Here is a 69,497-nt window from a genome sequence, read left to right as displayed (position 1 = left end):
CAGGAGGTTCAGAATGGCCCCCCTTGCTTTCTAGACACCTGCTCAGAGAGGTGCGGCTGCATCCACTCCTCGTCTCAGACTTGCTCAAAGGTTCATGTCCTGTTCTCATGTTCTGTAGGTCTAGCAGCAGTTTAAGGTTTGTTCACAGTTAAGAGAGCCTCTGAGGGCTCGGGGCCACCCTGGCTCGCAGGTGCCCCTTCGCACTGCAGCTGCTCCATGCAGGAGGGGGGCTTCCCTCGCGGGTCCCGCACTGGCTGGCCTCCCCCTGGCTCTGCAAGCTGATGGGCAGGGGAGCCCTTCTTCAGGCAGGCCACCTCGAGGTGCAGCGTGTGTCTGAGCAGAGAGGCCAGCAGGAGCACAGCTCGGAGGCACCGAGGACAGCCTCTCTGGCTACGCAGCCAGCTCCCTCTTCTCCAGGCCCAGCACCCTGCCTTGCCCTAAGGGCAGGGCTTTTCCCAGCAGCCGCGGGAGAAGGCAGCCCTCCCTCCCAAGGGCGCTTCAGCCAAAATGCCCTGCATGGTTCTCCTGGCAAGCCGACAGCCTGGAGAAGGCTCAGCCCAGGTCGCGGCCATTTCGTCCTGGGCTGCTCCTCTGCGGGGCCCCCTGGAAGGCAGCAGACATCTGCCATGCTCCTGCAGAGCTTCACCCCTGAGGAGGGCTGCAGACCCCTCCAGCGCAGCCGTGCCTCGTAAGATCACGGAGCACATCCTCCTGGAAGACAGCTCAAAATGTCTGGAAGGCAGGGAGGTGGTTACAGACAGCCAACGTGGCTTCACCAAGGGCAGATCGCGCCTGACTCTTCCAGCGGCCTTCTACGCCTAGTAAGCGACTGATACCGTGCATCACCTTGTGTTATGCTGACTAGGATGTGGATTTTGGGAACTGATTTGTTTCTTGGTAACTTTGATTTTGTCTTGGTAACTTTGATTCTGTCTCGGAAGTTTTGAAACATTGGTCTATCTTTTGGTCTGTAAGTAACGGAGTGAACCTTGCCGTGGAAGTTGGTTAAGTCGCACTTTTACAACACCATATTTCAGTAAACCCACTTTTGCTGACACATTGGACAGTGGTGCTTTAAGCAGGCTATAGCACCCGCCCATGACAAACGGCGTAGTCGGCGGGATCCTAAATCAGGATTCGTGACCCCCTGCCCTCTCACCTATTCAGGTGCAGGTGACATCGCAAGCGCCTGCAGAAGCCAGGGGACTGCTCCTGCCCTAACAGCCACAGAAACAGCATTTACATCACAAGCAGCTGCACAAGCCAGCTGGGGGATGAAGGGAAGGAGCGCAGCCCTGCGGAGAAGGACTTGGGGGTCCTGCTGGACAAAAAATTCGACATGAGCCGGCGATGTGCAGTTGCAGCCCAGAAAGCCAGTTGTATCCTGGCATGCACCCAAAGAAGAGCGGCCAGCAGGTGGAGGGAGGGATTCTCCCCCTCTACTCTGCTCTCGGGAGACCCCACCTGCAGCACTGCGTCCAGCTCTCGGGAGACCCCCGTACAAGGAAGACATGGACCTGTTGGAGCGGGTCCAGAGGAGGGCCACACAAATGATCCGGGGGCTGGAACACCTCTGCCAGGAAGAAAGGCTGAGAGAGCTGGCGTTGTTCAGCCTGGAGAAGAGACGGCTCTGGGCAGACCTTCCTGCAGCCTTTCAATATAGAAAGGGGGCTTAGAAGACTGACGGAGGGAGACATTTTAGCAAGGGGCAGCGGTTTTAAACTGAAAGAGGTTAGGTTTAGCTCGGACATAAGGAAGAGCTGTTTTACCATAAGAGTGGTGAGGCACTTGAAGAGGTTGCCTAGAGAAGTTTGGATGCCCCATCACGGGAAGTGTTGGAGGTCAGGTTGGATGGGGCTTTGAGCAATGTGATCTAGTGAAAGATGTCCCTGCCCACGGCAGGAGGATCGGACTAGATGATCTTTAAATGTCCCTTCCAGCCCAAACCATTCTGTGATACTATGGTTCTATGATTCTATGACCTTGGAAAAATGAGGGGCTGTGGGGGAGCTGGAGTTACAGGCATAATATATTGAGGGAGTAGATGTATAGGGGATGCTGTGGGCATATGGCATCTGGGGGGGGATGAGATCGGGGTAGGCTTTGGGGTTACTGGAGGCTGTAAAGATGGGCTATAGGGACAGTGAGGACGGGATATTGGGTTTGTAGGGGTAGATGGATGGATGTTTGCAGTTTGTGTTGCTCTATGGGCTTGTCCTTGCCCTGCAGGATGGGAGAAGGGAAACAGGGCGTGAGAAAGAAAACAGACTTCATGATGGATTACCAGGTTGGAGTGGGATATGGGATGTGGGATATAGGTTGGCTGTCAGGCTATCTTGTGGGAGCAGGGATGGAGTGGACGATGGATTATAGGATAGGAGTAGAGTAATATAGTGAGTCTTCTGTGGGTTATTCTTTGGGCTATGGGGTGAGAATGGGGCTTTGATGTAGGTGTTGGGATGGAAGCTACAGGGTGGTTACTCGCCCGTGGTGTGGAATTGGGCTACATGGTGTGAGTGGGTCCAAGGGGTAAGATTCGTGTTACGGAGCAGGCATTACGCTCTGGTGTAGAATTGAAGCTACAGGGGTGGAGTAGCACTATAGGTAAAGGCTTTATACTATGGAGAAAGAGTAGGCCAAGAAACGGGAAGCTAGATGGTGGAAGCAGTACTTGGGCGTAGGGTTTTGTTTATGAGAAGACAGTGCAGATGTGGGGTGAGAGGGGGCTATGGGGAGGGAGGGGTCTGTGGTTTACCAGGCAGCAGGTTGGTGGTGGTGCGGCATTGGGAGTGGGCCCATGTGGTCAGTGTTGGACTTTGGGGTGTGCTTGGGGTATGGAGTGGGAGCAGCATGATGGGAAGGCACAATGGGATGGGATTTTGAGCAGGAGGTGGGAGTAGGGCTATGGGATTGAGGTGGCACAGACATAGGTTATAGGCTAGGTGTGCAGGATGGAGTAGCAGTGGGGCTATGGCTTAGGCACTGCGCTATGGGGTTGCAGCGGACATCATGCCGCGTAATGGGACCCCCTATGGATTGGCGCCACGAGGTAGTCCATATGCTGCCACAAGAGCTTCCGGTAGCAGATCTCTGGGCTGCCCATAGGGCAGGAGCGGGATTGCGATCAACTACGGAGACTTCACGGCTGTGGTGACCTGGGAAGGGAATTGTAAGGGCAACCCCATTGTTTGGGCAACCGCAGTTCCCTGTGGGACTGTGGTATGCGCGTGCCCCTGCTGCACCCAACACACACAATCGCTCCCCAGGAGATGCCCAGATGCCCCGCTCCCTCTACTCCCCCCTCAACACACCAAGCCTTCAGGGGACCCAGGCATGCCATCTCCCCCGTTCAACATCTCACACAGCCCTGCCCTTCAGGGGACCCAGGCAACTCGGTGTCCCAACCTACCTCAGTGTCCCCCGTCCCCCTCCATTCCTGCCCACACAGGACTCAGCTGTCCCTGCTCCACCCCACACACCCAAGTACAGCCACATCCCCCCTGCCACCCAGCCATGGCCTCTCCCCTAATTACCCAGTGCTATCTACAGTTAATTAGGAGGGAACAGCCTTCCCCTTAACCCCATGGCACGTCAGGGCTCTCTTAGGGGGCTGCTCACAGGATGCGGGTCCTTCCCATGTCCCCTACTTTCTTCCACCTGTTCCCAGTGCCCTCCAAGCCCTCCCAGTTGCCCCATATGCCCTTTCATTGCACCTCAGCTCCTCTTCCTACCTCATAAGGACCCTGTGTTCCTCAGGTTCTATGTTCCCAGCGCTTCCAGGACTTGTGTCTTCTGTCCTGGGGTCTTTGCAAGGATCTCCGCCCGTCTCCTCTGTAGGTTGTCCCCCCCCCACTCCCTCTCCCTCTGGCAATTGCTCAAACCAGAGGGTGTGACTTCCCTTCAGCAAAACTCAACAGGAAATCCTTAACGGATGAGCAGTCAGCAAAACCGCAGCACAGAGAGAACAGCGGCAAGGGCTGAAGGAACCGAGACAGCACTTTGGGACTTAAGGATGGGTGGAATGGGCAACTTGGGCTCTGCTACTCTAGAGTGAACTATTACAGACCCTACAAATGAAGCTTTGGACCCTGCAAATGAGAGTTAAAACACTACAAATGAAGCTTTGGATTCTAAAATTGAAGGTTTGGATCTGCAACTGATTCTCTGAGCCTTAAAAATGAGGCTTTTGGCCCTGAAAAAATGTTTGGACCCTAAAAATGAGGCTTTGAACAATAAAAAGGAGGCTTTGAGACCCAAAATGAGGTTTCGTTCCCTAAAGTGAGGGTATGGACCATAAAAATGAGGATTTGTACCCTAGTATTGATGTTTTGGACTCTAAAAATAAGACTTTGGAAATTAAAAAAATCACTCTCTTGGCCTGAAAAATGAGACTTGCATGTTAATGTAGGTTTGGATATTAAGAAAGTGGCTTTTGGCCCTAAAAATGAGGGAACACAGAAAGGGGAATCCTGACAAAGGGCCCAGGGAAGCCACCCCTCTGTTATCCATCTGGTTTGAGCCTGGTCACTGCGCCTGGGCAGCCTTTTGGCGCTCCCAAGCCCAGCAATCCCTGTTCTCCGCATAAGGAGAGAGGAGGAAAAGCCAGAGATGGTGGGGGGCAAGAGAAACGTCCATCCTGATAGAAGAAAGTCCATGTGGCCACAAGCCCAAGAGCAGGTCCTAAACCAAAGAGACCCCCCCAAGCTCCATGGGCCGCAAATCCCATCACTGACGTTCTGACAGATGCCGACAGGATTTCCCTGTGCCTAAACTGAGCCTGTTTCAGGTGTCGTCAGCACGGGGACAACGTTTCACCTGCCGGAGAAGAGGTGCCAGTGACTAGCGGGCATGCTGCTGCTGCGCTCTGCGTTTGCTGCCCAGGAATTAAACCTTTTCCATCTTGGTGGGAAACTTTTTTATGGGCGAGTCTGTAAGGAAGCACCCACCCGCGTTCCAAAGGCATAAGGTGCGACATGCGCAACTCAAATCACATGTCAGAAAAACCATTTTTTTACTCAAAGGGTAGGCAGATCTGGTGGCATCTCTAACCTCGGGGGTGTCAAGCTTCCACTGCCATCGACCCGGACCAGCCTGATGAGGCCTCCTCTGAGAATGGAGTCAGGCTGGAGACCTCTTGATGGTCCCTCTGACCTGATTTGTTACATGACTTAGTGATTTCCCTCTGTAGAATGGCCTGGCTTGTCAAGCTCAGCTTGACAGGGTGACACTATAGACAACGCAGCGGGACAGAACTCACCCCAGCCCTGAGCTCCTGGGTAGAACACTCAATTTGGCACTTCAACATCATATTCAAATTCCCAGCCTGGGACCCTCAGATCTCTTGCAAACCAGTGCAGAAAGATTCATCCCTGCAAAGTGACCCTCAGCTTTGCAGATGCTTACCACTCACTCGTGCCGGTGTCTTCAGGAACACCATTTGCTCAAGGTCAAAGACTGAATTTTAGGGTGGCCCCCAGATGCTGGAAGAGGGTCCTAAGTAGAAGCTTCCTGTAAGGGCGGTTGGGTTCCTGGGTTGAATAGGATGGATTTGGGCAAGGAGGAAAATGCCAGGGAACAGCAGGGGACACGAGTGTCATAGTGCTGGGACTGGAGCTGGACCTTCTGTCACTGCGGGTGGCCCACGGGATGGCCAAACAGCAGACCTGCTTGGAGGATTTCTTAAGTAGAGAGATAATTTTGAAATAAATTGGGTAAACTGTGAGACAAATTGGATGGTAAGGAGCCCTGGCTCTACCCCAAGTGGAAGTAGAAAGTCCAGCCCAGCAGAGCTGGGCTCAGCCTTGTTCTCTTGCCTTCCTTGGTCCATTATGGCCCTGGGTGAAAGCTCAGGTGGCCTCCACTGTCCCTGCCCTTAGGTCCCCTCTGTGCCTCCCCAGCCGCACTCGCATCCTCTCCTTTCCCTTCTGGACCCTCTCCAACAGGTCAAATGTTGACTTTTTATAGATAGATTTCAGAACAAGTGGTGGGGGATTTGCAATCATATACTGTTTTCAGGTTCATTTTCCCTTTTGCCGAGCACAGTAAAAAAGTAATCTCTTTCTTATATTTGCATTCTTAGAAAGTAATTATGGTGGTCTTCCATAGCACTTATGGAATGATGGCATTAAGTCATTTTTAGTTAGCGGCCTTCCTCAGATCGAGGGTTGTTTATTCTTCTCTTGACTCTAGGCCAAGTTTTGTGTTGTTTGTCCAGAAACGTAAAGAGGAAGGCAATGGTTTGTGACACAGCCACAGCCTTCCTAGCCGAGGGCACAAAGGCCACTGACACAAAAATACACATGGCCCTGGCGTGGGATGGGGCAGGGCGGAGCGTGCACCAGGGGCAGTGTTCGAGGGTGGGGCCGTGGCCTGGCCACGGTGTCCCATTGCTGTGGGGACAGGGAGCCCTCACCGCCTGGAACAGGGCCTGAAGCACGGGGCAACACCGTGGGCTCAACCTGGGGGAATGTTCCCCCCATACGAAATTCAAGGACCTGCTTAGCTTATTTCTTAAAAAAAACCTCCTAAGCCTTATATGTGACTTCAGTCCTACAGCGTACCTTCAACTAGAAAACAGCAAAATAAAATGGAATCATCACAACGACTATTCCAGCCGGCCCGCCATCACAGTTAAGCTAAGCTGCCCGTTTCGAGAAGAGACAACTGCGTGCTGCCAGTCTGAGTCCGTGACAACATTGCCACCTCTTGATCACCGTCAGATGCTGTTCTGTTTAACACGAGCTCGGGAGTTTTTTTTTGCTTCCAGCTAGTGATACAGGCAAAGACGAACACGACAAAGTTGCAAAATGCTCTGAGGTGGATAGTTTGCAAGGGTGGGCTTCAGAGAGAGACCAGACACAGTGTAGCTGGAAACAGAAGCCGAGTAGAAATTAAAGCAGAAAGAGGAGGTGAGAGGAAAAAGAGGGAGGAAGAAGAAGGGGCTATGGACAAGTAGATACGTTTCTATAATTTTATTTTATTTTTCCCACCAAACCTTTATGTTACTCTCAGGTATGTGCAGGTGTCCCTTTGCAATATATCTATACCGTTTTGAAAGGATAGAAAAGATGGTGGAGTTTGCAAGGAGCTAGTCTGAGGACAGCAGCGCATGCCAGTGCCCGTGTAAAATCTACAGCGTTCAAACAGCCAGGTGGACGTCTACATCCATGCCCTGGAAGACAGAAACGTGAGGAGGAAGGCAATCGCTTGTGGCACAGCCACAGCCTTCCTAGCTGAAGGCACAATTGGCCACTGAAGCAGATGCCGCATACGTAGGGACGGTCCCCGCTGGCAGCAGGGAGGCCGTTACGTGCAGCCAGAGGGACCCCAGTCCTGCTCGACACCGGTGTGAAGAAACAGAAGCTTTCGGAGCAGAAGGCGAGGCACAGCTGTAAGCTCGGCCTGCCTGGCGTTCCTGCGGTGGCCATGGCAATTCTTTGTTAAGGAGGGTGCCAGAGGCAAAGCTGCATCTGCAGAGCTCCTGCAGGTGACTGGAAGCTCCCGGAATGAAGCCCCTGCCATCCTGCAGTTCCCAAACGGAGTTGCAATGGGCCAGTGAGCTCCTGCCCATCTCCGTGAGCACACCCGTGGCTACGCCCACAATTTTGAAGTCTGCCACCAACTTACAGGTGCCTCTGTGTGACACTGTCCTGGTTTCAGCTGGGATAGAGATGATTTCCTTCTTAGCAGCTGGTATAATGCTGTGGTTTGGATTTCGGATGAGAATAATGTTGAGAACACCCTGATGTTTTAGTTGTTGCTCAGTAGCGTTGATATCAGTCAAGGATTTGCAGCTTCCCCTGCTCTGCCAGGTGCATGAGAAGCTGGGAGGGAGCACAGCCGGAGGGCTGACCCAGACTGGCCCAAGGGCTATTCCATACCGTATGACATAATGCCCAGTATAGAAACTGGGGGGAGAAGAAGGAAGGGGGGGCATTCGCAGTGATGGCGTTTTTCTTCCCAAGTTACCCTTATGCATGACGGAGCCCTTCTTTCCTGGGGATGGCTGAACACCTGCCTGCCGATGGGAAGCAGTGAATGAATTCCTTGTTTTGCTTTGCTTGCATGAGCAGCTTTACCTATTAAACTGTCTTCTCTTCCCCATCCCACCAGCAGGGATTGAGCGAGAGGCTGTGTGGGGCTTAGTTGCTGGCTGGGTCTAAACCATGACAGAAGCGCAAAAGACAACCTCCAGATGCAAGCCTTTTTCATGCCAAAGCCATTGATAGGCAGCTGGAGGGGACGAAACTAAGGAATTCTTCTGCTAGAATGAGCACGGCCAGCTGGAAGGGAAGGAGGAGAGGACGTACGACCTGCTTGCGTGCTGTGTCCCCACATTCTTCCCCAGTGTCTGTGGCACTGCTTATAGACCATAATTTTTTGCAGAGTTTTGCTGCAGACCCTGACACGGGGGCAATGCTAGGCAGAAGGGTGTGTTGTTTCAAGTCCTCCAATGAGTTCAGTCATGGCAAAAACCTTTGGAGGTACCTGTCCAAAGTCCCCTGGGTGTCTGGGGCATTTTCTGTCACCCTGGCCTTATTAAACAGGTTTCTCCTCCCCTTTAGCTGGGGAAAAATGGGGAGCAGCAGTAGGCGGCTGACGGTTTGTGGGTGGTGAGGAACAAGAGCAACAGAGAGGGCTAGGGTTTGAGAGGGTCTCTGGTTTTAATGTGACCTAAAAGCAAAAGAGTCTTCAATCATGACTCTGCATCAGGGCCTGCGAGAGAGCTGTAGGCATCACACATGGAGCCACAGTAGCCCTCAACAGAAAGAAGAATAAAATGTGTGTCTTTTCGTGCCTCAGAAAGAAAGGCCCGACAAGAAAGGAGATGTTTAATGAGAGAACTTCATCCCCCGCTTCTGTCATAATTCTGTCTGTGGTGGGGGTCCGCTGCCCCGTCCGTGTTGGCCTTCAAGTGCCTGTCAGGTGGGAGAACGTCCGCTGGAAGCGCCCTCCAGGCTGAAGAGGTGCTCCAGTAAGGAAAGGCAGCAGCTCTGCCGCAGCAGCCAGGCGAGCCTCTTCCTCCTGCCACACAAGAGAAACTGCTGGGCCCGGGGGCTCTAGCAGTCCAGTGCTAAACTGGACAGGGCTGGGGGAAAGCAGGGTGGCCGACCAACCAGTTACACCTCCCTGGAAGAAAGGGAGCTGATGGAGGGAGGGCTGCTGGAGCGGAAGGGGGCAAACAAAGAAGTGCTGCTGGGGGAAGCTGACCGCTCGAGGGGGTGTCTTGGCACTACAGCGCCGGGGGGGCATCAAGCAAAGCCGGGAACCAGCAGGAAAAGGGGTATCGCCCTCCGAGCTTCCTCATCCTCACACCTCCCCTCCACCTACTGCTGCTTCCCCATGTCCTGCTCCTGCCTCCAGACCCCCTGCCCCTCTTCAGCCTCCACTCCCTGCTTACATCTCTCTCTTCACAGCCACCACCAACCCCCTGCCGCAGCCAAAACACGCCGGCAGACACATCCCCAGCTGCAAGCTGCTTTTTGCCCAAGGGCGTGCTTTGTTCCAATGACTGCGCAGGGAGGGAGGGAGTGTGGGGCTCTGCAGTTCCCTGTTCTACCCACACATCGCTCCTTAATGCCTCCGTCCGGCGAAGGCTTATGCGTCTTGTTAGGTGTGGCTTCAGGTCCAGGCAGGTCTGGGCCCGGATGCCTGGGACCAGGCAGGACATGGCTCTTCCTCCCCGAGCTCTCAGTTCTTCTTCTTACTGGGCTTCCTGCGGAAGGGAGGATGCTCTTCTGGCAACAAAGGCGGCACACGGCAAATTTTCCACCTGAGACTTGACAAAGGCTCCAGTGGAGTTCCCGGGGAACTGCATTCTGAGCAGGCGCAAAGCCTCCCTGATCATTTTCTTTGCCAGCTTCACACGTCCCATACGACAGCAGACATGCACAGGGAAAGGGAAGCATCCCGATGTGGACAAGTTGCCCAAGAGTCTGCAGGAATCTGCCAGTGGTGGGAAATGCCAGGGATATCCCCGGCAACTGGGGAAGACATCCAGCTCCATCGCGCAGCAGATCCCTCCAGACCTCCCCGTCTCTTTACCTTGCCTTTGAGGCTGAAGAAGGTGGCCTCTTCAAAGTGGGCTATCCCATCCGCTTTCTTCTCTAATGAGTTCCTCAGGACCTCCGCTTCATCAGGGCCTTCATCACAAGGTGATCGTGCCCCTGTACTTGGCATTGGTGAGGCCGCACCTCGAGAACTGTGTTCAGTTTTGGGCCCCTGACTACAAGAAGGACATTGAGGTGCTGGAGCGTGGCCAGAGAAGGGCAACAAAGTTGGTGAAGGGTCTGGAGCACAAGTCTTAGGAGGAGCGGCTGAGGGAGTTGGGGCTGCTCAGCCTGGGGAAGAGGAGGCTCAGGGGAGACCATATTGCTCTCTACAACTACCTGAAAGGAGGTTGTAGCGAGGTGGGGGTCGGTCTCTTCTCCCAAGTAACAAGTGATAGGACGAGAGGGAACGGCCTCAAGCTGCGCCAGGGGAGGTTTAGGTTGGATATTAGGAAAAACTTCTTCACCGAAAGGGTGGTCAAGCCTTGGAACAGGCTGCCCAGGGCAGGGGCTGAGTCTCCGTCCCTGGAGGTATTTAAAGGACGGATAGATGTGGTGCTCGAGGACATGGTTTAGTGGTGGCCTTGGCAGTGCTGGGTTAACGGTTGGACTCGATGACCTTAAGGGTCTTTTCCAACCTTAACAATTCAATGATTCTATGACACAGAAGGCCAGGACGCCAGACTGCTACTCCATGATCTTCTTGCTCAGAGAGGGCCTCTCCACACCTGCAAGGCAAAGGGCCTTTGCATCAGCCCGAGCTGGGGCCAGGGCTCACGGCCGTCCCAGCCTGGACACCAAAGTCGTGCCTTGGTGCGCATCCCTGGCGGCGAAGCAGTGCTGCTGCACACCGAGCCTTGCAGCACGGGGAGAAAGGGCCCGGCTTGCCTTGCTGATTGATGGTAGCACAGCCCTGGGACACAGCGCTCAGCTGCGCTCCTGGCGGGAGCTGGGGTTGTTGCTACCAGCCGAAGCAAGCCTCCTCTAGCGCTTTCTCCCCGCTCTTGGCAAGGCAGACCCGCCCAGCCTCCTGAGCTTCCCCTCCCTGCACCACAGGGGAATCCAAACGGGAAACTGGCCAGAAAAGCAGCAGAGTCAGGGAGCAACATCACGCCGAGGCTAGGCACACCTACCTGCCAAGCAAGGGCACCGAGCAAACAGCCACTGCTGGCCTCGGCACCTTAACTCTCCCCAACAGAGGTGCAAGGAGCCCCAGTGGGGCCTTCACCTAGAGCCTAAAGCAGAGGCCCTCTGCTGAGGGTGTCTGGCAGAGCTGGGGCTTGGGGGTGGCCTCAAGAGCTGCTTCTCTGGCTGCGGGAATCTTGGGCTGGCTGGAGCAGACCACTCGCACACCGGTGACCTCAGCACGAGGTCAGCAACAGCCTCTCTCCAGTGCCACTTCCAGGGTGCTGAACAAGGCAGCGGGCACTGCCGCATGTAGCGCGGGACATGAATTCACCATAGAAAGCGAGCCCCCCGGGCCCGGCAATGGGAAACGTGTGCTATGACCCCGGCGACTCCCACCCCCGAGCTAAGGCACTCCCAGCAGCGTGCCCACACAATGTCAGACGCAGAAAAGCTGACGAGAAGGCCTTCTCCAGAGCCAGAGAGGCCTCTCGCTCTCGCCTCTACAAGAAAATATCATTGAGGAGGCAACAGCTGCTCTCTTCGATTGCCCCTCGGAGCTCTCTCCGCAGCACGTGCTGCTTGTCGCTGCAGTTTTCACAGTCCTGGAGGCCCAGGGCCCTGGCCATCAGTGTACAGATGGCAGAGAAGGACTGCCTGACGTTGACCTCTAGCAGCTCCATGGCAACCACCCTGCTGTGCAAAAGCAAAATGGACTGAGATGCCCAACAGCCCAAGCCCTCTAGAGAAAAGGGGTGGAGATATCCTTGGCAGGGGCTCTTCAGCCACCCATCCCAAAGTGCTTCCCAGAGAAGGCCAGGCTTCTCACTCCTCGTAAGAGAAAGGGCACGGAGGGGCAGTTGCTGCCAAGGCACTGGAAGAGACGGGTAGAGAGCCCGTGTCTCCACAGCACTGGCCCAGGTCTCGCTACGTCCCCGCTGCAGAGGCAAGGATGGAGCAAGTGGTGAGTTTGCCTTTGGGCTCCAGACCTTAGCAGTCTGCCTGCCGGACCATAGGAAGGCTTTTCTGCCCCAGTGGCCAACAGGCAGAGGGCAAGCAGGGCTTCTGATACAGGCCACTGTGCTGTCTGTTGGGTCTGGAGTCAGATGAAAAGCACTGAGCTTGGGCTCTTTCCTTCTAGTTGTGCCCAGCCCAGAGGTGAAGGAGGAAAGGCCATGGTTCAAGAAGCCACCGCCAGCTCCCCGACGAGCTGGCAGAGCACACGGGAGCTCCTAGGGAGCGCCTCCAGGAGGCTTTTTGGGGAGGCTGCAGTCCAAGGGCCAGGCGCACTGGCAGAGGGGCTGGAGCGTCCATGGCTGTCAGGGGACGGGCAGGGGGAGTGTCCCAAAGCTACACATTCAAAACCCATACGTTTGGCCAGCAGCCTGTCCTAAATAAGCCAGTTCAGCAAGTAAGCGGCTCTTTCCAGAGCCCATCGTGCCCTCAAGTGCCAGGATGTGCCTTTCTCCTAAGTCCTCATAGGCTTTCAAAGAGCTGGCAAAGAGGTCAATCTCCTTCTCCCGACCTGTGAAGACAAACAAGAAAACGAGCTGCTGGGGTGTGCCGACAAGCAAAGAGATGTCCCTTGTGCTGGCACCCTCCACCGCAGCCTCCCTTCCCGCCACCACAGCCGGCAGACTGCCTACACGCAGGCCTCCTTCCCGCCCGCTCATCCCAGCTTTTGTACCTCTGCCTTCCTTGGAGCGGCACCGGGACCCCCTGCCCGCCCGCCCCACGGCACAGCTCCCGTGCCCTCTTCCCTGCCCTGCCCCCCTCCCCTTCCACAGGCCCAGAAATTCAGCCAGACCCACGCAGCTCCCCACAGCGATCAAGCACCAGACTGGAAGGAATGATGTGAGTCGCTGCAGGCAGCTATGTCCCAAACAGACTCAAAGCATCTCCTCACAGTACCGTGAGCCACAGAGCACTTCCCAGTAGCTACGGCAGCGTCTTCAGGCCTGGACTGGTTTGGGCTGGGCTAGAGTAAATTGTCTTCGGTAATATCTCGTATGGTGCTATGTTTTGGAGTTGTCACAAACATTTGTGTGGCTAAAAAAAGGATGTTTTAGTTATTGCAGAAGAGCGCTTGCGCAGCATCAAGGCCCTTTCCGTTTCTCACGCCACCCCGCCAGCACCCAGACTGGGGGTGCACAAGAAGCTGGGAGAGGGCAGAGCCGCGACCGCTGACCCCGACTGCTCAAAGGCCTATTCCACACCATAGGACGCTGTGCTCAGCAAGAAAAACTGCGGAAAGAAGGAGGAAGGGGGGATGTTCGGAGTTACGGCGTTTGTCTTCCCAAGTCACCGTTACACATGATGCTTTCCTGGAAATGGCTAGACACCTGCCTGCCGATGGGAAGCAGGGAACGAATGCCTGATTCTGCCTTGCGCGCATGCGCAGCTTTTGCTTTACCTATTAAGCTGTCTGTATCTCAGCCCACCAGTGCTAGGGCTGCTGCAGGCAACACCATCCCAGGAAAAGGCTTCTCCCTTCCCAGCGTGGCACTAAAAGTTACAAAGGGGAAGAACCCGGGGTTCAGAAGAGCAAGGTGTTCTCTACTTACACATCAAGGGGACGTACTCTGACCTCTCCTTAGTAAGACCCATGCCAAACATGTTAGAAGAAAGGGAAATGAAAACACAAGTCAAATAGCTGGTGAGAATCATAGAATCATTAAGGTTGGAAAAGATCTTTAAGATCATCGAGTCCAACCATTAACCCAGCACTGCCAAGTCCACCACTAAACCATGTCCTCGAGCACCACATCTATCCGTCCTTTAAATACCTGCAGGGATGGAGACTCAACCACTTTCCTGGGCAGCCTGTTCCAAGGCTTGACCACCCTTTTGGTGAAGAAGTCTTTCCCAATAACTAACCTGAACCTCCCTGGTGCAGCTTGAGGCCGTTCCCTCTCGTCCTATCACTTGTTACTTGGGAGAAGAGACCGACCCCCACCTCGCTACAGCCTCCTTTCAGGTAGTTGTAGAGAGCAATAAGGTCTCCCCTGAGCCTCCTCTTCCCCAGGCTGAGCAGCCCCAGCTCCCTCAGCCGCTCCTCATAAGACTTGTTCTCTAGACCCTTCACCAACTTCGTTGCCCTCCTCTGGCCACGCTCCAGCACTTCGATGTCATTCTTGGGGTGAGGGGCCCAAAACTGAACACAGTACTCGAAGTGCGGCCTCACCAGTGCCGAGTACAGGGGCACCATCACCTCCCTGCTCCTGCTGGCCACACCATTCCTGATACAGGCCAGGGTGCCATTGGCCCTCTTGGCCACCTGAGCACAGTGCTGGCTCATGTTCAGGCGGCTGTCAACCAACACCCCAGGTCCTTTCCTGCCGCGCAGCTCCCAGCTGCTCCTCCCCCAGCCTGTAGCATTGCATGGGGTTGTTGTGACCCAAGTGCAGGACCCGGCACTTAGCCTTGTTGAATTTCATGCAGTCGGCCCCGGCCCATCGATCCAGCCTGGCCAGGGCCCTCTGCAGGGCCTTCCTACCCTCCAGCAGATCAACACTTCCACCCAACTTGGTGTCATCTGCAAACTTACTGAGGGTGCACTCAATCCCCTCATCCAGATCATCAATGAAGATACTGAACAGGACCAGCCCCAGTTCTGAGCCCTGCGGAACACCACTGGTGACCGGCCGCCAACTGGATTTGACTCCATTCACCACCACTCTCTGGGCTCGGCCGTCCAGCCAGTTTTTAACCCAGCGCAGAGTGCACCCATCCAAGCCGTGTGCAGCCAGCTTCTCCAGGAGAATGCTGTGGGAAACTGTGTCAAGGGCCTTACTTTTGTTGTCCAAGTAGACAACATCCACAGCCTTCCCCTCATCCACTACGTGGGTCACCTTGTCATAGAAGGAGACCAGGTTAGTGAAACAGGATCTCCCCTTCATAAACCCATGCTGGCTAGGCCCGATGCCTCGGTTGTCCCGCACTTGCTGCATAATGGCACTCAGGATGACCTGCTCCATGACCTTTCCTGGCACCAAAGTCAGGCTGACAGGCCTGTAGCTCCCCAGATCCTCCTTCCGACCCTTCCTGTAGAGGGGCATCACATTTGCTGACTTCCAGTCATCCGAGACCTCCCCGGTTGACCAGGACTGCTGATAAATGATGGAGAGTGGCCTGGCAAGCTCCTCTGCCAGCTCCCTCAGTATCCTCGGGTGGATCCCATGTGGCCCCATGGACTTGTGCGCATCCAGGTGGAGGAGCATGTCAGTGACTGCCACCTCTTCAACAACTGGGACTTCACTCTGCGTCCTATCTCCGTCTCCCAGCTCAGGGGCCTGAAAAACTCGAGGATGACTAGCTTGACTATTAAAGACTGAGGCAAAGAAGGCATTAAGTACCTCTGCCTTCTCCTCATCCTTCGCAGCAAGGTCACCTTCTGCATCTAACAAAGGAGGGAGATTCTCCCTGGCCCTCCTTCTGTCACTGATATATTTATAAAAAATTTCTCAGGATCAGTGGGCAAGAGAAGAGCAGGACTCGGGGCACCTGAGGAGAGAAAATGCAGGTAATCGCTGGGAGGATGGGACTACGAGGTGTTGGAAAGCAGGGGCCGGCACTGGAAATGGGGCAGAAAGAGTTTTGTGCATTTGCTCATGTTGCCACCTCCAGATGCTCAGGGCAGAGCTGTCCCCTGGAAGAAGGAGGCGGCAGCAGCGATGCCCCAGCTCATGCACAGGAGGACCAAAAGCATGAGGGCTACCTGAAGGGGGGGAAGAGGGTGGAGGTGCTTCCTCTCTGGCCCCCGAAGCAGCCAGGCCCCCCCCTTCCCGGGCAATCACAGAACAAGGCGTCAAGAAGGACTGGGGTCCCTCTGGCTGCACGTAACGGCCTCCCTGCTGCCAGCGGGGACCGTCCCTACGTATGCGGCATCTACTTCAGTGGCCACTTGTGCCTTCAGCTAGGAAGGCTGTGGCTGTGCCACAAGCGATTGCCTTCTTCCTCACGTTTCTGTCTTCCAGGGCATGGATGTAGACGTCCACCTGGCTGTTTGAACGCTGTAGGTTTTCAGGGGCACTGGCATGCGCTGCTGTCCTCAGACTAGCTCCTTGCAAAATCCACCATCTTTTCCATCCTTTCAAAACGGTATAGATATATTGCAAAGGGATACCTGAGAGTAATATAAAGGTTTGGTGGGAAAAATAAAATAAAATTATAGAAACGTATCTACTTGTCCATAGCCCCTTCTTCTTCGTCCCTCTTTTTCCTCTCACCTCCTCTTTCTGCTTTAATTTCTACTCGGCTTCTGTTTCCAGCTACCCTGTGTCTGGTCTCTCTCTGAAGCCCACCCTTGCACTTGGAACAGCATCCCCACCCCACGCTGCTACCATTGCCCCCAGTACCTGCAGCCCCCAACCCGCTATGAGCAAGCTCCACAAGTACCTCCCGGTGTCCCCCACAAGAGGACACCCCAGGGGCTCTCTTATGAAAATCTCATGCCCTAACTATTGCACCAGTTCGTCTTCAGAGTATGAAACTGGATCAAGTTCCTTAAGATAAACAGATAGATAGAGATACATCTGGTTGACGCTGTATAGTGCTCAGTCATGGTTCAGTCAGCATGACTAAGGGACCCCAGCTCATTGCAAGGAGGAGAAGGACAGCCCCCACCCTGAAGAAGAAAGGACACCCCTGGACTACCCAGATCACGCCAGCATCCCAGCCCCTCCGACACCTCTGGGGAACTCTCCCCTTATCTGCCATCAGAGATACGGAACTGCAGCAAGACCGACCGCAGGGACATCTGGATCAAGAAAGAAGCAGATGGATGATGACACCACAGAATTAAAGCTGCTTTGCAAAACAGCAGTATGTGTGTGTATTAAGTAGCAATTGGTCAAATCGCGTTGGACCTGAACGCTTGAAAGGTAGAAGAACCATGTGTATGACCGCATTTGGGGTGCCCCTGATTGAATGGGACAGCTCATATGCACGAATGCAAGAATTCCTCTTGTAATGCTATACTTTGCATCCCAGCCTCTCTCCTTGGTTGGCACGGGCCAGCTGCCAAATTTTCCTGACAGCTCCCTATCAGGGCCATATGGTATCCGCACCGGCACCGCTTCCACCACTGCTGGGAGCAGCAGTTGCCTCCCTGGGGCAGAGAGGGGGAAGACCAAAACAAACCAAATGTGCCCCATCCCCACCACTGGGGCAGGATGGGGCAGCACAGACACGGTGGCATGGAAGGGCCACTGGTGCCAGCCCCATCCCTTCCCCTTGGACAGGACATGCACCTCCCCACAAAAATCACGTGTGGGATGGGAAATCGTGGGGAAAGGAAACCATTACGTGGCTGAGAAATCATCACTGGGATGGGAAACCGTCATCAGGATGGGATATTATCATTGGGATGGGAAACCATGGTGGGGATGGGAAACCAACATTCAGGAAAGGAAATCATCAGCAGGATGGGAAATCATTGAGGTAGGAATTTGTTGTGGTATGAAAAATCAAGGTCGGCTGAAGGAGGTGCTGGTGGAACCATGGGGACAGACCCCCAAGACCACTGTTTGCCCAAACAAACGCCACACTGACCAAGCATCACGGCAGGTACAGCAGCAGGATCCTGGTGCTCCTGCCCTCCAGGTAGCCCCCCCCAGCCGGCTCCGCCTGCCAACATCTCACCCCATTGCTTCTCTTCACCTCCCCCAACAGAGAGGTGCCCTCTCTGGCTGCCGATGATGTCGGAGGTGCCTGGCATGAGCTTCACCGCCCCAGCCACGCTGCCACTGGTCACTGCCAGTGTGCTGCCCTCTGTCCCGGGGCTGCCAGTGTCCTGTGAGCCTGCCCAGGTACACACCGTCACCTCCCAGCTGGCCCAGGCCTCTGCCTGGCAGGGGGTGCTGGAGCCTCTGGGGGCCCCAGGGAAGGTGGTGCTGCTCCCACACCTGCTGACACTTCCCCCCGTGGTGCAGCTCCCCCACGGGGTGCAGCTACCCTGCCACGGCTGCTCCCTCTCCCCCCGACTATGGCTGGGGACAGCAGGCGGTGACAGGGACGCTGGCGCCCCACCAGCCAATGAGGCTGGGGCCGTGGGCTGTGGTCCAGGGGTAGCCCCTGTAGCCTATGGCCTCCTGCCTGCTGCATGTCCCTGCCCGCCCCGGCCCCCCCCACCCCATTGCACTGCAGCTCAGCATTGCGTGTAGGGACCCCCTGTGCTCCACACCCTGCCCTGCAGTGCCCAGAAGCCGTTGGAGGCCTTTAAGAAGGATGCAGCAGCCATCAAGGAGAGCAACACCGCTGCCAGCCCCCACCAGCCCACCCCGGCTCCACCAACCAGCAGAACCACAATGAAGCTCAAAGATGAAGTTTGGGGGATGGCAGAGCCTGTGGGCGGGCAGCCCGCACTGAGGAAAGCTTGCAGTGCCCTGGGGTTGGGTTGGTTTTGTTTGCTTTGTAAGCAGCAGTGACCACCCCAGGGAAGCCCATGGACCTCTCCAAGCAGTGGCCAGAAGCCTTCAACAAGGCCCTCTTGAGCAGGCAAGTGACACCAACATCAACGATATGCTCACCTGTCTCAACATTGCAGGTGGAATGGACACCGTCCTAGACGTCCCTGAGAGTCCCAGCTTGACTGCCTTTGTCCACGAGCTGCCTGACCTCTTCCAGTACGTGGCAAAGGGCAGCTGCCCCAAGGAGCAAACGATGGTGGCAGGGCTGGGGGACAGCGAGGACACCGTTCCCCATGTCCCCAACTTGACTGCCTTCCTCAACAAGCTCCCTGACCTCTCTGAGTACAGGGCAGAGGGCATCTGCACCAAGGAGTGAGTGGCAGCGGCAATGCTGGGGGACAACGAGGACACCGTCTCCAATGTCCCTGACATCCCCGACGTCCCTGATGTACAGCGGAAAGAGGCGACCACACCGACACTCTGTGGAAAAGAAATAAGATTGACTTCATCCACAGGGTGGATTGTGGTGGTGCATCCCCCCACCGTCCCCTTCCTCTGGGCCAACTTAAGATCACAGGCACCCCTGCCAAGGCTTGGCAGCTGAGCAATGAGTCTGGCGACCAGGTGCCCCTTGGTTGTACCAGGCACACTTGCATGGTTGAGCTGGGGAACAAGAATGCCTTGGTCCCACCTGGCATAATCAGTCACCCCTTGACAGCCTGGGAACACCTTGCTGTGGATCGTAACTCGTGCAGATCCGTACAGGAGGATCGTACCTGCCTTGCTGAGATTAATGAGAACTCAGCAATAACTGATCACAGCTGTGGCCAGAATGGAAATTTACTGATGCCTAAAGTCAATCATCTCACAACCCTATAAACAGCGGCACCGTGGGAAACGCTTTGAGCTCTCCTGGACCGCAGCGGGCTGCGCCAGTGTCTCCCTCGCAGCAGGACGCCTCTCAGAGCTGCAAATTCTTAAGTTTGCATACGGAGGCCTGGCAACATGACGTGGGCTGATCTCTAGTGGCCTTCACTTCTTGAGGTTCAACCCTTCGCCGTTGAGACAGTCATTGAAGCGAGCATTTCCCTGAACTCAAGAGCTATTTTTGATGGGTATCTTTATCTGTGCATTATCAAACTCGCGAGGGATTTTAAGAGGCATTCTTTTATTAGGCCTCTTGTGTGATTACGTGTGTGTATTATACAAATATTGTAGTAAGCTTTATTTAATCACTTTGTAGATGCTAGAGTAACCAAGGATTAGTTACTACTAAATGCCTGTGATTCTCTCCTTATTGTGAATAAACCTAAATTGCTGCTAAATACATATAATCCTTAGACAGAAACCCTTGACCAAGTCTGAGACTAGGATTGGATCTTAGTCACAAAAAGGTTAGAAAACACCGAGAGCACCCTTACCCAGAGTCGCCATGCCAGGAGGTGTGACACCAGCTAGAGTCAAGCAGCGTACATCTACTGATCTGTTCTCTCTCTCTAGTCTTCCCTTCCTTCTGAGGGTTTCCGTCAGCAGGGTTTGCTCCTGAGTTCTTGCAGGTGCAAACAGAAACCGTTCGGTTCTGGCCGAGGAACTATGAGCTATTTTTCAGATAGAAATTTCAACTGCCTAGAATCTTAAGAACGCCAGCTCTTGTAATGAACATTACAGATCACGGTCCACAGGCATTTCTTAGAATCCTAACAATCATTTACATTGGAAAAGACCTTGAAGATCGAGTCCAGCCGTTGACCCAGCGCTGCCAAGGCCACCACTAAACCATGGCCCCAAGCACCACATCTCCCCGGCTTTTAGATACCCCCAGGGATGGGGACTCGGCCCCTGCCCTGGGCAGCCTGGGCCAGGGCCCGACAGCCCTTTCGGGGAAGAAGTTTTTCCCCATACCCAACCCAACCCTGCCCTGGCGCAGCTTGAGGCCGTTCCCTCTCGTCCCATCGCTTGTTCCTGGGGAGCAGAGACCGACCCCCCCGGCTCCAGCCTATTTTCAGGCCGTTGCAGAGAGCGAGGAGGGCTCCCCTCAGCCTCCTCTTCTCCAGGCTGAGCCCCCCCAGCTCCCCCAGCCGCTCCTCCCCAGCCTTGTGCTCCAGCCCCTGCCCCAGCCTCGCTGCCCGGCTCTGGCCACGCTCCAGCCCCTCCATGGCCGCCTTGGGGTGCGGGGCCCAGCGCTGAGCACAGCATTCGAGGGGCGGCCTCACCAGTGCCCAGCACAGGGGCACCATCACCTCCCTGCTCCTGCTGGCCACACCGTTCCTGATACAAGCCAGGGTGCCATTGGCCCTCTTGGCCACCTGGGCACCCTGCTGGCTCATGTTCAGCGGCTGTCGACCAGCACCCCCAGGTCCTTTCCCACCAGGCAGCTCCCAGCCCCTCCTCCCCCCCAAAACCAAAAACCGACCCAAAACTTCGCCTGGGAGAAGGCCAGGTGACTACGTAAGTACCGACTCATCTCAGCATGGCTGTGGGAAGCAATAGGGGAGAGAGAAAGACGTATATGTATGTACAGGTATGCATATGAGAATTCCCTTCCGAGTGCCGCTTCAGGTTGTGGCGGCTTTGACACTTGACAGTAAGTTCCCCGAAACGTAATCTTGTTATTTTTGAGAGTCGTCGGGGTGCTGATGTCTTTGTTTGGCTGCCAGGGTCATTCCCGATGATCCGAATTAGTGCCTTATTGCTTGCATGTATTGAACTTGAGATGGAGCTTGATGCTTCTGGACCAGAAAATAGAAGCGGGGGAAAGAAATGTAGTTGCGCAGGTATATGCACACGCACGTGCGTATACGTGCTTACACGCACGTGCGTCGTGCACGCAGTACGCAGGCATGGTCAGTATGTCTTAAGTTGTTAAGGGGCGGGAAAATATTTGACAGGCTGCAAATTTGTAAGTGTTAACTAAGGTGTTTATGTTAACGAACATTTCTAAGTGTTAACGAAGGCATTTTCATCGCTCTGTTTTGATGCTTCTCTGTTTCAGAACTAAACTCCTGCCCTGCTGGCGGCGCAGTCTGTCGGCGTGTTTGAGGAGGAGCGATCTTTCCTGGGGGCGGACGGCAGCGGATCTTGCGGGAGGGCTGCGGTGAGCGAAGGCAGCCGCAATTCTGGCCTTCATCGCCTGACGTCGGCGGTGCGGTCAGTGCCAGCGCAGGTCACCGTCCTCATCGCCTGTCGACCCCCGGCACGGCCAGGTGAAGGTAACAGGGTAACGGTGGAAATGACCGCTTGCAGTTAACGATCTCGATGAGTGCAGACTGAGGAACTGCACAGTACTAAACACACTACACATAAAAGTTCATGTACTGTGTAAATCTATAGTTTATATAATCATTACATGCTGTTGGATATACCAATGGCAAAAAGTATGTCAGTACATGACTGAAAAATAATCTAACGGGCAGAATTTTATGAACTAATCTCCAAAAAATAAATCAGATCTGTGATTACAATACTAAAAAATAATCTAACAGGCCAAAGTTTAGGACTCATCTCCAAAAAAAAAATCAGATTTGGGATTACATTACGAAAAGTAATCTAAAGGGCAAAACTTTAGGATTCATCTCCAGAAAAAAAAAATACATATATTTGGGATTACAGTACTAAAAAATAATCTAACGAGCCAAAGTTTAGGATTCATCTCCAAGAAAAATCAGATTCCGGATTACATTACTAAAAAAAACGGGCCAAACTTTAGGATTCCTCTCAAAAAAAGAAAAATCAGATTTGGGATTACATTATGAAAAAATAATGGGCCAAACTTCAGGATTCATCTCTAAAAAAAAAAAAAAAATCAGAATTGGGAACGTTGTGCTTTTAATGTTCCTTTACCAGTGGTGTTGTCTGCATTCTTCATGAATTTTGTAGCAGACTTCTCAAGATATTTCTCAGCTACAGGTTTTACTGGAACCTTGTAGGTGATTCCTCTTGGGGTTTGCGAATTCTTCTTGGCGCAGGTTGAGGCGAAAGATGTCTGTGGCCAGAGGAAGCGTGAAGCTTTTATAGGTATTTATACGCAGAAACGTATGACTGTCTGTGATAATATCGAATTAAAGAATAATTTAATGTTTACATAAGCTATATATTTGTGCAGTACATACACTTTTTACGTGTAGTCGATTTACACTTTAGTACTATACAAAAGACCTTCGGCTGGGGCTGCACGGCTAGCAGGCGCGTCCCCTGGGGGGTGGATAGGGGATCCCTCTCTGGAGGGTGCACCGGATAAAATTGAAGAAGGTGCCGCGAACCAACGCAGCCTAAGGGAAGGCCACCCTGACAGAAAACCCACTGGCCCTCCAAGTCATGGGGGTTGGGCAGGAGGCCAACTACCTCCTCCCGGAAAAAAAATAAAAAGTTGCAGAAACGACGAGCATCAACTCGGAGATGGAGAAAATCAGTAATGAAGTGAGGAGGAGGAGATGGAACTGGATCGGTCATGTCCTGAGGAAAAAACCAACAGAAGACTGCGCTGTGGCCCTTGGGGCTCCAGAGCACGCAGCCGCAGACCGATCGAAGTGGAAGAACGATGTTCGCGCCTTGTGTGCCTCCTGGCACTGAGAGAATTCAGATCAGACTATACAAAAGAAGCGTTGTCGTTGTCGGTTCTTACGTTGTCTTCCTCAAATCTGCTTTTTTCCCCTGTATAATGATAAAATTGTACCGCTCCGCTCAGCGGTTATTTATTTGGTGCGTGCTTTTCCCCCGCGGGAAAGGACTCGGTCTCGGTCGTATTTGTTCACCGTAGCGCTCTCCGTTGTAGATTAAATTTCCCACCGTCTCCTCCGTCTTCCGTTTTCTTTCTCCTGCAATCTGTGGTGAAAAACACCACCCGAAAGGCTCCAGGGCTCCCAGCCTTGAGAGCGTGCGTAACGTATCTCTAGTCCCGTTTCAAGGAAGAAATATATTGGCGGTGTCAGACGCAAACAGGGCGGCGCCCTGTTTTAGGAGGAAAGCGTGTCGCGCTTGGAAGCCTTGGGTAGGACCGGAGGGGGTTGCCTTCCTCGGTCGGTGATGAGCGTTGCATGTATTATCTGACCTAGAGTTGATGTCTATCCCGCTTAAGCTCTAGAATTACTCTGAGACCCAGGAAACTCCCGTTTTTGCGACCTCGGAGCTTTTCCAAGCTGCAGAATTAAACGGCTGTCGCAAATTCAAACCCGGCGCGAGGAGATGGGGCCGTGTTTTGAATTTTCTTCCATTGAGGTGTTGGGTCGAGCTCTCGATCCTGGTGATCTGTTTTTCCGTTGGGGCTGTGTGTTCCTTTTTGCGTTGACAGCTGGCATTTCCTGGAGGGGTCAGGTTTGTTGTTCATATTCGCATACTCCTTAAAATGCTGGAAATGGCGACCGCTTTGCCTGTGCGGCGGTGCCCAGATCTTTTGGGAATATTCCATGTACCTTGCAGTGTTCTGGGAGAGGCGACGTCCGGCTTTTTGAGATCTTCCTGCATTTACTCTGCCAAACTGTGCTGCGTTTTTCCAAACAAGCTCACCTCTAATTTTGGATCTGTTCTCTCACAGGATTCCTGGCTGTAACAGACCGATTGCATCAAATAAATGTTGACCTACTGCGTTGGTGGCTTTGCAAATGTCGGGAGGACTCAACGGGTGACCAGAGAAGGTATTAGATGGTTGCTTTTGTTTCTTCCGAGCTCAACAGAGAATATTTTTTTATTGAATTTGAAGAATCTGTGGAAAACATCAAGACTTTTCTGAAATGCTTTGTAAACTCACACTGGTCACCCAGTCTCCAGCTGCTCGTCGTTGTAGATGTCGTGAAGTGTCCTGCCGACCACTTGAACCAGCGGCCCATGAAATCAGGGCATGCGTATTTTTGTCATTGGGAATTCTCTCTTCTTTAGGATATGTAGAAAAACAATTCCTGGTTCACTGGATGTCCATCCCAGACGCTGGATGTCCATCCCAGACGCTGGATATCCATCCCAGGTATCGTAGTGTGCCATGTCACAGCAGGGAATTGTGTAACCTGGAAGAAACTCTCCCGACAAACGCACAACCAACCACCAGATTCTAGTTTTCCCCCCCAAAATGAACAATTACTCGTGAAAAAGGAGCTGTGGATTTTTCGCCTCCCCCACAGAAGGCGAAGGCTGTTTCAAAGTCGCATTCTTGCATTTCTGTTTCCTGAAGAGGGGAAGAGGTCACCTAAAACAATTTACACCATCACGTTTAAAACAAAACCAGGGAATGCTCTGCTTGCTGCTTCCCTGCACGCGTCACGGGAGGTGCCAGCATCTCCGGAGGCGATTGGCGGGTTACGTTTGATTGACGGAGAGAAACCGTGCCGCTTTATTGTGCCTTGCCGGGATGGGGAGACGGGAGGGTTTGCTGACAAACCAGGAGACGTAGTAAATAATCCTGAACTAAATAAAGTTTTCTTAAGGGAAATCTTCAACTGAAAAAGGGTTTTTTTTCCCTCATCCGAGTGTAACTCGCGCCCCAAAAGATGTCAGCGTTTTGCAGAGGGAAAGGCCAGGGTGGAGTTGCTTGAGGAGGCTGACGCGGGGGGTACGCGAGGTTTTACGTCGCGCTTGCACCGCGCCATCCCATGCCGCGGTCAGCTGCTGTTCCCGACGTAATTCCCGTTCCCAAAACGCAGACCGCGCAAATCGCTTCTCACAAGAGCGCTTGGAAGATCTCTCTAAAAATACTATTTTGGAAAAAAAAAAAGCAGCAATTTGGAAGCTTCTGGAGGCCATCGTGGGTTAATTGGGCTTCAACTCTTGGTGCTTTTGCCTGCTCTAAAGGAAGCGGACGTGACCAGAAAGAATCCACGCCCCAGTGCCAGCCCCCCCGGAATAAAGCCCCTCCTTGGCCTCTGTCCGGATGGCGGAGGAAGAAGATTTCGGGGTAACTGATACCGAGGCTGGCGTGGGTTTTCCCCGTGTCTGAGTGCGTGTTCGGGTTCGTTCCGCTGGTCTCTTCCGTCGAGTTGGAAGCGGAAGCAATTGCGCTGGTTCAAGTACAGTGGCAAATTGAGCCCGTGTCTTTCCAGGGCGCTGGTCGGAGGAGATTAAAAGCGTTGCACGAGCTCGGCGCGGCTCCTGTGGAATGGTCGGCTGCTCCTCCGCGAGGGGTCGGGGCAGAGTGTGGCTGGTTTTGTTACAGCCGTCCCTGTCCCCTCCTTTCCCCGCAGACGTGCGAACGACCCAGGCAGCTTTTGCTTTGTAAGCGGAGAGGTTCTTCGCCCAGGTGGGGCAGGGGACGTCTTCCTTCTGCTCCCTCACTTGGAAAGTGTTAGAAATTAAAACCTTTCCCTTTTAAGGAGCTCACCAAAGACCCTTTTCTCTTCAGAGTGCCCCGAGAAAAGCTTCTTGTTGAAAGTCCAAATGCTTTCCTGGTCTTGGGATTGAACTCGAGCTCTTTCTGGGCTCGAAGACCAAGCTTGCGGAGTTCTGCACCCAACGCGGGCACCTTTGGGGGTTTTTGCGCGTTCTATGAGCAGTCGCTTCATCGTCTTTTTACTTGTATTTACCATGGACGTGGGCACAGCCACAGAAAGAGCGGTGCTTACAGGTCTGTGCTCTGTTCCTGCCGAAACTCATTCCGAACAGATCCTGCTGGGTCTGTTTTTTTATAAAATAATCCGGTTTAGGTTGCAGTCGTTTGCATTGGCTGGGATGTTGATGGGACTGGCTCTTGACTGTGATTGTATTTCGGGTTTTGAAGGGCTTGACGCTAAAGACTTCTTTTTCCAAAGGTACCAAGCAGGAGTTGCTTGGCACCGACTGGAGTCGTTGTGCTTATTAGCAGGTTTTTCCTTTTGTATTTGCGTTTAAAGAATTGCCGAAAGGAGCTGAGGAACCCCTGCCACGTTCCCAGTCATCCCACATCCCCCCAGTGCCCCCACATCCCCCTCAGTGCCCCCACATCTCTCCCCCGTCCCCAGATCTTCCCCAGTGCCCCCATCCCCCCAGTCCCCCCACATCCCTCCAGTCCCCCCACATCTCCCCACTCCTCACATCCCCCCAGTGCCCCCACATCCCCCCCTCCCCACATCCCCCCATCCCCGTACCCACCTGGACGTCACCCCACCCCCCCACCCCCCGCCCCAGTCCCCACAACCCTGCCACTGGTCTCCACGTTCCCTCTGTCCCTCCGTCTGTCCCCCTGTCCCTCTGTCCTTCCATCCCTCCATCCCTCTGTCTGACCCCTCCGCCCCTGACCCCGCCCCCTTCCCCCCGCCCACCAATGGGAGCGCGCCCCAGGCAGCGGAGGCCAAGATGGCGGCACCGGTTGCCCAGCAACGCGACCAGGGCCCGGGACTCCCGGCCTGCGCCCGCCAGGGCTCCGGTTCCCCAGGGCCAGGGCAGGGACCGGTACCGGTACCAGCACCGACCCCTCCGTCCCCTCCCGCCCCCCGGCACCGCCGCGGCGACCCTGGGGCCGCTCCGTGCTGAGCCTGGCCCTGCCTGGGAAATCCCAGCCTGGGCGGGGCAGCGCGGGTGTAAACGCAGCCCGGGGGGGGGTAAATACAGCCTGGGGGGGGGCAGATCCAGCCCCGGGGGGGTAAATGTGGGCCCATGGGAGGGCCCCAAGGGGCCGGGCCCTGCCTGTGGCGGGGCTGGGTCTGCCCACGGGCTCTTCTGGTCTCTGCTGCCCCACAGCGAGGTGTCCTGCCCCACGGTGAGGTCCCCAGCCCCACGGCGAGGTGGTCTCCAGCCCCCCCAGGGAGGTCTCCAGCCCCATGGCAAGGTGGTCTCCTGCCCCACGGCGAGGTCTCCTTTCCCCCCAGCCCCATGGTAATCTCGCCAGCCCCATGGTGAGGAGGTCTCCTGCCCCACAGGGAGGCCTCCTTACCCCCCAGCCCCATAGCAAGCTCGCCTGCCCCACAGCAAGCTTTCCCACCCCACGGCAGGGCCCCGGCCACCCCACGCTGCCATGAGCTCCTCTGCCTCACGGCCAGCTTTTCCCACCCCATGCCCAGGCCTCCCCCCCGCACTGTGAGCCCCATGGTGAAGTCTTCGCCCCTCCACCGTGAGCTTCTCCACCCCACAGCAACCTCGTCAGCCCCACGGCAACCTTCTCCACCCCATGGCAAGGTCTCCTGCCCCACCGCAAGCTCACCTACACTCCGGGAAGGTCTCCTGCCCCACAGCGAGGTCTCCTGCCCCATGGCGAAGTCTCCTGCCCCATGGAGGACCCTGTCATCCGCATCCCCCCCTACCACTACGTCCACGTGCTGGACCTCAACAGCAACGTCACCCGCGTGGAGGTCGGGCCCCACACCTACGTCCGCCAGGACCATGAGAGGTGGGTGCTGTGCGGTGGGGGTGGGGGGGCGTGTCTCTGGCTATAGGGCCCCGGGGGGGCTCTATAGGGCCGTACAGGGCTGGGGGGGTGGTTGAGGGACTCTATAGGGCCCTGGGGGGGCTCTATAGGGCTGTTCAGGGTTGGCGGGGTTGGTTGGGGGCCTCTATAGGGCCATAGGGGCTCCGTAGGGCCCTGGGGGGGCTCTATAGGGCTGTTCAGGGCTGGCGGGGTTGGTTGGGGGGCTCTATAGGGCCGCAGAGGGCTGGGGGTTGGTTGGGGGGCTCTGTAGGGCCCTGGGGGGACTATAGGGCTGGGGGGCGGGCGGGCTCTATAGGCACCCCACGGGCCACCCCCAGTGTGCTGTTCGCCCTCGCGGCTCATGCTGGTGGTGCCGCCCAGCCATTACTGCCTGGTGCTGCACCCGGTGGCGCAGGGCCCGGCGGGGGCCGTGCTGGTGGACACGGCCGGGCAGGCCCGCCTGCGGCACACCGACCTCGAGGTGCGCCTGGCCCGCGAGCCCTTCCCCCTCTACCCCGGTGAGGAGATCCAGCAGGTACCTATAGCCCCTGCCGCCGCCCCACCGCTCCCTACGGCTCCTCCGGCCCCTGTGGGCCCCATGACCCCTCTGTAACCCACCCCATAGCCTGCCATGGTCCCCTATAGCCCCTGTGCCTCCTCCGGCCCCTGTGGGTCCCATAACCCCTCCCTAACCCGCCCCATGGCCTGCCATGGCCACCTATAGCCCTTGTGGCTCCTCTGGCCCCTATGGGCCCCATAACCCTCCCTGTCCGTGTGTCCCCAGGGCATCAACCCCCACCCGTGTGTCTCTGGGGTGTCACCGCCCCCCCCCCATCTGTGTGTCTCCAGGGCATCACCTCCCCCCGTCCGTGTGGCCCCAGGGCATCAACCCCCACCCGTGTGTCTCTGGGGTGTCACCCCCCCCCCCCCCCATCTGTGTGTCTCCAGGGCATCACCTCCCCCCTGTCCGTGTGGCCCCAGGGCATCACCTCCCCCGCGTCCGTGTGTCCCTGGTGCGTCACACCCTGTCCGTGTGTTCCCGGTGTGTCACCTCCCCTGTGTCCGTGTGTCCCCAGGGTGTCACCCCCTATGTCTGTGTGTCCCCAGTGTGTCACCCCCCGTCCGTGTGTCCCCAGGGAATCACCCTCCGCATCCATGTGTCCCTGGGGCATCACCCCCCTGTCTGTGTGTCCCCAGGGCGTCACCCCCTGTCCGTGTGTCCCCTCCCTGTGTCCGTGTGTCCCCAGGGCGTCACCCCCCATGTCCGTGTGTCCCCGCAGCATCACCTCCGCTGTGTCCGTGTGTCGCCAGGGTGTCACCCCGCTGCAGGTGGTGCTGGCCAACACCGCCCTGCACCTGCGGGCCCTGCTCGACTTCGAGGCCGAGGACGGGACGCGGGTGGTGGCGGGCGACGAGTGGCTCTTTGAGGGCCCCGGTGAGCAGGGGCGGGGGCGTCTCCCCCTTGGGGATCCCAGGCTGACGGCGCCGCCCCCCAGGCACCTACGTCCCTCGCAAGGAGGTGGAGGTGGCCGAGACGCTGCAGGCCACTGTCATCAGCCACAACCAGGCCGTGCGCCTGCAGGCACGCAAAGAGTGCCTCAACTGCCGCGGTGCCCGCTGCGTCACCGGTAGCGCCCGCCGCCCCACCCCGCGCCCCCGCCGGCACCCCGCAGCGCCCCTGGGACCCCTGACCCACCCCGCAGCACCCCTGGGACCCCCGCCCCATAACCCCCACCCCGCAGCACCCCTGGGACCCCCACCCCATAACCCCCATCCCACAGCGCCCCTGGGACCCCCACCCCATAACCCCCACCCCGCAGCACCTCTAGGAACCAACCCCACCCCACAGCACCTTGGGGACACCCACCCCACCCCGCAGCACCCGTGGGACCCCCGCCCCATCCTATAACTCCCCCACCCCACAGCGCCCCTGGGACCCCTGCCCCATAACCCCCACCCCACAGCGCCCCTGGGACCCCCACCCCATAACCCCCCTCTGTCACCCCGCAGCACACCTGGGACCCCTGCCCCACCCCATAACCCCCCTCCCCACCCCACAGCACCCCTGGGACCCCCACCCCACCCCATAACCCCACCCCACAGCACCTCTGGGACCCTCACTGCTCCCACCCCACCCCCATAACCCCCGTCCGTCACCCCGCAGTACCTCTGGGCCCCCATCTTGTCCCCCAGCACCCCTGGGACTCTCCGAACCCCCGAGACCCCCATCCCAGCACCCTTCACATCCTCCCACCTGCCCCTGGGGACCCCCCGGCACCCTCAGGGCTGCTGGTCCACCTGTAGCACCCCCCGCCCCCCAAGGATGCTCCAGATCCATAGGTCCCTCAGCACCCCACGGTTCTCCCCGCACCCCGATGACCCCTGGGGTCCCAGCACCCCTGGGGCTCCCAGTTCCCCCCGAGCCCCCCAGCACCCCCAGCACCCATCCCCCTGCTCCCAGGCGAGGAGTGGCTGGTGAAGCAGGTGGGTGCCTACCTGCCCGGCGTCTACGAGGAGGTGGTTGACGTCGTGGATGCCTACATCCTCACAGACAAGGTACTGAGCACCCTGACCCTGGCACCCATGGGTGAGCGGGCCCCTCCGGACTGCGTTTGGGGGTCCCCTGTCCCTATTCCGCCGCACCCATGGATGACAGGAGCCCTCCAGGATGGGCGAAGGGTCCCCATTGCCCCTTGATCCACCACGGTGGGCACCCTTGCGCCCACGGGTGATAAGGACCCTCCAAGGGGGGCAGCTGGGGGGTTCCTACAAGCCACCCTGTTCCTGTGGCCGCTGCGCCCATGGGCGACGAGGGGGTCCCGTCCCCTTCGCCCCTGCTGTCCCTGTTCCCCCTGCACCCATGGGCGACGAGGCGGTCCCGTCCCCTTCGCCCCTGCTGTCCCTGTTCCCCCTGCACCCACGGGTGACGAGGGGGTCCCTGTTCCCCCTGCCTCAGTGGGTGATGACCCCCCCCTCCCGCCTTTCCTGCTGCACCCATGGGTGATGAACCCCCCCCGGGATAGGTTTGGGGGTCCTGCACCCACGGGTGATCAGGACGCCCAGGGTGGCTTTGCGGGGGGGGGGTCCCATGTACTGGTTCTGCCCTCGTGGGTGACGAGGCCCCTCGGGGGTGGGTTTGGGGGTCCCGTCACCCTCTCTCCCTGCGCCTGCGGGTGCCCAAGGCCTGCTGGGGCCAGCTTCACCTCTCCCCTCACCCGCCGCGTCTCCGTCCCCCCGGCAGAAAGCCCTGCACCTGCGGGCGACGCGGACCTTCGAGGACGAGCGGGGCCGGACGTGGCGGACAGGGGAGGAGTGGCTGGTGACCCAGGCCCAGAGCGAAGCGTACATCCCCGAGGTGTTTGAGGAGGTGGTGGCCGAGGTGACGGTGACAATGGTGGGACCCCGGCAGTACTGCGTGGTGCTCGACCCCGTGGGGCCCGACGGGCAATCCCAGCTGGGCCAGCAGCGCGTTATCAAGGTGGGCACCCAAAGGTGGCCCCTGGGGACCCGCAGGTGGCCCCCAAGGGACTGAGTGGAGCCTTAGCTTGCCCGTGGGTCTCCCGAGGAACCCTAAGACCGGGACGTACCACCGTCGTGTCACTGGGGGACCCCGAGGTGCCCCGAGAGACCCAGGACCTGAGCGTGGCCCCCAGGGCCACTTGGGGCGCTCTGAGGGAACCTCGTGTGTGCCTAGGTGGCCCCAAAAGTCTCAAAGGTGGCCCCAAGGGTCCCTCTGAGGTCTCCCCAAAAGGCACCCCTGAAGGACTCTACCTTAGCCCTGAGGTGTCCCCAAGGGTCCCGAAGGTGACCCGGGGGCCGTGGGGACCATGGGTGGCCCTGACGTAGCCAAACGTGGTCACAAAGGTGGTCTTGGGGACCCCAAGACACCAACGTTGGCCCCGATGCCCTGCTGAGGGACCCTAAGCTCCCATAGGAACCCATGGGTGGCCACCAGGAACCAGAAGTTGGCCACGTAGACCCCTGAAGGTCTTGAAGGTGGCCCCCAGGGACGTCCCCGAGGGTCCCTAACGCACCCATGTCCCTGCCCTCTGTCCCACCATGTCCCACTGTCCTTCCCCCGTCTCCCCCCGTGTCCCCACACCCCCGCCCCACGTCCCCACCGCTTTGTCACCTTCCCATCCTGCTGGTGACACGGTCCCGCATCCCCAGGGGGAGAGGTCCTTCTTCCTGCAGCCAGGTGAGCGGCTCCAGGCTGGCATCCAGGATGTCTACGTGCTCTCTGAGGATGAGGGGCGGCTGCTCCAGGTGCTCCAGACCATCAAGGACACCGATGAGGTGGCCCAGGGGACACCCGGGGAGCAACTGGGATGACCGGTGGGGTCAGGGGACAACACGGGGGGGACACCTGGGAGCCCTGGGGGACAGTTGGGCTACGTGAGGGACTCCTGGGGGATCTGGGGGGGGTCCCCGCATCCCCAGGCCGGCCGCTGACGCCAGTCCCCGCATTCCCAGGAGGGGACGGAGGTGATGCGGCGGGCGGGTGACCGCTGGCTGGCCCAGGGCCCCCTCGAGTACGTGCCGCCGGCCGAGGTGGCCGTGCTGGAGCGATGCCGGGCCATGCCCCTCGCCGACAATGAGGGCATCTACGTGCGCGACATCCGCACGGGCAAGGTGCCCGCCCTGGCGCCGCGGCTCCTATAGCTCCCCTGGAGCTCCTGGTAGCCCCCTAGAGCTCCCTCTTGGCCCCTATAGCTCCCTTATAGCCTCCTTGGGGGCTGCCTATAGCTCCCCCACAGCTCCCATAGGCTTCCAGGGCTCCCCTACAAGAGCTTTCTATAGACCACCTATAGCCCCCCCAAACCCCTACGGCTCGCCCACAGCTCTCTATAGCGTCCCGCAGCCCCCCCATAGACCCCTGTAGCTCCCCCCCAACCCCTATAGCTCCCCCATAGACCCCTGTAGCTCCCCCATAGACTCCTGTAGCTGCCCCCCTAACCCCTATAGCTCCTCCATAGACGCCTGTACCTCCCCCCTAACCCCTGTAGCTCCCCCATAGACCCCTGTACCTCCCCCCTAACCCCTGTAGCTCCCCCCTAAACCCTATAGCTCCCCAACCCCACTAGAGCCCCTTATAGCTTCCCGTAAGTCACTCCCCGTAATCCCTATAGCCCACCATCGTCATGCAAGCCCCTATAGTCTCCTGTGCCCCTTTCCACTGCTCCACATTCCCTTAGTGCCCCCCATACCCCCTCCCAGTGCTCCCAGTAACCATACACCCCATCCCAGTATCCCCCCCAGTGCTCCCAGTATTCCACGCATCTCATCCCCATGCCCCCAAATGCAGTCCCAGTCTCCCAGAACCCCTCTCAGTGCCCCCAGATATGCCCCACACCTCATCCCAGTGCTCCCAGTACCCCATATACCCGCTCCCAGTGCCTCCAAACCCCATCCCAGTTCCCCCAAACCCTCCCAGTACCCCCCCCACATCCCAGTGCTCCCAGTACCCCGTATACCCGCTCCCAGCGCCTCCAAACCCCATCCCAGTTCCTCCAAACCCTCCCAGTACCCCACCACCACATCCCAGTATCCCTTACACCTCTCCCAGTGCCTCCACACACCCCTTCCCAGTGCTCCTGTTGCCCCCCAAGCCCCTCCCATGGCGTTCCCCGACCCCGCAGCGGCCGTCCCGGCCGGGAGGCGCCCTGAGGTGGCTCTGGGTGCAGGTGCGGGTGGTGACGGGCCAGACCTACATGCTGACAGAGGCCGAGGAGCTGTGGGAGAAGGAGCTGCCCCCCGCGGTGGAGGCACGGCTGGCCGAAGCCCAGGGAGGCACCCACGGCGCCAATATAGGGGGCCACTCCTCCTCCAGCCCAGACCTCGGGGTCCCCCAATGCGACTGCACCCACGCTGTCACCTACCAGGTCCCCCACAACGCTGCCGTGCAGGTCTACGACTACCGGGAGCGGCGAGCGCGGTGAGCGCCCGTGGTTACTGGGCGCGGGGGAGGAGGGACGCAGTGGGGATGGAGGAGGAGGTGGCTGGGGGGGAAGAGATGGGGATGGAGGGGGCACGGAGGGGGGGGGGGGCTGGGCACCGGGTGACGTTGCTGTGACCCCTGGGCTGGTTCTCAGCGCGATCTTGGCCCGTGGCGGCTGTCCTTGGCATGTGGCCGCTCTCCTTGGTGCGTGGCCGCTCTCCTTGGCGCATGACCGCTCTCCTTGGTGCGTGGCCGCTCTCCTTGGCGCATGACCGCTCTCCTTGGTGCGTGGCCGCTCTCCTTGGCGCATGACCGCTCTCCTTGGTGTGTGGCCGCTCTCCTTGGCGCGTGGCCGCTCTCCTTGGCCTGTGACCAGTGTCCTTGGCCTGTGGCCGCTGTCCTGGGCCTGTGACCGCTGTCCTTGGCGTGTGGCTGCTGTCCTTGGCGCATGACCATTGTCCTTGGCCAGTGACCGCTGTCCTTGGCATGTCTGTGGCCAGCTGGGCCCAGCGCTGGTGGTGCTGGGCCCCGGGGAGCGAGGTGACGCTGTGGGCACCGCCGTGGCCTTGGCACGTGACCCACGCCCTTCACATGGTTTTGGCGCACGCCGGAGCGGCGAGAGGAGAGAGTCGGTGGCATAGGGCCCTGGGGAGCAAGTGACAGCGCAGGGACTCTCGTGTTACGGCACGTGCTCGGGTTCAGTCCATGCGAGTCGCGCTCAGGGATCCTGGGCTCCAGAGGCCGGAGGGAAAGTCGGGAGCGGGGAAGACGCGCCCTTGGGAGGAGAGGTTCAGCTTAAAGAATATGTAAGGAAATGTATAGGCCCATGAGCCCTGCTGGGCTGCAACGACGAGTGCTGAAGGAGCCGGCCGATGTCACCGAGAGGCCACTCTCGATAATCCTTGCTCAATCCTGGCGACTGGGAGCTCCAAGGCTGGAAAGGTCACCCTCACCTTCCAGAAGGGCAAGGAGGAGGACCCGGGGAGCTCCAGGGCGCTCAGCCTCTCCGCCGTCCCTGGGAAGGTGATGGAGCAGCTCAGCCTGGAAACCATTTCCAGGCGGGTGAAGGACAGGAGGATCCTCAGGAGAAGTCAGCATGGATTCACCAAGGGGAGGGCGGGCTTGGCCAACCTGAGAAACGTCTGCGATGAAGCGACTGGGTTTGGAGACGAGAGGAGAGCAGTGGCTGTTGCCTGCTGGGACCTCGGGGAGGCTTCGACACTGTCTCCCACAAGATCCTCACGGAGACGCTGATGAAGTCTGGGCTGGATGAGCAGTGAGGTGGGCTGAAAAGCGGCCGAGCGGCCAGGCCCAGAGCGTGGTGACCGGTGGCACGAGGCCTAGTTGGGGGGCAGTAAGTAGCGGTGTACCCCAGGGATCGATACTGGGTCCAGTGCTGTTTAACATCTTCATTAACACTCCAGATGACGGGGCAGGGTGTGCCCTCCGCCAGTTTGCAGATGATACCAAACTGGAAGGAGTGGCTGGTACTCCAGAAAGTCCTGCTGCCATCCTGAGGGACCTCAACAGGCTGGAGGAATGGGCTGGCAGGAACCTCATGAAGATCAACAAGGGGACGTGCAAAATCCTGCCCCTGGGGAGGGACAACCCCAGGCACCAACATGTGCTGGGGGCTGAACAGCTCAGACCTGGGCCTCCTGATGGACACCAAGGTGACCACAAGCCAGCAGTGTTGCCAAGGTGGCTAATGGTGGCCCAGGCTGCGTTAGGAGGAGTGTGGCCAGCAGATGGAGGTGATGCTTCCCCTCAGCTCAGCACCGGTGAGGTCCCACCTGGATGCCATGGCCAGCGCTGCGCTCCCCAGTACAAAAGAGCCACGGACGTACTGGAGAGTCCAATGAAGGGCCACAAAGATGCTGAAGGGACTGGAGATCTCTGACCCCCCGCTAGACGTGGTCACGGGCCGCTGGCTGTTGGTGGCCCTGCTTGAACGGCGGGGCTGGACAAGATGGCCTTCAGGGGTCCCTCTGCACCGCAGCCACGCTCTCATCGTGGCATCCCGTGGTTCCGTGACGTCTCCTTGGCGCGTCCTTGTCTTGTCCCCTTCGTCCTTGGCACGTCACCGGCGCCCTTGGTCCGTCACAAGGCGCTGCTGGGTACCTGCGTGTCGTCACTCCGGCAGGGTGGCTCTGACGCGCTACGGCCTGTCCTTGGCATGTCCTCGGCGTGTGCTCGGCGTGTCCTCGGCATGTCGCCCGTGCCCTTGACGCGCTCTCGCCCTCTGGCAGGGTGGTGCTGGGCCCCGAGCTGGTGGTGCTGGGCCCCGGGGAGCAGCTGACGGTCCTGTCCCTCTTGGCTGGCCACCCCAAGCGTCCCCACGCCTGCTGCAGCCTCTGCCTCCGCCTTGGCCTCTACTTCTGCACCGACATCGTCACCATCGAGACGGCTGACCACGCCCGCCTCCAGCTCCAGCTGGCCTACAACTGGTGGGCGGGGCTTTGGGGGGGTGTGTGGCTTGATGGGCGTGGCTTTTGGGGCGGGGCAAGGGCTTTGGGGAGGGGGCTCCGGGGCAGGACTTGGGCCGTGGGGCTGTGGTCAAACTGGGGGTGGAGCTGGGGACTTGTGGGCGAAATTGGGTGGGGTGGGTGGGGCTCGGAAAGGGGGTGTGGCCTCAGCACTGGGGGTGGAGCCTAGGTATTCAGGGTGGGGCACTGTGGGGGCGGGACCTCTATGGAGAGGGCGTGGCCTACAGCCAGGAGGCGGGGCTTGGCAGGGAGGTGGAGCCAGATGCCAAATGGCCTTGGGGCGGGGGCGGCTGTGGGTGGGACTGGGGTGGGAGCGGCCCGGGGTGGGCGGGGCCTGAGGGCGGAACCGCCCCTCCCCCCCCGCAGGCATTTCAAGGTGCTGGGAGACCCCAAGGCCCTGGGGCGCCTCTTCAACATCCCCAGCTTCATGGGCGATGCCTGCAAGGCCCTGGCCTCCCATGTGCGCGGCGCCGTGGCCGCCGTCACCTTCGACGACTTCCACAAGGTCTCGCTCAGCCGCGTCCCCTTCCCCCCACCGTGTCCCCGCCTTCACCCACCTCACCCACGGCCGCCACCGGTGCCGCCCTCCGTGTCACCGTGGGTGGCCCCGATGTCCCCGTGACTCCCCAGTGTCCCAAGAACTCAACAAGGTTGACCTCAGCCACGTTTGGGTTTGATGAAGCCCCGCGTGCTCCCCCTCCCTGCCATGTCCCTGCCATCCCCGATGTCCCCAAGCATCTCACGTGTCCCTGCGTGTCCCCAGAACTCCAATCGTCTCATCTGCTCGTCCGTCTTCGGCTTCGACGACGGCGGGCGGCTGTGTCAGCAGGTCTGCTTCGCCCTCAATGGGCTGGTGGTGACGAGCGTCGACATCCATAGCATGGAACCCGTGGACCAGCGCACCCGCGACGCCCTGCAGTGCAGCGTCCAGCTGGCCATCGAGATCGCCACCAACTCCCAGGAGGCCGCCGCCAGGTTCCCACGTCCCCCCGCCTCACCTCCCCTCCCTCCCGCCTCCCCTCCCACCTGGATGCTGCCAGGTCTCGGTGTCCCTCATGTCCCCAAATGTCCCTCCCTGTCCCCCGCGCCCCGCCACGTCCCACCTACCCCCTAAGTCCCCCCGTGTCCTCTGGTGCTTTCCTCCCTCCCCCCATGTCCCCAGATGTCCCCTGCCGTGCTCCCCGTACTAACCGTGTCCCCCCACGTCCCCTGTTTCCCCGCCGCGTCCCCAACGTCCCCCTCATCCTCGCCCCTCTGTCCCCCATCCCCAGGCACGAGGTGGAGCAGTTGGCGCAGGAGGCCCGGGGACGTCTGGAGCGCCAACGGCACCTGGATCAGGTGGAGGCCGAGCGGGCACGCAGGGAGCTGCTGGAGCTGGAGGTCCTCAGGTCGGCCATCTTCCCAGCACGCACTGGGGTCGCCCGCCTTCCCAGGGGGCGCCGGGGCGGGGCGCATGACTCGGCTTCCTCCTCCCTCCCCCCTCCTCTTCTTCAGCCCGGCGGTGGAGAGCACGGGGGTGGCGCGGGCAGAGGCGCAGGCCCGGGCGGAGGCCACCCGCATCGAGGGCGAAGCCATCATCCTCCAGGCCAAGCTGAAGGCCAAGGCCATCACCATCGAGACAGTGCGTGGGGAAGGGCGGGGCCCCCGGCGAGCCACGCCCCAGGGCGGGGCAGGGCGCGTCCCGACGCTGACCTTCCGTCCCCCGACAGGAGGCGGAGCTGTCGCGACTGGAACAGGTGCAGGCCCAGGAGCTGCGGGTGCAGTGGGAGCGGGGGGAGGTGGAGGCAGCGCGGGCCCAGGCGCTGGCGAAAGTGGAGGCCTCGCAGGTGCGGGAGGTGGCGGCCGCCCTGGGGCCCGAAACCATCCGGGACATCGCCCGGGCGGGGCCCGAGCTGCAGGTGAGGGGTGTGGCCTCTGGGGGCGTGGCCTCTGGGGGCAGGGCCTCTGGGGTGGAGGAGGGGGAAAGGCTCTGTGTGGTGGGTGGGCAGGGGGTGGAGCTACCTGGAGGGGGTGGTGCCTGAAGGAGGCATGGCCACCTGGAAGGGGTGGAGCCTTGGCTGGGGGTGGGGTCTCTGTGGAGTGGGTGGGGCTTTGCTGGGCGGGGCACCCTCTGGACTGCTGGCAGGGGGTGTGGTCTTCAGGGGGTGGGGTCTTCAGGAGGGTGGAGCTTCTCTTGGGAGGGTGTGGCCCGAGGGGGCAAAGGGGTGGGGTTTGCCATGAGGGGCGTGGCCTGCCAGGAGGCATGGTCAGCACCATGCCCGCCCCCAGGTGAAGCTGCTGCAGGGCCTGGGGCTGCAGTCCACTCTCATCACCGATGGCACCGCCCCCCTCAACCTCTTCGCCACCGCCCGTGGGCTTGGCCCCGCCCCCAGATAGCCCCACCCCCCGAGGCCCCGCCCCCTGAGGACTCCAGCATCCCACACTCCCCGAGACCCCCCGCCTCCGGAGTGGTCGGAACCAGCCCAATAAACAGAGCAGGTGGCAGCGGTGGTGTCTGCCGGCTGGTGTGACGTCATAGCGACGCAGCGACGTCAGAGGCGGCAGTGCTCGGAACTGCAGTGGCGTGACCGCGAACAACCCCGCGCTCACGGGGCGGGGCACTGTGGGGGCTGTGACGTCAGCGACGAGGGCAGCACCGTCATTGCCCTGGGGGTGTCGGGAACTGTGAGGTCAGCAGTTGGGGACGGCGTGATGTCACAGATGATGCCAGGGCTCGTTAGGAAGGCGGCCCGGCAGGACTGGCTAGGGCAGAGTTTTGTGCGCCGGCACCTTTTCATCCTTCCATTCCCCCTGCTCCCCCCTCACCCAGTCCTCCAGGGCCTCCCCTCCCCACCCACCCCGTGTGCTGCGACGCTGCCTCACGCGTCCCTGGCACCCCGCGAGCCGTCCGCGCTGCCGCTCACCCATCACCGGGGCCGTCGGATCTGCACCGCGGGGCTGAGCCTTTTCCCGGGCTTCCTTCGAGTCCCTGATTTGCGTTCCCGCCTGCTGCCAGGCCCCCGCCCTCCTCCGGGATGCGGAGACGGGGAAAAGGACCTGGGGGTGTTGGTCGACAGCTGCTGAACATGAGCCAGCAGTGTGCCCAGGTGGCCAAGAGGGCCAATGGCACCCTGGCTTGTATCAGGAACAGTGTGGCCAGCAGGAGCAGGGCAGGGATGGTGCCCCTGTGCTGGGCACTGGGGAGGCCGCCCCTCGAATGCTGTGCTCAGCGCCGGGCCCCGCACCCCAAGGCGGCCATGGAGGGGCTGGAGCGTGGCCAGAGCAGGGCAGCGAGGCTGGGGCAGGGGCTGGAGCACAAGGCTGGGGAGGAGCGGCTGGGGGAGCTGGGGGGGCTCAGCCTGGAGAAGAGGAGGCTGAGGGGAGCCCTCCTCGCTCTCTGCAACGGCCTGAAAATAGGCTGGAGCCGGGGGGGTCGGTCTCTGCTCCCCAGGAACAAGCGATGGGACGAGAGGGAACGGCCTCAAGCTGCGCCAGGGCAGGTTTGGGTTGGATTTTAGGAAAAACTTCTTCCCCGAAAGGGCTGTCGGGCCCTGGCACAGGCTGCCCAGGGCAGGGGCCGAGTCCCCATCCCTGGGGGTATCTAAAAGCCGGGGAGATGTGGTGCTTGGGGCCATGGTTTAGTGGTGGCCTTGGCAGCGCTGGGTCAACGGCTGGACTCGATCTTCAAGGTCTTTTCCAATGTAAATGATTGTTAGGATTCTAAGAAATGCCTGTGGACCGTGATCTGTAATGTTCATTACAAGAGCTGGCGTTCTTAAGATTCTAGGCAGTTGAAATTTCTCTTACAGCTGACTTGAAAATGAAAAGTATTCTTGCTAGCCAAGAATTTGTCTCTATCCAAGGACAGAAAACTACTGGTTTGGAAGCTAAAGGCTCCCTCTGCTACTGGCCAAGCCCAGCCCATATTTGCTTTTGGCCATATGTTTCATGCACAGAGACTTTGTTTTCCACCTGTTCTGTTCTTCCCCATACTTGGTGTTTCTCAGCGTGACACAATTCTGCTCCTGGGTTGACTGGGAACATTCGTACCCATCCGTGCTTTGCTCTGGGTTTCGGCCTGGCTACGAATCGAGGCTATTCTGAGAGAAACTCCTAACTCAGTTTCTCAAATTGAAAAAACTTCTTGAATTGTCGAGGATTCTTGAAACGACTTGGCTTACAACCCTCAACCTTGCTCAGGGTTCCTTAAGGAGACAGTGGGTTTTGATGTCGTGAGTGTCATGGCTGTCTTCCTCAGCCAGTAACTCAGCGCGGCAGATGAGCAGACGGCAGGAGGAGCGGCTGAGGTCCCCGCGGCTCCCGTACGCCATCTGGGGAGGCCGAGTTCCCAGCAGGCCTGTTTGGATGGAACAGCCCCGCTATGCGCATCGCTGTAAGGGTCCCACGTAGGCTTGGACCCTCACGGCTTCGTTACGGGTCTGGAGGAGAGGAGAGCTTCCAGCTCTGTTTGCTCCAGAGGGCACGGCGTACGAACAAGGCAAAAACTGTTCGATGAACCGGATTGACATGGGGGAAGCGGCAGCAGTCAGAGAATTCCCTCTGAGAATGAGCAATCGCCTCCGAACCAAAAAACTAACATGACCCCAGGTCATAGCGTCTTTATTTTTGCAAAGCTTTGTAAACTTTGGGAAGATTATCCCTAGTTTATGACTCCAGAGACAGGGAATTTGCCTGCCTTTGAGCAATTTGCCAAAGCAAGTTTTGGCAGAGCTGGGAGCTGAAACACTTAAAGCCCCGAACTCTGCTGCCTGTGGATCGCCTCGCGCTGCACCTCGGGAGTGTTCGGCTGCCTTCCCGCAGCGGGCCCGCGTTCCTGTTCCGGTGGGCATCTCTGTCTTTGCTGCCAGCAAGGCAAGGAGAACACAGGGAAGGTGCAGAGTGTTTCTAGAGGAAAGTGCAAGAATAGGTGGCGAAAGAAAAGAAGACGGAAGAAAGAAAAAAAGAAGAAAGAAAGAAAGAAAAGAAAAGGGGAAGGAAAGGAAAGAAAAAAGAAAAAGAAGAAAAAAGGAAGGAAAGGGAGGAAGGAAGAAGAGAGAAGGAAGAAGAAGGAAGGAAGAAGGAAGAAGAAAGAAGGAAAAGAAGAAAGAGGAAGAAAGAAAAAAGGAAAGAAACAAAGGAAAGAAATGAAAAAGAAAGAAAAGAAAAAAGGAAAGAAATTAAAAGAAAGAAAGGAAAGAAAAGAAAAAAGAAAAGAAATGAAAAGAAAGAAAAGAGAAATGAGAAAAAGGAAAGAAATGAAAAGAAAGAAAAGAGAAACGAGAAAAAGGAAAGAAATGAAAAGAAAGAAAATGAAATGAGAAAAAGGAAGGGAATGAAAAGAAAGAAATGAAAAAAGAAATGAAAAGAAAGAAAAGAAAATGGAAAGAAATTAAAAGAAAGACATGAAAGAAGGAAAGAAATGAAAGAAAGAAATGAAAAAAGGAAAGAAATGAAAAGAAAGAAAAAGAAATGAGAAAAAGGAAAGAAATGAAAAGAAAGAAGTGAGAAAAAGGAAAGAAATTTAAAAAAAACCAAAAAAGAAAGAAAAAAGGCATACGGTGCAGCAGGGCATAAACGGATGAAAGGAGCGTTTGCCGCAGCTGGTAGGCCAGTCAAAGAAAGTGCAACGCTTTCAGCACAGGTCACCTCCTCCCCTCCCCCTGCTGCTTAAAGCCTCCTTCGTAAGACCTAAATGGTGCCTTTTCCGCCCCGATTGAAGCGCTTTCCCCATCCCTCTTCGCCCCTCTCTTCGTTTCAGGAGAACCTCACCAGGTTTTGCTGCGCGCCCACGAGAATGAGGCCGGCTCTGCACAGCTCACGTGCGGTTCATGACGTTTGGCCCGCTGCAGTCACTCGGCTCGCACCAGAGTTGTTTCCCGTTTTCTCTTCCTGCACATCCTAACCCACGCTGGATTAGCGCTAGGAAGCGCAGAAGGATCTGTTGAAATGTTGTAAAAAAGGATCAGCTAACGGTATTGTAATTCTCCTTTTCAGATTTACGAGGGGACGGCTCAGATTCATCCTCTCCGAGGATGGAGACTCCACAGCCTCCCTGGGCAGCCTGTGCCAGGGCCCGACAGCCCTTTCGGGGAAGAAGTTTTTCCTAAAATCCAACCCAAACCTGCCCTGGTGCAGCTTGAGGCCGTTCCCTCTCGTCCCATCGCTTGTTCCTGGGGAGCAGAGACCGACCCCCCCGGCTCCAGCCTCCTTTCAGGCCGTTGCAGAGAGCGAGGAGGGCTCCCCTCAGCCTCCTCTTCTCCAGGCTGAGCCCCCCCAGCTCCCCCAGCCGCTCCTCCCCAGCCTTGTGCTCCAGCCCCTGCCCCAGCCTCGCTGCCCGGCTCTGGCCACGCTCCAGCCCCTCCATGGCCGCCTTGGGGTGCGGGGCCCAGCGCTGAGCACAGCATTCGAGGGGCGGCCTCACCAGTGCCCAGCACAGGGGCACCATCACCTCCCTGCTCCTGCTGGCCACACCGTTCCTGACACAAGCCAGGGTGCCATTGGCCCTCTTGGCCACCTGGGCACCCTGCTGGCTCATGTTCAGCGGCTGTCGACCAGCACCCCCAGGTCCTTTCCCACCAGGCAGCTCCCAGCCCCTCCTCCCCCCCAAAACCAAAAACCGACCCAAAACTTCGCCTGGGAGAAGGCCAGGTGACTACGTAAGTACCGACTCATCTCAGCATGGCTGTGGGAAGCAATAGGGGAGAGAGAAAGACGTATATGTATGTACAGGTATGCATATGAGAATTCCCTTCCGAGTGCCGCTTCAGGTTGTGGCGGCTTTGACACTTGACAGTAAGTTCCCCGAAACGTAATCTTGTTATTTTTGAGAGTCGTCGGGGTGCTGATGTCTTTGTTTGGCTGCCAGGGTCATTCCCGATGATCCGAATTAGTGCCTTATTGCTTGCATGTATTGAACTTGAGATGGAGCTTGATGCTTCTGGACCAGAAAATAGAAGCGGGGGAAAGAAATGTAGTTGCGCAGGTATATGCACACGCACGTGCGTATACGTGCTTACACGCACGTGCGTCGTGCACGCAGTACGCAGGCATGGTCAGTATGTCTTAAGTTGTTAAGGGGCGGGAAAATATTTGACAGGCTGCAAATTTGTAAGTGTTAACTAAGGTGTTTATGTTAACGAACATTTCTAAGTGTTAACGAAGGCATTTTCATCGCTCTGTTTTGATGCTTCTCTGTTTCAGAACTAAACTCCTGCCCTGCTGGCGGCGCAGTCTGTCGGCGTGTTTGAGGAGGAGCGATCTTTCCTGGGGGCGGACGGCAGCGGATCTTGCGGGAGGGCTGCGGTGAGCGAAGGCAGCCGCAATTCTGGCCTTCATCGCCTGACGTCGGCGGTGCGGTCAGTGCCAGCGCAGGTCACCGTCCTCATCGCCTGTCGACCCCCGGCACGGCCAGGTGAAGGTAACAGGGTAACGGTGGAAATGACCGCTTGCAGTTAACGATCTCGATGAGTGCAGACTGAGGAACTGCACAGTACTAAACACACTACACATAAAAGTTCATGTACTGTGTAAATCTATAGTTTATATAATCATTACATGCTGTTGGATATACCAATGGCAAAAAGTATGTCAGTACATGACTGAAAAATAATCTAACGGGCAGAATTTTATGAACTAATCTCCAAAAAATAAATCAGATCTGTGATTACAATACTAAAAAATAATCTAACAGGCCAAAGTTTAGGACTCATCTCCAAAAAAAAAATCAGATTTGGGATTACATTACGAAAAGTAATCTAAAGGGCAAAACTTTAGGATTCATCTCCAGAAAAAAAAAATACATATATTTGGGATTACAGTACTAAAAAATAATCTAACGAGCCAAAGTTTAGGATTCATCTCCAAGAAAAATCAGATTCCGGATTACATTACTAAAAAAAACGGGCCAAACTTTAGGATTCCTCTCAAAAAAAGAAAAATCAGATTTGGGATTACATTATGAAAAAATAATGGGCCAAACTTCAGGATTCATCTCTAAAAAAAAAAAAAAAATCAGAATTGGGAACGTTGTGCTTTTAATGTTCCTTTACCAGTGGTGTTGTCTGCATTCTTCATGAATTTTGTAGCAGACTTCTCAAGATATTTCTCAGCTACAGGTTTTACTGGAACCTTGTAGGTGATTCCTCTTGGGGTTTGCGAATTCTTCTTGGCGCAGGTTGAGGCGAAAGATGTCTGTGGCCAGAGGAAGCGTGAAGCTTTTATAGGTATTTATACGCAGAAACGTATGACTGTCTGTGATAATATCGAATTAAAGAATAATTTAATGTTTACATAAGCTATATATTTGTGCAGTACATACACTTTTTACGTGTAGTCGATTTACACTTTAGTACTATACAAAAGACCTTCGGCTGGGGCTGCACGGCTAGCAGGCGCGTCCCCTGGGGGGTGGATAGGGGATCCCTCTCTGGAGGGTGCACCGGATAAAATTGAAGAAGGTGCCGCGAACCAACGCAGCCTAAGGGAAGGCCACCCTGACAGAAAACCCACTGGCCCTCCAAGTCATGGGGGTTGGGCAGGAGGCCAACTACCTCCTCCCGGAAAAAAAATAAAAAGTTGCAGAAACGACGAGCATCAACTCGGAGATGGAGAAAATCAGTAATGAAGTGAGGAGGAGGAGATGGAACTGGATCGGTCATGTCCTGAGGAAAAAACCAACAGAAGACTGCGCTGTGGCCCTTGGGGCTCCAGAGCACGCAGCCGCAGACCGATCGAAGTGGAAGAACGATGTTCGCGCCTTGTGTGCCTCCTGGCACTGAGAGAATTCAGATCAGACTATACAAAAGAAGCGTTGTCGTTGTCGGTTCTTACGTTGTCTTCCTCAAATCTGCTTTTTTCCCCTGTATAATGATAAAATTGTACCGCTCCGCTCAGCGGTTATTTATTTGGTGCGTGCTTTTCCCCCGCGGGAAAGGACTCGGTCTCGGTCGTATTTGTTCACCGTAGCGCTCTCCGTTGTAGATTAAATTTCCCACCGTCTCCTCCGTCTTCCGTTTTCTTTCTCCTGCAATCTGTGGTGAAAAACACCACCCGAAAGGCTCCAGGGCTCCCAGCCTTGAGAGCGTGCGTAACGTATCTCTAGTCCCGTTTCAAGGAAGAAATATATTGGCGGTGTCAGACGCAAACAGGGCGGCGCCCTGTTTTAGGAGGAAAGCGTGTCGCGCTTGGAAGCCTTGGGTAGGACCGGAGGGGGTTGCCTTCCTCGGTCGGTGATGAGCGTTGCATGTATTATCTGACCTAGAGTTGATGTCTATCCCGCTTAAGCTCTAGAATTACTCTGAGACCCAGGAAACTCCCGTTTTTGTGACCTCGGAGCTTTTCCAAGCTGCAGAATTAAACGGCTGTCGCAAATTCAAACCCGGCGCGAGGAGATGGGGCCGTGTTTTGAATTTTCTTCCATTGAGGTGTTGGGTCGAGCTCTCGATCCTGGTGATCTGTTTTTCCGTTGGGGCTGTGTGTTCCTTTTTGCGTTGACAGCTGGCATTTCCTGGAGGGGTCAGGTTTGTTGTTCATATTCGCATACTCCTTAAAATGCTGGAAATGGCGACCGCTTTGCCTGTGCGGCGGTGCCCAGATCTTTTGGGAATATTCCATGTACCTTGCAGTGTTCTGGGAGAGGCGACGTCCGGCTTTTTGAGATCTTCCTGCATTTACTCTGCCAAACTGTGCTGCGTTTTTCCAAACAAGCTCACCTCTAATTTTGGATCTGTTCTCTCACAGGATTCCTGGCTGTAACAGACCGATTGCATCAAATAAATGTTGACCTACTGCGTTGGTGGCTTTGCAAATGTCGGGAGGACTCAACGGGTGACCAGAGAAGGTATTAGATGGTTGCTTTTGTTTCTTCCGAGCTCAACAGAGAATATTTTTTTATTGAATTTGAAGAATCTGTGGAAAACATCAAGACTTTTCTGAAATGCTTTGTAAACTCACACTGGTCACCCAGTCTCCAGCTGCTCGTCGTTGTAGATGTCGTGAAGTGTCCTGCCGACCACTTGAACCAGCGGCCCATGAAATCAGGGCATGCGTATTTTTGTCATTGGGAATTCTCTCTTCTTTAGGATATGTAGAAAAACAATTCCTGGTTCACTGGATGTCCATCCCAGACGCTGGATGTCCATCCCAGACGCTGGATATCCATCCCAGGTATCGTAGTGTGCCATGTCACAGCAGGGAATTGTGTAACCTGGAAGAAACTCTCCCGACAAACGCACAACCAACCACCAGATTCTAGTTTTCCCCCCCAAAATGAACAATTACTCGTGAAAAAGGAGCTGTGGATTTTTCGCCTCCCCCACAGAAGGCGAAGGCTGTTTCAAAGTCGCATTCTTGCATTTCTGTTTCCTGAAGAGGGGAAGAGGTCACCTAAAACAATTTACACCATCACGTTTAAAACAAAACCAGGGAATGCTCTGCTTGCTGCTTCCCTGCACGCGTCACGGGAGGTGCCAGCATCTCCGGAGGCGATTGGCGGGTTACGTTTGATTGACGGAGAGAAACCGTGCCGCTTTATTGTGCCTTGCCGGGATGGGGAGACGGGAGGGTTTGCTGACAAACCAGGAGACGTAGTAAATAATCCTGAACTAAATAAAGTTTTCTTAAGGGAAATCTTCAACTGAAAAAGGGTTTTTTTTCCCTCATCCGAGTGTAACTCGCGCCCCAAAAGATGTCAGCGTTTTGCAGAGGGAAAGGCCAGGGTGGAGTTGCTTGAGGAGGCTGACGCGGGGGGTACGCGAGGTTTTACGTCGCGCTTGCACCGCGCCATCCCATGCCGCGGTCAGCTGCTGTTCCCGACGTAATTCCCGTTCCCAAAACGCAGACCGCGCAAATCGCTTCTCACAAGAGCGCTTGGAAGATCTCTCTAAAAATACTATTTTGGAAAAAAAAAAAGCAGCAATTTGGAAGCTTCTGGAGGCCATCGTGGGTTAATTGGGCTTCAACTCTTGGTGCTTTTGCCTGCTCTAAAGGAAGCGGACGTGACCAGAAAGAATCCACGCCCCAGTGCCAGCCCCCCCGGAATAAAGCCCCTCCTTGGCCTCTGTCCGGATGGCGGAGGAAGAAGATTTCGGGGTAACTGATACCGAGGCTGGCGTGGGTTTTCCCCGTGTCTGAGTGCGTGTTCGGGTTCGTTCCGCTGGTCTCTTCCGTCGAGTTGGAAGCGGAAGCAATTGCGCTGGTTCAAGTACAGTGGCAAATTGAGCCCGTGTCTTTCCAGGGCGCTGGTCGGAGGAGATTAAAAGCGTTGCACGAGCTCGGCGCGGCTCCTGTGGAATGGTCGGCTGCTCCTCCGCGAGGGGTCGGGGCAGAGTGTGGCTGGTTTTGTTACAGCCGTCCCTGTCCCCTCCTTTCCCCGCAGACGTGCGAACGACCCAGGCAGCTTTTGCTTTGTAAGCGGAGAGGTTCTTCGCCCAGGTGGGGCAGGGGACGTCTTCCTTCTGCTCCCTCACTTGGAAAGTGTTAGAAATTAAAACCTTTCCCTTTTAAGGAGCTCACCAAAGACCCTTTTCTCTTCAGAGTGCCCCGAGAAAAGCTTCTTGTTGAAAGTCCAAATGCTTTCCTGGTCTTGGGATTGAACTCGAGCTCTTTCTGGGCTCGAAGACCAAGCTTGCGGAGTTCTGCACCCAACGCGGGCACCTTTGGGGGTTTTTGCGCGTTCTATGAGCAGTCGCTTCATCGTCTTTTTACTTGTATTTACCATGGACGTGGGCACAGCCACAGAAAGAGCGGTGCTTACAGGTCTGTGCTCTGTTCCTGCCGAAACTCATTCCGAACAGATCCTGCTGGGTCTGTTTTTTTATAAAATAATCCGGTTTAGGTTGCAGTCGTTTGCATTGGCTGGGATGTTGATGGGACTGGCTCTTGACTGTGATTGTATTTCGGGTTTTGAAGGGCTTGACGCTAAAGACTTCTTTTTCCAAAGGTACCAAGCAGGAGTTGCTTGGCACCGACTGGAGTCGTTGTGCTTATTAGCAGGTTTTTCCTTTTGTATTTGCGTTTAAAGAATTGCCGAAAGGAGCTGAGGAACCCCTGCCACGTTCCCAGTCATCCCACATCCCCCCAGTGCCCCCACATCCCCCTCAGTGCCCCCACATCTCTCCCCCGTCCCCAGATCTTCCCCAGTGCCCCCATCCCCCCAGTCCCCCCACATCCCTCCAGTCCCCCCACATCTCCCCACTCCTCACATCCCCCCAGTGCCCCCACATCCCCCCCTCCCCACATCCCCCCATCCCCGTACCCACCTGGACGTCACCCCACCCCCCCACCCCCCGCCCCAGTCCCCACAACCCTGCCACTGGTCTCCACGTTCCCTCTGTCCCTCCGTCTGTCCCCCTGTCCCTCTGTCCTTCCATCCCTCCATCCCTCTGTCTGACCCCTCCGCCCCTGACCCCGCCCCCTTCCCCCCGCCCACCAATGGGAGCGCGCCCCAGGCAGCGGAGGCCAAGATGGCGGCACCGGTTGCCCAGCAACGCGACCAGGGCCCGGGACTCCCGGCCTGCGCCCGCCAGGGCTCCGGTTCCCCAGGGCCAGGGCAGGGACCGGTACCGGTACCAGCACCGACCCCTCCGTCCCCTCCCGCCCCCCGGCACCGCCGCGGCGACCCTGGGGCCGCTCCGTGCTGAGCCTGGCCCTGCCTGGGAAATCCCAGCCTGGGCGGGGCAGCGCGGGTGTAAACGCAGCCCGGGGGGGGGTAAATACAGCCTGGGGGGGGGCAGATCCAGCCCCGGGGGGGTAAATGTGGGCCCATGGGAGGGCCCCAAGGGGCCGGGCCCTGCCTGTGGCGGGGCTGGGTCTGCCCACGGGCTCTTCTGGTCTCTGCTGCCCCACAGCGAGGTGTCCTGCCCCACGGTGAGGTCCCCAGCCCCACGGCGAGGTGGTCTCCAGCCCCCCCAGGGAGGTCTCCAGCCCCATGGCAAGGTGGTCTCCTGCCCCACGGCGAGGTCTCCTTTCCCCCCAGCCCCATGGTAATCTCGCCAGCCCCATGGTGAGGAGGTCTCCTGCCCCACAGGGAGGTCTCCAGCCCCACAGCGAGGTCTCGTGCCCCACGGCGAGGTCTCCAGCCCCATGGCGAGGTGGCCTCCTGCCCCACAGGGAGGCCTCCTTACCCCCCAGCCCCATAGCAAGCTCGCCTGCCCCACAGCAAGCTTTCCCACCCCACGGCAGGGCCCCGGCCACCCCACGCTGCCATGAGCTCCTCTGCCTCACGGCCAGCTTTTCCCACCCCATGCCCAGGCCTCCCCCCCGCACTGTGAGCCCCATGGTGAAGTCTTCGCCCCTCCACCGTGAGCTTCTCCACCCCACAGCAACCTCGTCAGCCCCACGGCAACCTTCTCCACCCCATGGCAAGGTCTCCTGCCCCACCGCAAGCTCACCTACACTCCGGGAAGGTCTCCTGCCCCACAGCGAGGTCTCCTGCCCCATGGCGAAGTCTCCTGCCCCATGGAGGACCCTGTCATCCGCATCCCCCCCTACCACTACGTCCACGTGCTGGACCTCAACAGCAACGTCACCCGCGTGGAGGTCGGGCCCCACACCTACGTCCGCCAGGACCATGAGAGGTGGGTGCTGTGCGGTGGGGGTGGGGGGGCGTGTCTCTGGCTATAGGGCCCCGGGGGGGCTCTATAGGGCCGTACAGGGCTGGGGGGGTGGTTGAGGGACTCTATAGGGCCCTGGGGGGGCTCTATAGGGCTGTTCAGGGTTGGCGGGGTTGGTTGGGGGCCTCTATAGGGCCATAGGGGCTCCGTAGGGCCCTGGGGGGGCTCTATAGGGCTGTTCAGGGCTGGCGGGGTTGGTTGGGGGGCTCTATAGGGCCGCAGAGGGCTGGGGGTTGGTTGGGGGGCTCTGTAGGGCCCTGGGGGGACTATAGGGCTGGGGGGCGGGCGGGCTCTATAGGCACCCCACGGGCCACCCCCAGTGTGCTGTTCGCCCTCGCGGCTCATGCTGGTGGTGCCGCCCAGCCATTACTGCCTGGTGCTGCACCCGGTGGCGCAGGGCCCGGCGGGGGCCGTGCTGGTGGACACGGCCGGGCAGGCCCGCCTGCGGCACACCGACCTCGAGGTGCGCCTGGCCCGCGAGCCCTTCCCCCTCTACCCCGGTGAGGAGATCCAGCAGGTACCTATAGCCCCTGCCGCCGCCCCACCGCTCCCTACGGCTCCTCCGGCCCCTGTGGGCCCCATGACCCCTCTGTAACCCACCCCATAGCCTGCCATGGTCCCCTATAGCCCCTGTGCCTCCTCCGGCCCCTGTGGGTCCCATAACCCCTCCCTAACCCGCCCCATGGCCTGCCATGGCCACCTATAGCCCTTGTGGCTCCTCTGGCCCCTATGGGCCCCATAACCCTCCCTGTCCGTGTGTCCCCAGGGCATCAACCCCCACCCGTGTGTCTCTGGGGTGTCACCCCCCCCCCATCTGTGTGTCTCCAGGGCATCACCTCCCCCCTGTCCGTGTGTCCCCAGGGCATCAACCCCCACCCGTGTGTCTCTGGGGTGTCACCGCCCCCCCCCCCATCTGTGTGTCTCCAGGGCATCACCTCCCCCCTGTCCGTGTGGCCCCAGGGCATCAACCCCCACCCGTGTGTCTCTGGGGTGTCACCGCCCCCCCCCCATCTGTGTGTCTCCAGGGCATCACCTCCCCCCTGTCCGTGTGGCCCCAGGGCATCAACCCCCACCCGTGTGTCTCTGGGGTGTCACCCCCCCCCCCCCCCATCTGTGTGTCTCCAGGGCATCACCTCCCCCCTGTCCGTGTGGCCCCAGGGCATCACCTCCCCCGCGTCCGTGTGTCCCTGGTGCGTCACACCCTGTCCGTGTGTTCCCAGTGTGTCACCTCCCCTGTGTCCGTGTGTCCCCAGGGTGTCACCCCCTATGTCTGTGTGTCCCCAGTGTGTCACCCCCCGTCCGTGTGTCCCCAGGGAATCACCCTCCGCATCCATGTGTCCCTGGGGCATCACCCCCCTGTCTGTGTGTCCCCAGGGCGTCACCCCCTGTCCGTGTGTCCCCTCCCTGTGTCCGTGTGTCCCCAGGGCGTCACCCCCCATGTCCGTGTGTCCCCGCAGCATCACCTCTGCTGTGTCCGTGTGTCGCCAGGGTGTCACCCCGCTGCAGGTGGTGCTGGCCAACACCGCCCTGCACCTGCGGGCCCTGCTCGACTTCGAGGCCGAGGACGGGACGCGGGTGGTGGCGGGCGACGAGTGGCTCTTTGAGGGCCCCGGTGAGCAGGGGCGGGGGCGTCTCCCCCTTGGGGATCCCAGGCTGACGGCGCCGCCCCCCAGGCACCTACGTCCCTCGCAAGGAGGTGGAGGTGGCCGAGACGCTGCAGGCCACTGTCATCAGCCACAACCAGGCCGTGCGCCTGCAGGCACGCAAAGAGTGCCTCAACTGCCGCGGTGCCCGCTGCGTCACCGGTAGCGCCCGCCGCCCCACCCCGCGCCCCCGCCGGCACCCCGCAGCGCCCCTGGGACCCCTGACCCACCCCGCAGCACCCCTGGGACCCCCGCCCCATAACCCCCACCCCGCAGCACCCCTGGGACCCCCACCCCATAACCCCCATCCCACAGCGCCCCTGGGACCCCCACCCCATAACCCCCACCCCGCAGCACCTCTAGGAACCAACCCCACCCCACAGCACCTTGGGGACACCCACCCCACCCCGCAGCACCCGTGGGACCCCCGCCCCATCCTATAACTCCCCCACCCCACAGCGCCCCTGGGACCCCTGCCCCATAACCCCCACCCCACAGCGCCCCTGGGACCCCCACCCCATAACCCCCCTCTGTCACCCCGCAGCACACCTGGGACCCCTGCCCCACCCCATAACCCCCCTCCCCACCCCACAGCACCCCTGGGACCCCCACCCCACCCCATAACCCCACCCCACAGCACCTCTGGGACCCTCACTGCTCCCACCCCACCCCCATAACCCCCGTCCGTCACCCCGCAGTACCTCTGGGCCCCCATCTTGTCCCCCAGCACCCCTGGGACTCTCCGAACCCCCGAGACCCCCATCCCAGCACCCTTCACATCCTCCCACCTGCCCCTGGGGACCCCCCGGCACCCTCAGGGCTGCTGGTCCACCTGTAGCACCCCCCGCCCCCCAAGGATGCTCCAGATCCATAGGTCCCTCAGCACCCCACGGTTCTCCCCGCACCCCGATGACCCCTGGGGTCCCAGCACCCCTGGGGCTCCCAGTTCCCCCCGAGCCCCCCAGCACCCCCAGCACCCATCCCCCTGCTCCCAGGCGAGGAGTGGCTGGTGAAGCAGGTGGGTGCCTACCTGCCCGGCGTCTACGAGGAGGTGGTTGACGTCGTGGATGCCTACATCCTCACAGACAAGGTACTGAGCACCCTGACCCTGGCACCCATGGGTGAGCGGGCCCCTCCGGACTGCGTTTGGGGGTCCCCTGTCCCTATTCCGCCGCACCCATGGATGACAGGAGCCCTCCAGGATGGGCGAAGGGTCCCCATTGCCCCTTGATCCACCACGGTGGGCACCCTTGCGCCCACGGGTGATAAGGACCCTCCAAGGGGGGCAGCTGGGGGGTTCCTACAAGCCACCCTGTTCCTGTGGCCGCTGCGCCCATGGGCGACGAGGGGGTCCCGTCCCCTTCGCCCCTGCTGTCCCTGTTCCCCCTGCACCCATGGGCGACGAGGCGGTCCCGTCCCCTTCGCCCCTGCTGTCCCTGTTCCCCCTGCACCCACGGGTGACGAGGGGGTCCCTGTTCCCCCTGCCTCAGTGGGTGATGACCCCCCCCTCCCGCCTTTCCTGCTGCACCCATGGGTGATGAACCCCCCCCGGGATAGGTTTGGGGGTCCTGCACCCACGGGTGATCAGGACGCCCAGGGTGGCTTTGCGGGGGGGGGTCCCATGTACTGGTTCTGCCCTCGTGGGTGACGAGGCCCCTCGGGGGTGGGTTTGGGGGTCCCGTCACCCTCTCTCCCTGCGCCTGCGGGTGCCCAAGGCCTGCTGGGGCCAGCTTCACCTCTCCCCTCACCCGCCGCGTCTCCGTCCCCCCGGCAGAAAGCCCTGCACCTGCGGGCGACGCGGACCTTCGAGGACGAGCGGGGCCGGACGTGGCGGACAGGGGAGGAGTGGCTGGTGACCCAGGCCCAGAGCGAAGCGTACATCCCCGAGGTGTTTGAGGAGGTGGTGGCCGAGGTGACGGTGACAATGGTGGGACCCCGGCAGTACTGCGTGGTGCTCGACCCCGTGGGGCCCGACGGGCAATCCCAGCTGGGCCAGCAGCGCGTTATCAAGGTGGGCACCCAAAGGTGGCCCCTGGGGACCCGCAGGTGGCCCCCAAGGGACTGAGTGGAGCCTTAGCTTGCCCGTGGGTCTCCCGAGGAACCCTAAGACCGGGACGTACCACCGTCGTGTCACTGGGGGACCCCGAGGTGCCCCGAGAGACCCAGGACCTGAGCGTGGCCCCCAGGGCCACTTGGGGCGCTCTGAGGGAACCTCGTGTGTGCCTAGGTGGCCCCAAAAGTCTCAAAGGTGGCCCCAAGGGTCCCTCTGAGGTCTCCCCAAAAGGCACCCCTGAAGGACTCTACCTTAGCCCTGAGGTGTCCCCAAGGGTCCCGAAGGTGACCCGGGGGCCGTGGGGACCATGGGTGGCCCTGACGTAGCCAAACGTGGTCACAAAGGTGGTCTTGGGGACCCCAAGACACCAACGTTGGCCCCGATGCCCTGCTGAGGGACCCTAAGCTCCCATAGGAACCCATGGGTGGCCACCAGGAACCAGAAGTTGGCCACGTAGACCCCTGAAGGTCTTGAAGGTGGCCCCCAGGGACGTCCCCGAGGGTCCCTAACGCACCCATGTCCCTGCCCTCTGTCCCACCATGTCCCACTGTCCTTCCCCCGTCTCCCCCCGTGTCCCCACACCCCCGCCCCACGTCCCCACCGCTTTGTCACCTTCCCATCCTGCTGGTGACACGGTCCCGCATCCCCAGGGGGAGAGGTCCTTCTTCCTGCAGCCAGGTGAGCGGCTCCAGGCTGGCATCCAGGATGTCTACGTGCTCTCTGAGGATGAGGGGCGGCTGCTCCAGGTGCTCCAGACCATCAAGGACACCGATGAGGTGGCCCAGGGGACACCCGGGGAGCAACTGGGATGACCGGTGGGGTCAGGGGACAACACGGGGGGGACACCTGGGAGCCCTGGGGGACAGTTGGGCTACGTGAGGGACTCCTGGGGGATCTGGGGGGGGTCCCCGCATCCCCAGGCCGGCCGCTGACGCCAGTCCCCGCATTCCCAGGAGGGGACGGAGGTGATGCGGCGGGCGGGTGACCGCTGGCTGGCCCAGGGCCCCCTCGAGTACGTGCCGCCGGCCGAGGTGGCCGTGCTGGAGCGATGCCGGGCCATGCCCCTCGCCGACAATGAGGGCATCTACGTGCGCGACATCCGCACGGGCAAGGTGCCCGCCCTGGCGCCGCGGCTCCTATAGCTCCCCTGGAGCTCCTGGTAGCCCCCTAGAGCTCCCTCTTGGCCCCTATAGCTCCCTTATAGCCTCCTTGGGGGCTGCCTATAGCTCCCCCACAGCTCCCATAGGCTTCCAGGGCTCCCCTACAAGAGCTTTCTATAGACCACCTATAGCCCCCCCAAACCCCTACGGCTCGCCCACAGCTCTCTATAGCGTCCCGCAGCCCCCCCATAGACCCCTGTAGCTCCCCCCCAACCCCTATAGCTCCCCCATAGACCCCTGTAGCTCCCCCATAGACTCCTGTAGCTGCCCCCCTAACCCCTATAGCTCCTCCATAGACGCCTGTACCTCCCCCCTAACCCCTGTAGCTCCCCCATAGACCCCTGTACCTCCCCCCTAACCCCTGTAGCTCCCCCCTAAACCCTATAGCTCCCCAACCCCACTAGAGCCCCTTATAGCTTCCCGTAAGTCACTCCCCGTAATCCCTATAGCCCACCATCGTCATGCAAGCCCCTATAGTCTCCTGTGCCCCTTTCCACTGCTCCACATTCCCTTAGTGCCCCCCATACCCCCTCCCAGTGCTCCCAGTAACCATACACCCCATCCCAGTATCCCCCCCAGTGCTCCCAGTATTCCACGCATCTCATCCCCATGCCCCCAAATGCAGTCCCAGTCTCCCAGAACCCCTCTCAGTGCCCCCAGATATGCCCCACACCTCATCCCAGTGCTCCCAGTACCCCATATACCCGCTCCCAGTGCCTCCAAACCCCATCCCAGTTCCCCCAAACCCTCCCAGTACCCCCCCCACATCCCAGTGCTCCCAGTACCCCGTATACCCGCTCCCAGCGCCTCCAAACCCCATCCCAGTTCCTCCAAACCCTCCCAGTACCCCACCACCACATCCCAGTATCCCTTACACCTCTCCCAGTGCCTCCACACACCCCTTCCCAGTGCTCCTGTTGCCCCCCAAGCCCCTCCCATGGCGTTCCCCGACCCCGCAGCGGCCGTCCCGGCCGGGAGGCGCCCTGAGGTGGCTCTGGGTGCAGGTGCGGGTGGTGACGGGCCAGACCTACATGCTGACAGAGGCCGAGGAGCTGTGGGAGAAGGAGCTGCCCCCCGCGGTGGAGGCACGGCTGGCCGAAGCCCAGGGAGGCACCCACGGCGCCAATATAGGGGGCCGCTCCTCCTCCAGCCCAGACCTCGGGGTCCCCCAATGCGACTGCACCCACGCTGTCACCTACCAGGTCCCCCACAACGCTGCCGTGCAGGTCTACGACTACCGGGAGCGGCGAGCGCGGTGAGCGCCCGTGGTTACTGGGCGCGGGGGAGGAGGGACGCAGTGGGGATGGAGGAGGAGGTGGCTGGGGGGGAAGAGATGGGGATGGAGGGGGCACGGAGGGGGGGGGGGGCTGGGCACCGGGTGACGTTGCTGTGACCCCTGGGCTGGTTCTCAGCGCGATCTTGGCCCGTGGCGGCTGTCCTTGGCATGTGGCCGCTCTCCTTGGTGCGTGGCCGCTCTCCTTGGCGCATGACCGCTCTCCTTGGTGCGTGGCCGCTCTCCTTGGCGCATGACCGCTCTCCTTGGTGCGTGGCCGCTCTCCTTGGCGCGTGGCCGCTCTCCTTGGTGTGTGGCCGCTCTCCTTGGCGCGTGGCCGCTCTCCTTGGCCTGTGACCAGTGTCCTTGGCCTGTGGCCGCTGTCCTGGGCCTGTGACCGCTGTCCTTGGCGTGTGGCTGCTGTCCTTGGCGCATGACCATTGTCCTTGGCCAGTGACCGCTGTCCTTGGCATGTCTGTGGCCAGCTGGGCCCAGCGCTGGTGGTGCTGGGCCCCGGGGAGCGAGGTGACGCTGTGGGCACCGCCGTGGCCTTGGCACGTGACCCACGCCCTTCACATGGTTTTGGCGCACGCCGGAGCGGCGAGAGGAGAGAGTCGGTGGCATAGGGCCCTGGGGAGCAAGTGACAGCGCAGGGACTCTCGTGTTACGGCACGTGCTCGGGTTCAGTCCATGCGAGTCGCGCTCAGGGATCCTGGGCTCCAGAGGCCGGAGGGAAAGTCGGGAGCGGGGAAGACGCGCCCTTGGGAGGAGAGGTTCAGCTTAAAGAATATGTAAGGAAATGTATAGGCCCATGAGCCCTGCTGGGCTGCAACGACGAGTGCTGAAGGAGCCGGCCGATGTCACCGAGAGGCCACTCTCGATAATCCTTGCTCAATCCTGGCGACTGGGAGCTCCAAGGCTGGAAAGGTCACCCTCACCTTCCAGAAGGGCAAGGAGGAGGACCCGGGGAGCTCCAGGGCGCTCAGCCTCTCCGCCGTCCCTGGGAAGGTGATGGAGCAGCTCAGCCTGGAAACCATTTCCAGGCGGGTGAAGGACAGGAGGATCCTCAGGAGAAGTCAGCATGGATTCACCAAGGGGAGGGCGGGCTTGGCCAACCTGAGAAACGTCTGCGATGAAGCGACTGGGTTTGGAGACGAGAGGAGAGCAGTGGCTGTTGCCTGCTGGGACCTCGGGGAGGCTTCGACACTGTCTCCCACAAGATCCTCACGGAGACGCTGATGAAGTCTGGGCTGGATGAGCAGTGAGGTGGGCTGAAAAGCGGCCGAGCGGCCAGGCCCAGAGCGTGGTGACCGGTGGCACGAGGCCTAGTTGGGGGGCAGTAAGTAGCGGTGTACCCCAGGGATCGATACTGGGTCCAGTGCTGTTTAACATCTTCATTAACACTCCAGATGACGGGGCAGGGTGTGCCCTCCGCCAGTTTGCAGATGATACCAAACTGGAAGGAGTGGCTGGTACTCCAGAAAGTCCTGCTGCCATCCTGAGGGACCTCAACAGGCTGGAGGAATGGGCTGGCAGGAACCTCATGAAGATCAACAAGGGGACGTGCAAAATCCTGCCCCTGGGGAGGGACAACCCCAGGCACCAACATGTGCTGGGGGCTGAACAGCTCAGACCTGGGCCTCCTGATGGACACCAAGGTGACCACAAGCCAGCAGTGTTGCCAAGGTGGCTAATGGTGGCCCAGGCTGCGTTAGGAGGAGTGTGGCCAGCAGATGGAGGTGATGCTTCCCCTCAGCTCAGCACCGGTGAGGTCCCACCTGGATGCCATGGCCAGCGCTGCGCTCCCCAGTACAAAAGAGCCACGGACGTACTGGAGAGTCCAATGAAGGGCCACAAAGATGCTGAAGGGACTGGAGATCTCTGACCCCCCGCTAGACGTGGTCACGGGCCGCTGGCTGTTGGTGGCCCTGCTTGAACGGCGGGGCTGGACAAGATGGCCTTCAGGGGTCCCTCTGCACCGCAGCCACGCTCTCATCGTGGCATCCCGTGGTTCCGTGACGTCTCCTTGGCGCGTCCTTGTCTTGTCCCCTTCGTCCTTGGCACGTCACCGGCGCCCTTGGTCCGTCACAAGGCGCTGCTGGGTACCTGCGTGTCGTCACTCCGGCAGGGTGGCTCTGACGCGCTCCGGCCTGTCCTTGGCATGTCCTCGGCGTGTGCTCGGCGTGTCCTCGGCATGTCGCCCGTGCCCTTGACGCGCTCTCGCCCTCTGGCAGGGTGGTGCTGGGCCCCGAGCTGGTGGTGCTGGGCCCCGGGGAGCAGCTGACGGTCCTGTCCCTCTTGGCTGGCCACCCCAAGCGTCCCCACGCCTGCTGCAGCCTCTGCCTCCGCCTTGGCCTCTACTTCTGCACCGACATCGTCACCATCGAGACGGCTGACCACGCCCGCCTCCAGCTCCAGCTGGCCTACAACTGGTGGGCGGGGCTTTGGGGGGGTGTGTGGCTTGATGGGCGTGGCTTTTGGGGCGGGGCAAGGGCTTTGGGGAGGGGGCTCCGGGGCAGGACTTGGGCCGTGGGGCTGTGGTCAAACTGGGGGTGGAGCTGGGGACTTGTGGGCGAAATTGGGTGGGGTGGGTGGGGCTCGGAAAGGGGGTGTGGCCTCAGCACTGGGGGTGGAGCCTAGGTATTCAGGGTGGGGCACTGTGGGGGCGGGACCTCTATGGAGAGGGCGTGGCCTACAGCCAGGAGGCGGGGCTTGGCAGGGAGGTGGAGCCAGATGCCAAATGGCCTTGGGGCGGGGGCGGCTGTGGGTGGGACTGGGGTGGGAGCGGCCCGGGGTGGGCGGGGCCTGAGGGCGGAACCGCCCCTCCCCCCCCGCAGGCATTTCAAGGTGCTGGGAGACCCCAAGGCCCTGGGGCGCCTCTTCAACATCCCCAGCTTCATGGGCGATGCCTGCAAGGCCCTGGCCTCCCATGTGCGCGGCGCCGTGGCCGCCGTCACCTTCGACGACTTCCACAAGGTCTCGCTCAGCCGCGTCCCCTTCCCCCCACCGTGTCCCCGCCTTCACCCACCTCACCCACGGCCGCCACCGGTGCCGCCCTCCGTGTCACCGTGGGTGGCCCCGATGTCCCCGTGACTCCCCAGTGTCCCAAGAACTCAACAAGGTTGACCTCAGCCACGTTTGGGTTTGATGAAGCCCCGCGTGCTCCCCCTCCCTGCCATGTCCCTGCCATCCCCGATGTCCCCAAGCATCTCACGTGTCCCTGCGTGTCCCCAGAACTCCAATCGTCTCATCTGCTCGTCCGTCTTCGGCTTCGACGACGGCGGGCGGCTGTGTCAGCAGGTCTGCTTCGCCCTCAATGGGCTGGTGGTGACGAGCGTCGACATCCATAGCATGGAACCCGTGGACCAGCGCACCCGCGACGCCCTGCAGTGCAGCGTCCAGCTGGCCATCGAGATCGCCACTCCCAGGAGGCCGCCGCCAGGTTCCCACGTCCCCCCGCCTCACCTCCCCTCCCTCCCGCCTCCCCTCCCACCTGGATGCTGCCAGGTCTCGGTGTCCCTCATGTCCCCAAATGTCCCTCCCTGTCCCCCGCGCCCCGCCACGTCCCACCTACCCCCTAAGTCCCCCCGTGTCCTCTGGTGCTTTCCTCCCTCCCCCCATGTCCCCAGATGTCCCCTGCCGTGCTCCCCGTACTAACCGTGTCCCCCCACGTCCCCTGTTTCCCCGCCGCGTCCCCAACGTCCCCCTCATCCTCGCCCCTCTGTCCCCCATCCCCAGGCACGAGGTGGAGCAGTTGGCGCAGGAGGCCCGGGGACGTCTGGAGCGCCAACGGCACCTGGATCAGGTGGAGGCCGAGCGGGCACGCAGGGAGCTGCTGGAGCTGGAGGTCCTCAGGTCGGCCATCTTCCCAGCACGCACTGGGGTCGCCCGCCTTCCCAGGGGGCGCCGGGGCGGGGCGCATGACTCGGCTTCCTCCTCCCTCCCCCCTCCTCTTCTTCAGCCCGGCGGTGGAGAGCACGGGGGTGGCGCGGGCAGAGGCGCAGGCCCGGGCGGAGGCCACCCGCATCGAGGGCGAAGCCATCATCCTCCAGGCCAAGCTGAAGGCCAAGGCCATCACCATCGAGACAGTGCGTGGGGAAGGGCGGGGCCCCCGGCGAGCCACGCCCCAGGGCGGGGCAGGGCGCGTCCCGACGCTGACCTTCCGTCCCCCGACAGGAGGCGGAGCTGTCGCGACTGGAACAGGTGCAGGCCCAGGAGCTGCGGGTGCAGTGGGAGCGGGGGGAGGTGGAGGCAGCGCGGGCCCAGGCGCTGGCGAAAGTGGAGGCCTCGCAGGTGCGGGAGGTGGCGGCCGCCCTGGGGCCCGAAACCATCCGGGACATCGCCTGGGCGGGGCCCGAGCTGCAGGTGAGGGGTGTGGCCTCTGGGGGCGTGGCCTCTGGGGGCAGGGCCTCTGGGGTGGAGGAGGGGGAAAGGCTCTGTGTGGTGGGTGGGCAGGGGGTGGAGCTACCTGGAGGGGGTGGTGCCTGAAGGAGGCATGGCCACCTGGAAGGGGTGGAGCCTTGGCTGGGGGTGGGGTCTCTGTGGAGTGGGTGGGGCTTTGCTGGGCGGGGCACCCTCTGGACTGCTGGCAGGGGGTGTGGTCTTCAGGGGGTGGGGTCTTCAGGAGGGTGGAGCTTCTCTTGGGAGGGTGTGGCCCGAGGGGGCAAAGGGGTGGGGTTTGCCATGAGGGGCGTGGCCTGCCAGGAGGCATGGTCAGCACCATGCCCGCCCCCAGGTGAAGCTGCTGCAGGGCCTGGGGCTGCAGTCCACTCTCATCACCGATGGCACCGCCCCCCTCAACCTCTTCGCCACCGCCCGTGGGCTTGGCCCCGCCCCCAGATAGCCCCACCCCCCGAGGCCCCGCCCCCTGAGGACTCCAGCATCCCACACTCCCCGAGACCCCCCGCCTCCGGAGTGGTCGGAACCAGCCCAATAAACAGAGCAGGTGGCAGCGGTGGTGTCTGCCGGCTGGTGTGACGTCATAGCAACGCAGCGACGTCAGAGGCGGCAGTGCTCGGAACTGCAGTGGCGTGACCGCGAACAACCCCGCGCTCACAGGGCGGGGCACTGTGGGGGCTGTGACGTCAGCGACGAGGGCAGCACCGTCATTGCCCTGGGGGTGTCGGGAACTGTGAGGTCAGCAGTTGGGGACGGCGTGATGTCACAGATGATGCCAGGGCTCGTTAGGAAGGCGGCCCGGCAGGACTGGCTAGGGCAGAGTTTTGTGCGCCGGCACCTTTTCATCCTTCCATTCCCCCTGCTCCCCCCTCACCCAGTCCTCCAGGGCCTCCCCTCCCCACCCACCCCGTGTGCTGCGACGCTGCCTCACGCGTCCCTGGCACCCCGCGAGCCGTCCGCGCTGCCGCTCACCCATCACCGGGGCCGTCGGATCTGCACCGCGGGGCTGAGCCTTTTCCCGGGCTTCCTTCGAGTCCCTGATTTGCGTTCCCGCCTGCTGCCAGGCCCCCGCCCTCCTCCGGGATGCGGAGACGGGGAAAAGGACCTGGGGGTGTTGGTCGACAGCTGCTGAACATGAGCCAGCAGGGTGCCCAGGTGGCCAAGAGGGCCAATGGCACCCTGGCTTGTATCAGGAACAGTGTGGCCAGCAGGAGCAGGGCAGGGATCGTCCCCCTGTGCTGGGCACTGGGGAGGCCGCCCCTCGAATGCTGTGCTCAGCGCTGGGCCCCGCACCCCAAGGCGGCCATGGAGGGGCTGGAGCGTGGCCAGAGCAGGGCAGCGAGGCTGGGGCAGGGGCTGGAGCACAAGGCTGGGGAGGAGCGGCTGGGGGAGCTGGGGGGGCTCAGCCTGGAGAAGAGGAGGCTGAGGGGAGCCCTCCTCGCTCTCTGCAACGGCCTGAAAGGAGGCTGGAGCCGGGGGAGTCGGTCTCTGCTCCCCAGGAACAAGCGATGGGACGAGAGGGAACGGCCTCAAGCTGCGCCAGGGCAGGTTTGGGTTGGATTTTAGGAAAAACTTCTTCCCCGAAAGGGCTGTCGGGCCCTGGCACAGGCTGCCCAGGGAGGCTGTGGAGTCTCCATCCTCGGAGAGGATGAATCTGAGCCGTCCCCTCGTAAATCTGAAAAGGAGAATTACAATACCATCAACACAGATGGAACCCTCCTGTTTCTGGGAGGTTCCAGATCAATCAACGGTTCCAGACCAACTAACAGTTCCAGACCAAAAACCGTGGAAACTTCCTGTAAGAGAAGCGATGGATACTCACAGTCAAGCTCTGGTTTTCTGTGGAATCTTTGCTTTTTAGCTGGTTTTGTGCTTTTTCCAGCAGCGCAAGCATCAGTGCTGCATTCGACCTTGTTGTGCTTCTATCCTGTAAAAAACACAAATATGCATCGATATGATAAGAAGCAAGCAGAAGGGCACGAAGAAGATGTTGCCTACACCCTCCGGGGGCCTGTCACGCTCCCCAGCTGGAAGGGAGCCCCATGAATCAATTTTACAGGGCTCGAGCTCAGCGAATCCCACCCCCCCTTCAGCTCTGCTTCAGCACAAGGCTCTCGAGAAACAACCCACCTGCGAAATTTCTTCCCCTTGGGGTAAAATCCACTTCTTCAGCTGGAGGATCTTCCACAGAGAGGTGAGCCCATAGATATCACAGAGGTTGCTGATGAGGAACACCTGAGGCCACGGAGTCAGAGCCTTGGCAACCAGATTCTTCATTGCGTTCACCAGGTCTTGCTCTTTCTCATTCCCCTCGGCAGTGGGTGCGTTGGGATCTGGAGCTGGAAAGAAGGTTTCTTGTTATGCCCAGTCCCCAGTGGTGGCACGTCACACATGTCCTTCACCAACGCAGCCCCTACAGCCATGTAGGTTGCAGAAGGATCTAGGTTGCAGCAGGACCTTATCCCCACAGGTTGAAATGTGGCTTCAAGGCAACGTACAGAGGGTCCCTTAATTCATAGGGAAACGCCTGGAGAACAAAGTGAGTCTGGGGACTGAAGAGCTGGAAAGTTTGTCCAAAACAACGTCAATGTTCACCAAAACTGTAATTTTCCAGCAAAACCCTCCACGGCTAGAACTTCTAGGGGCTTGTTCTAGACCTGCTTAGGGGCAGGCGCGGTTCTGACGCTACATGAAGCAAAAGAACTCACCGGAAATCATCAAGCACGGCGGCCACGTGGCTGATGGAGAGCTGAAGCTGGGCGATGAATTGGAGGATGTTAATGCTTGAGACCCCAGGCTTGCAGAAAGCAGAAAGGTATGCAGCGGAGAGGCAGTTTTCAGCAAGCTGGCTGACGTCTTCAGAAGAAGGATGCATAAAATCCTTCTCAAGAGAGTGATGCAGTTTTGAAGAGTGTGAAGGTGGGTTACAACTGAGCGGCTCCTCCTTCTCCCTTGTGCCTTCCCCTCATCTTTAAGGTGAGTTTCCTCAGCCATAAAAAGATGTGGCGCGGGGGCGGGAGGGGGGGAATTAATGTCATGAATAGGTTTTAGCTGGAGTGGCGGCCAAGTTATGGTATTCTTTGGGACTCCCAGTGCAACCCAATGGGCGCTCACCTCCAGAAAGTGCACCACCACGGAGTAGAAATGGTCCATTTTGCTTTGGTTGCTTATTATCTTTTTCTCCACCTGGGACAGGTATTCTTCCAAGTGAACCTTGACGTTGTTGAACCTAGGGCAGAGAAGGACAGAGAGAATCAGCATCCACGTAGCCAAGGGGTTCAGCAGGGGGGCTGGGGAGCAAGCTGTGGGCCAACCCGCATCGCAGCAGCAGCTTCAGGAGGGAGGACTGGATGATACAACCGGTGTCCATGCACTCCTCAAAGGGAGACAACTCGCTTTTTGGCTTTTACACTAGGAGGGAAGGATGACAGCCATTATTGGACTTCCGAGAGCGTGAGGTCAGAACCGAGTTGAGTGGAACCAAGCTCTTTTACCCCTTTTCCCCGCTTGATGCTCAGGGTTGGGTTTGCAAGCCAAAAACTCTTATCAGTCGCTGAATGATTTTGGCGGAGGGTGGCTCTCTGTCTCCCAAAAAGTACATGGTGATGAACAAAACGAAGAAGGAATTGCATTTCCTCCTGAATTTGCTGTGACAGGAGACAGCTTCCCTGGAGGGAAGAAGAAAACCGAGACTCGTGGTCAACCTCCAACCAATGAAAGAAACAAGGTCTCTCTCTCCCTGCAGAGCACCGGACCCAGAGCAGGGAGCCGAGATGCCAGTTTTTTCAGGCGCCAGCATCTTCTACGCCAATATTTAACACAAGGACAATTGAGACACGCACGTTTTTGCCAGCGCCGGGACACCTCGTGGCCTCCAAAGACGTAGGCGTATAATCCTCCGGGATTCCTCCTTGCAGATCTTACACTGCTTGTTCGCCCACTCCCGGATGCAGCGAGTGCAGAAGATGTGGCTGCAGACCAGCTCTGCCGGTTCAGTGATCTCCCGCAGGCAGATCTTGCTTTCCTTCACTCTCTTCCTGAGGGACTCTGCCAAGAGAAGAGGCAGCTCAGCGCCACTGCCGGGTTTGAGGAGGGGCGTGGTTCGGCTCCTGCCTAACGTACAGCCTGGGGCACGGGGGGGTGAATGTGGATGGGCGCTTTTGTCTAGTCTCAATGGACTGTAAAGAACCAGGGTGACCCTGCACCGCTTGAAGACCTGGCAGCTTCTGATCTGCGGGAGGACCAGACCATGTCAGAGAGGTCCATGGTGACGATGCCTGGGTGAAGGGGATGGAGAGCCTGGGTGCTCAGGGGAGCTGGTTTCTTTGGCACCACACCTAAGATAAGTTCCTCCAGATAGGATTCAGCATCTCCAAGAGATGCTGTCACCCCTTGGCGTCATCAGTGTGGCCTCCCTTTGGCCCAAAGAGGTTCCCCCCTAGTGCTGACGTATTTCCCCCACCCTTTACAAATATCGCATCGATGGAGAAGGAACCTAAAGTCAACTTTTTTCCCCCAGGTAGGACTTACACCAGATGCACAGCATCGGCATTCTCGTTGCATTCCTTCAGCACTTCCATCACCAAATCAAAAGTCCTCTCCGGCTCAAATCCTGGGATCGCGTAGATGCACAGCAAAAGACAAATCCGCGGTGCAAGGTCAGAAGAAACATCTCTCTGGTACGCGGAGGACGAACGTTACGGGAAGTCAGTGCTGCAGGGGCACAGATTTTAATAGCAGAATTAAGCAGATCCAGGTATGGATGGCTCTGCGTGGACTTCTGAGGGTAAACGACACGGTTTGACCCTTTAAATGTCGAGGAAGCCTTCCTTGATTCCAAATCCTCATTTTGGCTTATGAATCCAAATATCTTTTGTCTCTTGGATGGTGTTTCCAGCTTTTTCCCATGGCTAAGCCCTCCCTACAAGTGGGACCGGAGGTCTCGTGGAAGACAAAAGCCCTCCCAAGCTTCATGGCCATGAGCTGCTCCAGCAAACACCTACATTCCAGAGGTAGATGACCTGCTTCACCACAAACCTCAGGAGTTTCTCCTTTATTTCTGTCTCGTTGTGCAGCAGGTAGTCAATCAACATGTAGTGGATGTTGTCCAGCGATATCTGCAAAACACCAACCCCGAAGGATGCCGATTAGGTTGCAGCAGAGACCTCCTGCAATCCCTTCCCACCAATATTCCTGTGACTCGTCCCAGTTGGCGTGTGGTCAAGTGAGGACACAAGGCCTTCAGAGACATCATTAGAGGGAGAAAGATATGGCACGGTCCTGTCTACGCTGCTTGTTTCGACAAACCCTGGGCCAGACTGACACAGACAGCCTGTTTCTGGGTGTTGTCTCCGGAGAAACGTAAAAATTCCACGACAACTAAGAAATTTGAAGATGATGATACATACACCATTTTTTTTTTTGGAGCCACTTTGCAAACATGTTTGCGATAAGGAGGAAGGACCAGGAAAGGGTGTTCAGTTGGAGGACTTGTGAGGCCGGCACCCCGAGAGGAGGGTGGCTTCAGTTCACCTGACCTTCAGACGTGAACATATTTGCTTGCAGTCCTGTCAACAGAGAGTGACAGAACTTAGAGCACACTGTCCAGGAGTTTCTTCTTCTCCTGGTAGAACTGAAGCTGGTAATTGTCCTGACTGATCCACTCTACCCAGGGCTTAATGGACTTGAAGTTTTTGAGCCACGCTACGCAGCATCGAAGGGCAAAATTCTGTTTTTGGAGGGCTGCGCTTTCTTCAGGAGAATGTTAAAGGCATCAAGCATGATTAAAAGAAATGACATTTGCAAAGAGAGACAAAAAGAGTCTAGGTAAAGACCTGACCTCGCTAGTGGGTAGCACGGAGGGAAGGGATACCTCATGAGTAGGTGCTGGCATAGCTTTTGGAGTAGTTGACAGGGTTAAAATAGGAAGAAATGGACTCTTACAGGTGAAGTTCTGGCGTCTGTAAGCGAGGAAGGGCTTTAATGACACTAACAGCACCCTGGAGAAAGAAGGATCTTGGAATCACCATGAGGAGTTCTCTAAAAACCTTAGCTTGCTGCTGTAAGCCATAAGCATCTTAGGAGTGATGCGGACATCTCCACGCGGACATGGCAAGCGAAGGAGCTGGATCCCACCACCAAAGGGCAACTCGAAGAATCCCACCCGCCTCTAGGGTCAAAGTGTCCAGGGGACGTCGACATGATATCCAGAGTGAAGCAAACAAGAGGATGCCTTCGTCTTTATATAGCATGTAATTAAACGATTGCCTGCAGCTCCTTTATGACAGCGTCGTCGCTTTTTGCTATGTCAATGAAGAGCTGATAATCGTCCCGGAGGTAGAAATATTCCATGTGAAGCCAGATCGCGGAAAAGCCCATCTCCCCCTACCCACGAAGGAGCAGAGTGGTTCTGCGCTGCCTACGAAAACTTTTGAGAGACTCTGCAGGTAAAATAAAAAGTTATTTCTGCTCAGAGCAAGCAACAACAGGACTAATGTGGCACGCTTATCATTGCTTTGGTATACCATATGAGGTTTCCTCGTCAAAAATAGTTCTTATGGTGGAATTAAGACAAGATGTCAATAAGAGCTGAGGAGTAGCCCCAGAGAAGCACAATGGAGGGCTTGTCAAATCATCAGATTTCTCAGGAAGGCTAGGATTAGTGACAGAGGCAATGCCACTTGAAGCCGCTGCTCTACCCAACCCTACTCACCTTGTAGACGGAGAGACCTTGTCCAGGAAAAGCCATCCTGAAAAAGTCGTTGGCGTAATAGCATAGCAGGTCTGGATTGCTGCCATCTGGCATCAAGGCATTCTTGACGAAGGTTTGGTAGAATTTGGCCACTTTCTCCGTTGGCTTTGGCTGGTCTACAAGGGAGAGCAAAGAGAGTTATGACCACTTAGTGGAAAATGGGAGATCCTCCTTAGGACTGACGTGGAAAAATGGCCAAGTGCAAGGCCACGGGTGGAGGGGCATGATGCAGGAGGAGATCTAATGCAGAAGAGACGCACAACATGGTTCTGGGTCATTTGAGCGAGGATCACAGCCCCTGTGGTTCCTAATAAAAGATGTGGATCTTTGGCGGCTCTGCCGGGTCAAAGCTCCCCCTGGAAACTCTCATGTTATGTTTTATGTGATAGACTTTCTACCATATGTCATCCAGGTAGGCTTTCAAAACCCAACTGAATGGGAACTGGCAGAAGATGTACGAGTTGCAGTCTTCGGTCATTGATAACACAGGAATTTAGTACCCGCCACCCTTGAATTAAACAGAACAGAAAGACGCGTTAAATTGTGCAAAAAACCGTAGGTATTCATAGATGCACCACCTCAGAGAACTTCCCGACTCCCACTGATGTGTCTTCTCTTCCAAAGTGTTCAGAAACCCGGGAAGATATTCTGTAGAGAAGTCAGGAACAGGGAAAAAAGGGAAGAGCGTGGAAGGAGCCAAATTTGCTGAAAGCTTAAAACAAAGGGGAAGTTTTGGTGCCAGTGGCGTGACACCCAACTCCTTCCATGGCTCCGTTGTAAACATCGGCACCGCGAGCATGACCTACAGTTTCACTAAAAACAGTAGCTTTTTCTCTACTAAGGAAAACCCCCTCGCCGTGCTTTTACCCCTTGCCTTTTACTTCATGGAGTATTTAATTTTTATGAATGTTTCTTCTTGGAAAGAAGAAACAGTTCTGTGGCTCGGAAGATGTGATCCAGGTTGTTGTTGGCATCCACCACGGCGAGAATTTGGGCAAAGATGTTCACCACAAGGTCTTCCAGGTGCATCCAGAGCGGTTGCCTAAAAAAGGAGATGACACCACTCGTTACATTGCTTCCCTGCCTCCCACCATGAAAACCTCCTCTGCCCAGGGGACGGCATCGATCTTGAAGACCCACAAGTCAATCAAAAAAACAAAACACCTTCTGCAGATGGCAAATATGGCTAGCTAGGCTTGACACTAAGCGTCCTTCTCTATCTCACTGTCAACCAACGTTGTTTGCTTCAAAAAGAAACTTCCTCAAAATCAACGGTTATCTTAATTTTTCGCTTTTGAGACAGACTATAACATTTCAGCAAGCCCATACCTTGTTTATTGATCGTTTGCACGCTGCAATTATGGCTCATCCAGATACGGATGAGGGAAAGAAAGACAAGTTCTTAGATATGCTTGCTTTTGATAACGCTAATGAAAAAACAAAAAGAGCACTCAGTGTGTTGCCAAGGGGATCCAACACAGGACAGTTGCTAGAGGCTGCTGAGCGAATGCTAGAACAAGAAAAGGCTGCGGTTATGGCCGCAGCTGAAGGTGCAGCAGTGAAGCCATTGGTATCAACGTTGGTATGCATTCTGAGGATCAGTGTGGGATATCTAAAAACCAAGGACATGTAGTGAGCAACCCAGACTCAGATTATGTGGACTTAATCTGCATTTAATGCAAAAAGAATTCAAAAATGCTGCGAAGGTCGACTGCGGTTTGGAAGACATGAAACAAGCAGATAAAGAGGAAGAAACTATTGGCTTGCAATGTTGAAAAAAAGATATGGGAGAAGCGGGCGGTGCGTGTGAACTATTGTTATGAACGAATCAGAATATTGCTAGTAGCGCATGAAGAGCATATTGCCAAATCTAGTTAACCAATTACCGATAAGTTTATGCATGATTAGAAAGGCAAGAAAATATTAAGTTGTGTATTTAATAAACAGACAATTTTCTTGAGCATATTGATCGTGTGCTACGTCCGTGACTTCCGCGACACCACTTTGATTTTCTCCTAACACAATAGCTTCCCATCTCAAGGATTTCCCATCCTGCTGAGGTTTCCTGTCCTGAATGATGGGTTCCCACCCGCACAATGGCTTTTAAACCGCATGATGGTTTCCCAAGCTAAGGAGGATTTCTCAGCCCCATCATGGTTTCCTAACCCAAGGGTCTCCCATCCCCACGATTTCCCATCCCAAGCATGATTTTGGGGGGGGAGGTGAATTTCCTGTCCAAGGGGAAGGGATGGGGCTGGCACTGGTGTCCCTGCAATGCCGACATGTGTGTGCTGCCCCATCCCGCCCCGGTGGTGAGGATGG

General features: G+C 58.3%; 2 protein-coding genes across 2 annotated transcripts; both read left to right on the top strand.

Annotated features, from left to right (window-relative positions):
- Positions 1 to 21,593: 21,593 nt before the first annotated feature.
- Positions 21,594 to 38,712, top strand: LOC309603492 (major vault protein-like; the record flags this gene model as incomplete). Its single annotated transcript, XM_082338325.1, is given in 19 exon segments — positions 21,594 to 21,792; positions 27,612 to 27,866; positions 28,223 to 28,235; positions 28,237 to 28,419; positions 29,196 to 29,319; positions 29,381 to 29,512; positions 30,346 to 30,440; positions 31,126 to 31,362; positions 32,055 to 32,180; positions 32,358 to 32,516; positions 33,569 to 33,819; positions 36,072 to 36,269; positions 36,675 to 36,813; positions 37,072 to 37,283; positions 37,580 to 37,696; positions 37,803 to 37,929; positions 38,018 to 38,206; positions 38,577 to 38,669; positions 38,671 to 38,712. Coding segments are annotated over 18 exon segments (2,556 nt in total). The 5' UTR covers positions 21,594 to 21,792; positions 27,612 to 27,747.
- Positions 38,713 to 43,505: 4,793 nt separating this feature from the next.
- On the top strand, positions 43,506 to 60,897 carry LOC309603491 (major vault protein-like; the record flags this gene model as incomplete). Its single annotated transcript, XM_082338324.1, is given in 20 exon segments — positions 43,506 to 43,704; positions 49,607 to 49,861; positions 50,218 to 50,230; positions 50,232 to 50,414; positions 51,386 to 51,509; positions 51,571 to 51,702; positions 52,536 to 52,630; positions 53,315 to 53,551; positions 54,244 to 54,369; positions 54,547 to 54,705; positions 55,758 to 56,008; positions 58,261 to 58,458; positions 58,864 to 59,002; positions 59,261 to 59,447; positions 59,450 to 59,468; positions 59,765 to 59,881; positions 59,988 to 60,114; positions 60,203 to 60,391; positions 60,762 to 60,854; positions 60,856 to 60,897. Coding segments are annotated over 19 exon segments (2,550 nt in total). The 5' UTR covers positions 43,506 to 43,704; positions 49,607 to 49,742.
- Between the last annotated feature and the right edge of the window lie 8,600 nt (positions 60,898 to 69,497).

The sequence above is a fragment of the Platalea leucorodia genome (genome assembly GCF_965183815.1).
Source record: "Platalea leucorodia genome assembly, contig: HAP1_HAP1_SCAFFOLD_113, whole genome shotgun sequence".
NCBI lineage: Eukaryota > Metazoa > Chordata > Aves > Pelecaniformes > Threskiornithidae > Platalea > Platalea leucorodia.
This window is presented reverse-complemented; position numbering and strand designations above follow the sequence as displayed.